The sequence below is a fragment of the Diorhabda carinulata genome, chromosome 4 (assembly GCF_026250575.1).
Source record: "Diorhabda carinulata isolate Delta chromosome 4, icDioCari1.1, whole genome shotgun sequence".
Lineage (NCBI taxonomy): Eukaryota > Metazoa > Arthropoda > Insecta > Coleoptera > Chrysomelidae > Diorhabda > Diorhabda carinulata.
Genome location: NC_079463.1, coordinates 4,171,300 through 4,243,388, shown reverse-complemented (window position 1 = coordinate 4,243,388; position 72,089 = coordinate 4,171,300). Strand labels below are relative to the sequence as shown.

Sequence of the window (72,089 nt, the reverse complement as noted above, 5' to 3'; positions counted from 1 at the left end):
CAGTATTTATGAATAACTAATGAATATTTGAAATATTCAATTCTGCATATCACTATTTTTATCAATTTTGATTAGTTCTAACCTTACTTGTAAAATCTGTAAAAAGGTTTATTTTGCCTTAGAGAAAGTCTAAGGAAAATTTAGTGAAAATTAGCCTTTATTTATGTAACGTTTTGTCAAAAAATTCAGTTCTTAAAGGAGACGGTGAGTTCGGGGAATTGGCCGAATTTTTTTGTGTTGAAAGAGGACCTCTAGTACAATTATTTAAAGCGTTTCCCATCCCTGCATTATTTTAAAATTAGCTCTAGAACGTAAAATTTTCCATTCACCGAAAAATTTTCGTGCTCGTGGTTCTGTTCAGTTTTATAATCTTGTTTTGACCTAGGATTATAACGGACATCTGCGTATAGGACTCTGCGCGAGTCTGTGAGAATCAAACAGCAGTTCATTTTTCGATTTCGTCGTGAACAGACGAATATTTCGTATTTCGAAGTTTTCTTTGAATTCGAAGTTCAAAATGTCAAGTGAAATTTACGATTGAAGAACTGAAGTTCGAAGTGTCCAAACTTGATTCTTCTTTATAATCAGACGAACTTGATTCTTCTCCAGACGAGTATGCCGTCTGTTTGCTTTCATATGCTGTGCAAGATGTCGCCAAAATTATTGCTTTTATTCTTTTAACAATAATCACCACTGCGGTTCTTGTATGTAATTATTATATGAATAAAAATAGAATTTTTTTATTTATTTGACAATTGACACTTGACAATGACTTCCTGCACATAAGACCGACCCTAAACCGCCTAGGTTAGATGATGTTCAACAAGCATTCGACATTTTAAGTTCATGCGTCGCTCACGAAAATTTTAGACGATGTTTCTCGACATTTTCCCAGTAGTGCGTCCTTATATTTTAACCACGTGTAGTACTAGGGGTCCTCGGCCAAATCCCCAACCCCTCAAATAATGAAGGATGTTGATAATAACAGTGTGGGAATAAAATATCCTTACATACTGTTTGTTTTAATTTAATTATTTGCAATTTATTCTATTAAACAATTGTTCCTACAATATGATTTCACACATTTGATATGAATCAGCATCTAGTGGGTTCGCTTAAATTTTAAATGTTGCATTAAATTAAGACAAACTGAGTCTGGCGTTTGTCGTAGTTTGCTCAAAATTATATTTAATTTTTCATGTATAGTTGCTTTCCAGCCTTCAGATTAAACGTTTCGTTTCCGATTTTCCCATAATCGTTCAATTCAACTCAGTTGAGGCACATTAGAATCTGTCGTAGACTTTCCTAATATTCAAGAACCATATCTGGCCAAAACACAAAATTTCCTTCGGGATACTTTATGAACTGCATTAATCTAGATCTAACACACCTTTTTTTATATATTTTGGTGGTTTGACAGAATTTCCAGAAGCACAATGAGAAGCTATCGCCAACCATACCTTTCGAAGTAGAATTTTTTGTGTCTTTTGAAAAACACTTCTGAGTTCACTTGCATTTCTGACACTTATAAGTAAAAACTTGTTGCAGAATATATGGATGCCAATTTTCTTAATTTTGGAACTACATTCTGATCCTTTTCAATGTTGCTTAGATATTTCTTATCGATTTTTAACTTTCGCAAACTGACTCCCATTTTTCCGCGAGACGCTTTAACCAAAGATTCACTCTCCGTAATGTTTTAATTGGCACATTTGACAACTGGCAAATTATGAAGAAGCTTTAATAATATTCACATTCAACGTCCTCTTTACTTGCTGAGGAGTCTAGAAAACTATGGATTCTTGTGTCCGCACACTAAGCTTAATGTCTACAAGATAAACAGTTAAAAACAATAACACTTTAGCTCAATATAGAAATAATTAAAAATTAACAATACCAAATAGACATTTAATTCTTGTAAACTATTGTCTCGGTAATAATATGTATATATTTTACTACATTTAACGAACCGCCTCATCTAGGTCATGAAAGCTCGTTCCAATAACATTTAAGAGGGAGAGCGAGAAACAGCAATAACTTTGCTTGCATTTAAATTGATCCCCACAATAACAAACCGATATATATTCGACAGTACAACATTAACAAATTACACTTCACACTTAACTAGATTTTGGTCTGGCATATGGGATAAATATATGCATTAAATTGACCCGAGAACGGTGGGCGGAAATGCAGGATTTGATAGAAGAATAGAAGAGAAGGCTGTGATTTATTTGAAGGGGTATCTCGTTCACTAGAGCTGTTTCCATTATATGTTTGGAGAAGAATAACAAATTGAACGTTTCCGGATGTAACGACCATTCGGTTGAATGAAAAATACGTTTTTGACGTTTCGAGGCAATTTTGGAAACCATCAAAATATTTTGTAAACCGATTGTTTGATCAATTAAAAGTTGATCACATGATCACATGATTTTCGTGGTTTTCCCTAGGTCATAATATTAAATGTGCACATACAAATTTCAGTCTAATGAACTTACGATGATCTAAATTCTTGGTAATGTTAAAAATTCATATTAAACCGGATAACATTCTTATTACAACTTGATACCAATGAAATGACTCTCACTAAATGTTTGCCAAGGACTTTCTCATTACAACATTTGTCCTATCTCCCAACAAGCCCCTTTATATCTACCAAGACTTCCAGAGACGACTTAGGATGCAAGTTTGTATATTAAATACGAAATCTATTATCTTTATGAATATTTTTAATCATCTAATAAACAATAAATATTTACATAAAAGATATGGCTTTTATTTTGGTGAGCACCAGCTCGCGATTTTAGTACCCGATGTACCAACTCGTTATCGTGGTTGTCATGAAGATTAGACAACTCGTGACAGAAGATTATGTAGCTCAGGAGTTTGATTATGAAATGAAAAATATATATATATCTACAATATATTTCAATAAAAAATATTTTACACTCTAAACACTAACAAAACACATAAAAAACAATAAAAAAATATTGCAAATTTCAAAAATTCACTTCTCTATCGTATATTGGGTAATAGGTACTTAACTAAAGTGAAAATTCTAGATTTTAATTTTTGGATTTTCCATTTTTATAAAAATTAGCTACTAAATTCTCGTAATGAATCCGTTACGAGTTATATTATGTACTCGGACTACCTTTTCGTTTACCTGAAATCGTAGCCCACCCGGTTAAATATATACAGACCATGTTATTGAATTATTAAAATTAGAAACAATATCAGAGATGGGAAAAGTAATTATATTTAGATATATTAGACGTATTCCATACACCAACGGAGTTTTATTCCATATATATACTGGCGCATGTATTTATATAATTAAATGAACCAAATAGCAGCACTGGTAAGAGTTTTCAATTCGGATTAGAGCTTCCGTACAAAAGAGAAACTGCTCTGAAGAGATACAATAATATAGAAACCAGTCAGTGCATGACATACAATATTTATTAGTGGTAGAAAAAATGTTACGAGGCATTAAATTGCATGATAATGAAAGTGTAAAAATGACTGAGGAAAATGAAAAGATATTGGATAAAAATTAAATAAATAATATTATGTATTATAACCTCAGAGGTTGAAGATAAGAAATCAAAGGAAAAAGCAGATTGGAAGTGAAAATAAAATAGAGGTGTATGTAAAGAACAAATTAGAGTGAATGGACAATTAAATTAGAAAGTACATTTAGCAAAATTGATGTAAGGATAATGTATGTGTATAAAGAAAAATGTGATTATGAAAATTAATTAGAAATTTCTTTTTTGAATTAACTATTAAAACAATTGAACATATGAGCATGAAAACTCGCAATGAATTTCATTTGATTTAGTTTCTTGCTGCATTCCTATCAAAATAATCAACCACAAATGTAATTTTTGTATTTTTACATGGTTAAAACAGATTGTTTCTGTATATTCATCTCATAGGTAATCTACTGATTTATATAATTATCGGAGTTATTAATTTCATGTTATATTGATTAATATCGTATATAGATCAAAATCAATCAAGATTAAATAATTAATTCTCGGAAAGAAATGTTCTAATTCTTAGTGAATAGGGGGAAATCTTAATCCAATCTTATGATACAAAGTGAAATAAACAAGCTGATAATTTCAACAACATATTGGACAATTTTTTCTTCGCAATTCTGCATTTTTAAATTTAACTAATCAGCTTGGTATATGTTTCAACTTTAAGACCAATTTAACTTTTGTTGACTGACTTTAAATCTTTAATTAATTTATTTAAATTGCTGATTATTCTATTGTACCATGAAAAAGCATGCTTCAATCACAGATATTCCTGAATAATATACTAACAAGCTAGATGTTGAATTTTGTATGTGTGCAGAACCAGAATCTCTGTAATTGATTACTATAGATTATTGTAACGTTTTATCACACGAATCCAATCCATCCCTGTGGATACCCTTAAAAGCTTCATTCTAATATCCAATGAATCATAAATAGCGTCATAATGACAATCTGGGATAAACAACATCTGATTGAATTCTCTTTGTCACCCTCATACAAGAGCAGTAGACGGTCGAGTCGGTATGTACAAACCCTTCTAGTTGTGAATACCTACTCCCCCAAAGGACTACACTTAATGCATTTTTAGTAGTGAGAAAATAGCTTTGTGTCCAAAAATCTGGTGAAAATTGAATGTACGTTTCTTGAATTGAAAATATGTGTGTATTTCGACAAATAATATGCAGGTTTCTGGAAAATTGTGCTTGAAGCATCCGATAATCCCTAAAACAACACAATTTTTGCTATAAAGAAAATCCTTTTCAACTTTTTACGCGGTCATATAGGGTGATTTATCAATAAGTATCATTTTTTGATAATCCATTGAACTTGAAAATCATTCTCGGTCTACTACGATTTCATAAATTTAGTGAATTCTAAATATTCTGCTTGGGGATACCTAGAAAAGGGTTTAGACTTTGAATTTATATTCAGTGTTCTTGGAAAGAGAAATTTCTAAAAAAGTTACTGAAGCATGATTATTTTATTCTATTGAAATTTGGAAAAAAGATATAGAAATAGAAATTATAATACAAATAATTGAATGTTAGCAACTAGTTTGAAGCTATTACAAGTTATAGCTGCAGCCCAAGATTTAAACACAACATTCTACAACGTGCAATATTTTTGAAAAAATTGCTTCTCACATTTTTACGAAACAAAAAAAATTGAACCAGATTTAGTTGTATTAGTAAAATTGCGAGTTAATGAAACTTTCTAGACAATAGTTTCACGTTGTTTCATGAAGTAAAACTCCTAAAATGTTTTTGTTTCAATTTCCTCATTTAAATCGGGGCTGCTATTGGCATCCTCCTCGGAAATTTCCGTGGCTCTTAATTTAAACCTTATGGATTCGGAAATTTTTATAGAAACGGATCAGTTTGAAGCTTTTTCCGTGTCTCTAGATCTTACCATATGATCCAGAATCCCCACCCTCCACGGAAAGCAACCGTGGTCTAATTTCAATCTTAGAAACAATGAAATTTTAAAAATAAACTAACCTAACCTAACCTAACCTAATCTAATCTAACCTAATCATCCGTATCCAAATGCCACGGAAATTAGACACTCGTGTAACGTTGTGCACTATCAACAAGCTCAGAATAAGAGTCAGAGAATAAATTACGTGATTTACATAGTACTATCATCAAGTCATTATTACTAAGGTTATTCTTAATATCAAATTATTTATTAATACATTTTTGCTACAATTCTTTTTAAATGAATGAAAAAAATATATTGGGATTAGAAATGGCATATATGTCAGATTTCATCTGACATATTGTAACATTCACGGCTGAAATTGATAAAACAGATTGATAAAACTTATCGTTAGTTAATGTTAAGCAACTATTACCTAAAATCATCAGGTCTACCTGGCTCGGTTTCAATTTTTTTCCCTCATTCTACCAGTCCCTCACTCCCACTCCTCACAAATCTTCCCTAGCCTCCTTTAATCATTTTTTTGGCTTGTTCCTTTTTCTCACTTTCTCTACCATTTGGTACTTGTTTTACCCATAAATCTCCTGTGATTCTACTTATATGTCCCAACAATCTTGATCTCTGTGCTTTAATCATATGGGTTATACTTGGATGCCTGTACAATTCTGACAGTTCTTTGTTTATTTTTCTTTTGTACACTGCATCTTCTTCCTTTCCTTATCCCCTTTATTTGTTATAGTAGCTTCCATTTATTCGATTTGTTTCACCTCTTCTATTCTGTTATTTCCATCAAAGTTCCAAAGTTTGAAGAACCTTCAGTCTAAAAGCTTATGTCTTCCGTAGATCCGCCAGCATTCCCAAAGTCACGAGGTTCATCCATCATATTGAATTATTGGTAGGTCAGTTAGTGTCAATCCAATGTATCAGTTAATGACAATTCTACATCTTCAAGAAGTGTCAAAAATTAGGTTAACAGTTTGTAGCGTGATATATTCAGATTGAACGGGAAAATTCAGTAATTTTATATTTACTCGACAATCCACAAAACTTTCAAATTATCAACTATTTTGTATCAATTGAAAGATTTCTTAAATAATTCAGCTAAAGATATATCAGTTTGTTTTGATAAAGAGATCATAAGTTGTCTTTATAAGTGTACCAATAAAAAATGCGTTATGTTTCTAATGCATATAGATAGCACACTGTTTTAATACTTACTAATCACTTGATAAATAATAATTCTTATAATTCTTTTCATTAATTTATCGATTTTACTCTAATTCTTCGGCAAGAAAATATATAACTTACACCTACCGGAGACCGGACTAATAAGGGTTAGTGCTAGAACGTTAATGCGGAGAATAACAAAAACCAGACATCCATGGACATGCTAATTACAACCTCTCTACATACAGAATACAACATCACCATTAATTCAACTTGCTAACATCGTCACTTTAGCAGTGGTGTTGTTGGAAGGGAACAGACTGGTAGAATTAAAATTGTCATTTACATACACACAATATTCCTAATTATACTTAACACGTGATATTTTTACTTGTAGCGAATGAAGAAATATCATCAGACTAGTCTAATCATCAGTTTTGCTTGTGTGGATATTTACTAATAATAGTTAATCAAATGAAAACCGATATATTTTGATGTTTTGCTATTAAATAACGACACTAAGAAAATAAAATAATTTAATTATTCTCCTTTTCTATTTCTACAAACAGTACTGAGAGCTGGGAGTACTAGGAGTACGTGTCGCTTTCCCATAACATTACAAATTCAGTGTAGGTACATTATTTAATTCACTTGTATCCAAAGTATCAATACAAACATTTTTATGAGTTTATTGTACTTTATAGATGATCAATTTTTATATAAATTGCGAATGAAGAATACGACTATACTGATTTATTTACAGGTTGCATTCGTAACAAAAGATTTAACATTAAAAACGTTAGAAAAATGTATTTTTTCAAATCTTTTTCGATCGATTAATATATTTAAACACATCAAGATCATTTAATGGATAGTAACGTATATGGATTGACCGAGATTTGAATTTGAACTGTTTTGGTTAACCTGGTTATAGAAAACTGAATGTAACAGTTACAGATTAATTCAAAATTCTCCCCTTTTAAGACGAATAGTAATTGGAGCAATAAAGCTAAATACTCCTACCCCAAAATGGCGCTCATGGTCCTGACTTGGAAGTGTATTAGAGCTAATGTACCCCTGTCTTTAGGCTTAGTCGACAAACAACTTGGTTTTGTTGTAATTGTGTCCGCCGAACACAGTGTTCTGCCTAATAATGTAAGACATAAATTAATATAACTGTTTAGCATTAGGAGAGAAAGGGATTTAGTTTACATCGTGTATGAACAAGACCCGCGCTTTATGTATATTAGAAGACAAACAGCCAAATACGGGTATTTTCTCTAGAGGCAATAACTTCTCGACATTTTGGGATCTAGTTTGGAACAATTTATTCATGGATTTGGAGTTGATACTCTATTCACTTATTCCGTTTCAATGTATTTCAACTGAATCTACATTCGGACGAGATATAAATTTGGTAAAATGTCCAATACCAGGTTTTATCTATGTGTAAGATGTCGTATGGATATTAAATGAGAGATATTTTTAGAGTGGGTGCAAAACTATCAAAAGTTTACATTTCAATTAACAAAAAACGATAATTGAATAATTCAATTTAATTATTTCTTTCAATGAAATGCTCTAAGTATTATCCATCGAGGCGAAATTGATCAACCATAATTCCTTATTCAAGCAATTTTGTATTAAAACTTTGCTTTTCAAGTACCCTCACAAAAAGAAGTCCAAAGAATCTGTTGCTTTTCAGTAGTCTTTGAGTCTTTCTACAAATTCATCTAGAAATACTTGTCCCTCTAAAGTTTGTTGATATTATATATCTCTATATAGATGACTAGGAATTAAATTACTATTTGTGGTATGAATTCTTCTCTTATAACTAGATTTCCTACAATCCCCGCTTAAAAATTTACTTTTTCTTAATTAGATATTGATAATTTTGCCCGCAGTCTTACACCACATCAATTATCTTTCTCTTTCATCTTTTATTATTTTATGTAAAGCTTCCATGATCTCTGTGATATTCTTCACCCTAGTTTCCCTGCTGATTTTCACCAGAAATAATTTCTAGCTTCTAACATCTTGGCAACATCTCTGAACTCTAAGATATGGTAGGTAATCTTCACAATGGTTTCATAAATCTTTTTTATTATACCTTCAAATGCTCTTATCCTATATCATTAAGGAACGATATTGCCTTTCTCTCTGACTCATCTGAGGATCCATTGCTTGGTAGTTTTATTCCCAGATTTGTAGCTAGCACAGATCTTTTGTCCACTATAAACCAAAAACGGTTTTGCTTTAATCTAATTCACGTGTACAAGGTTGCATCTAGATTGACTATCATTGCTTTATTTACTACAGTTGGTTCCCCAAACCATTGACAAAGATTTTATAACCACGATGGAGTGCGCCGACCTCTTCTTCTACCCGTTATTTTCCCTTCCATTACCAAGTGAAGAAGATTGTATTTTACAGTGTTGCGCATCACTTGATCAAAATATTATGATTTAAGTCGATTGAAACTATTGACTTTTCATTTTTTCCATGTCCCCAAAAACCTCGGTATTGGTAACTCTATCGACCCTACTTTGAAATACGTCGATAATCCCACATCCCAAACGCTTCTAAACGTTTCAGAAGACTTTTTGTGAACATCCATGTCTCTATGTCCTGAGAGTATAGAAAAATCCTCATAAACAGTTGAAGATTAAGATTATGGTAGCAAAGAATTCTTTTGTGGTTTTGTTAAATTTGGCAGTAGATAATTTAGGAATATTGCATTTATCTTCATAATCTATAAGTGACTTTTTCAGAAATTCTAGTATCTTATCATGTCATACTCTACACGCTTTTTTAAAATCGGTACTTTTATAGATGTCGTGGTTCAAATTGTTCTGTTCTATATTATTTTAAAAAATGTATTCAATACGCGGTTCATAAGGATGAAGTTCTTACATTTTGTTACCTAATGTTTTTTCGGAATTAACGATCTGACTGAAAACATCATTGAGTGGACTCAATTTTGACATATTACTTCCAGAGTTCGAAGGATCTGAAAATGATGACCATGAAATATTGTTTGTGAAGTAAAATCTCAAATTTCTTCTTTATATTACCAACTTTTGAACATTTTAAAACCGATATAGTTCATTTCTTTAATTTAATCCGTAATATTCTGGAAATAATCATAATTTTTAGTAAAAAAGATTTATAATTTCAAAGATTAAGAACGATTTGTTTCCGCGGCGTTTAAATGTCGCTCTCAGAAACCGTCTTTTGTATCCGACAGAGTAAAAAGTGCTCAGCCCCTCGGTTGTACAACTTGGTTTACTCAGGTTCATTTTTCTTCATCTAGTATTCTTTTCAACGCTTTATCACCATCGCTATCATTAATATCACTTTTATATCCTCAAGATGGTCTACTTGTATATTTCTTACATCGCGCTAATGGTGATAAACATTGTACAAAATGTTGAGTAAGCGCGCTAAAGGGGATCGCAGTAAAATGTTGGTTTGCGGAACCACAAAAAAAATAGCTTAGATCAATTTTACGAAAATTTTTCAGTATAGTGCAGTCGAAATGGGTATCCACAACATTTTTGCGATATAATGCACATTTTCAAAATGTTTAATATGAATTTGGACGATAAAATTTAGGGAACTGACTCAAATTTCAGCTATTTGGGATGTTGAGCTTCTGTAAGACAATATTTTTCTGATAAGATAAAATTAGGAGTTACAGTGGTCGCCAAGGTTAAAAACACGTATTTTGAGTAGAAAGACAGCAACCAAGATTTGAAAGGTTAATAGGCTAGAGCAGCCTTGGACTTAAAATAAGATTATGTTGAGAATATGTTGCTGTGACTGGTAATTAATCAAAAATCTAAGTATTACTTGGATCTTTTCGGAAAAATTCTCAAAATATATTGGTGATGACAAAATAAGGAAGTGAATTTGAAAAAGTAACAGAATACAAAGAGAATTAGAGAGTGGTAAATCGATAGAAATGAAAATATCAAAGAAAGAAACTTTATATTCGAAATTGAAACTATTTGCGTTTCTTAGTGTACCGTCAAATATATTTATGTTGAATTTAATTTTTGATGACTTCAAACAATTAAAATATGTCTAAAATAGTGTTCAATAAGAATAAATGTTAAGTGAAGCAGCCAAACTATAAGCTACAGCTCTATATTATTAGAAGTATAATTAAAGGTTATACTTGAAATTAACCGTACTATGAAATGTCCAAATACTGGTGAATAACCAAAGATTTTCCAACTTGAGAAACTTTATACAGCCATCTTTTTAAATTTACGACATCCTTGAAGGTTTTTAAAACACCACTAAAGTAATTTTGAAACATGGTTTTAATTTTAACGGGGGTATGAAATAGAATGAGATGAGATTCACATCTGCTCGAACCAGGAACTGGGAAGGAAATTTAATGGCTGACAAAATTGTTTGTGTGAAATATTATGATGTATTATTTCGGATACGTAAAAGTGTTATTTTAGGGACACCACCAGTTTTAATTATTTAGTAATAAATCATCCTAAATTATTAATACAACGTGCAAACAGAAAGTTATAGGATGGTGATAAACGTTCCAGGAGTTAATTCAGTGGATTGGAATTCAAAATATTTATATTTTGACGTTATATCGCATTTGAAATGGAGACAACTCTATATTCTTATTATTCTAAGGAATTTAATTTCATTCTATGTACTTATCGTTGGTTTCACATATTTTCATCTTGAAAATTGGAATCTCAGGTTTTGTTGGTAGATTAGTGACTTTATTTTTTCGAACTTTGAAGTGAAAAAAAAAAAAATAAAAACTTGTTCGAGAAATAAAAATGAGCCAAATGTTATTTTTACTTACTGTATGTGAAGTAAGTTTCGGTGAAAAATAATCTTTACACGGTAAATGCTTCTGCGCGGAATATTTTGATTTTGAAAAATTCGAAATCTGTCCACCAAATTATAAAAGATCCAATTGTCTAATTAATGTCCAGAATATATACAATGTTTGTTCAAAAAGCCGTTTGTATACTGCATTATTACAATGTAATTTAAAACTAATAAATTGTGTGCATTTGGCAGACTCAAATACAAAATTATTTTTGCTAATGTACAGTGAGCATCGAAAAATGTGTCATATATTGACTAAATCGTTGGCAAACCTCTACTTCCCAATAATATTAAATTTTCAAAAGATATTAGTTGAATAACAATCAATATTTCATTGTACTTAAAGTACTGCTCTTGTCAGCTCGTATCATTGATTATAATAAAATATTACCTCCGTAGTGTTTGCCATTAATCATTCATCCATCGTGCAAGGTTCAACGCTGGCTTATCTATAACACTGCCGCATGTGTTAATAGTTCAGCCGAGAGTTGGCCATTCCTCTAAGGGATAAGGGCGGTTTTGCTTGAGGAAGTGCTACATATCTGGCAGTCGATGTTCCTTGTCTCCTGGGAGTTGCCTTCCTTATCGACGAAGCCGCACCACGAACTTCTGCTACGATTACACGGATATACAGTTTTAGACCGATAAAATTAATCGTAACTTCAAATAAACTAGCTTTTATCTGAGATGGAACAATTGTTAAAAAGTTACTATTATTCCTTAATGGCTAGCCGCAACGACTTGATTTTGCTAAGTTTACTCAATTCATTGATATTGTTGGGGGGCTCTTTTATCTAAATGTTCCCATTTCAGAATTACCAATATTCATGGTCACAATATAATACATTTAAATACTAATAAACAAACAGGTATTAACATCACTCATAATACCTGAGCCTGGAAACTGCGAACACCCTTTGGAAAATAAGAAAATAGGTTTTGTTGTTCGACGAAGGGCAGGCAATCGGAGATTTGAGGAATCATTTCAACCATAATGGCTCAATAGTCAAATCAGCTCGCATCGTGCATATAATTTTCTCGATAGATGATCCATAAGACAATTGATGACAGTAGAAAATATAGAAATATGAGATCAAAGTTTATAGATGACACAGAACCCATTAGATTATAGAATACAAGAGGGTTTCCGCCCGGGACGAATGATTCATTTGGTGGATAATTGCATGCAAACAAATGATACAAAACTATGACAGTTGATTGATGACAGACGACATATGACAGACAAATTTTTCAGGACACTTTATGAAGTAGTTCACAGATATATTTTCTTGTTTTCATTAAAATAGAATGAATTGGAAAGCAATGTGATACGCACGATTATTTATATACTTATGTAGATTCTGGAAGAAAAAAAAGTTTAATTATTCGTATCATTTGAACTTAAATTTGAACAGAATCCAATAGTCGTCCTTTTGACGAAAGAGGAAATCCCATTCTAGATTCTTGGGCTCTTATTGTGTCTTGTAAGGTCACACTGACGTTGTCAATCACAATAGGGAGATGATCCATGTTTTCAGCCACTCTAAACAATTTCTGATGCTATGTATGCCTGTCCATTCCCGGATGTTCTCAATCAGGAGATTTTTCAAAGACTTTGTCGGTTGAATAATCTTGTAAAACACTTTATTGTATTTGACGTTTATCTGTATGTCTTCCATTGACTCGAACGACCGCCTTCTGTCGCTAGTACACGTTCTTAATTATTAAGTAGATATTTTTCATCAACACCGTTGTCTCTCAATATATGTAGAAGCTTGATCACGAAGATTTTAGAGAAAAATGTACTCCGCTTCTCTTGGGATAATCCACAAAATGATTAAACTCAACTTATTTCTAGTGCTCAATTAATTTTATTGTACTAAATGTGCCGGTTCACCGGTCGAAAACTTGTGTCTACACGAACATATATACACAGATTTAACGTTTTCGGGAAACTACAAGTTGTTCGTTAGAGCCGTTTGGTTTACACACATTTCGATGTTTACACAAATTCAGAGAACAAACTATTGGGTTGTTGGGAGAGTTACAATATTATGTGGAAAGTTTTACCTAATGATTAATTGAAAAGTGGAAACTATGGGGTTTGTTGTTCAGTCATTTGTCGCGTTGGTTAATCGTACGTACAATACATGGCAAGTTTGATAGAAACTTGCCGTTGAACGTAATTTTGCGGTCCATTTAGAACCAATTCATAAATAATCCACATATATATGAAATTTGATCAATATTTATATAATATTCTTCAATAACTTGTTAAACTTCGTTGTTATTAAAATGTTATTAAATTTTAAGAACTAATATTCATGAATAAGAACAGAGACAAGCTTGGACGACCTTCTGTCTTAAGTATATTGGAGGAAAAAATTATTTTAAATGCTTCATTTGCTGCAAGCTCATATTTAGCTTTTTTGGAACGTAATCCTAAATTGTCAAAATATCCGAAAACATTAAACGTTCAAGGTACTACAGAAACAATTGTGTAGTATTTTGAAAATTTGAAAACAACTCTACGTCTGTCATGTTCTGGTCTACAGAAGATGATCAATTATTAGCACCATTTGTGGTGTTCTAAGCTAAAGATTTGTAATCCTGAGTGAATACAAAATAGGCCAACTGAATTTGACTTGGAACGGTGTTCTTTGATGTAAATTTATTCGAAGATTGATTCATTAAATTTCCTTTGCCATATTTTAAAAAAACAGGAAGGAAAGAAGATTTTAATAGGAGACAACTACAACGTGGGAACAAACAAATCGTGGGGTGCTACCGATCAATTTGCAGGCATGTTAAAAAATTATATTTTGCATTTCAACCTACAATAACAGAAAATATTTTGTCAGGCTTTGAAGGAGCAGACATTATTCCCTGTAGGCTTGAACAAGCCATATCCAACTTTTTGATAAAAGAAATCAAAGTTATATCATTTGTAAGCAACACATCTCGACTGGAAATATGCCGAATAGGAAGCCTCAAAGAAAAAGAAAATTTGTATTACACCAGGTAAATCTGTGTCCACATATGAATAGCTCATCTACAGAAATCGAAACAAGACTATCTAAAAGTTTCATATCCAAAAAAACATAGACAATGATATAGAAACTAACGCATCAGAAGAAATTATTTAAATTTCTGTTGAAAGTGAAGATCTGAAGAAGACAAAACAATTTCCTAATAAGAATCATCAACTGTTTAGCAATAACTAAAGGTTATAATTTAGAAAATGAGATGTTATTCTTTTTTATATTAAATTTGTCGATAAGATTGTAGATTGTGAGAAGGGCAATCCATTAATTGTATTTTCGAGATACTGAAGATGTTGTTTCAATAAATGTGTATTACCAAACCCCATAGAAAGAAAGAGTTAGTTTATTTTTGACAGAAAAGTGTTGTAATTTTTTTGTTCTTACGCTCCATTTTAAATTTTTGTTTATATATATATTTATATATAAGTTTACATTTTTTGTTGTGTTTGAATAGGTATTAAATTCTATTTTGTATGGTCAAATATTTTTTAAATAAAACTATTATAGTTTCCATAGTGGATTAATTTTATTTAAACTGTTTCAAAACCATTCTTTACTACATGTTGTAGACCTCTCTTTTGGAGATTGGTTGTCAGGCACAAGAAGGTGAAATTTGAAAAAAAAATGTCCAAAAACAGTCCATAAAGACTAGTTAATATGCCTAAACCGGCCAAAAGTACGGGTTATACGTAACGACAGAAAAATGTTTAGAAAATGTAAAAGATTGTATTTACATTTTGTAATTTGTCTCAAAAAAGTACAAAAAGCGTTCTATATATCCCCACTCGACGGTACTTGAAGCAATTATCTTTCACCTAAACATCGGACGATAAGAACTATAGTTAAATTGAATTAATTGAACTTAAAATTGGTTTCACAACCAACGTATTCTTTAGATGTGGCTTCCAGTGAATAATAACTCTTTTACAAGGTAACAAACGTTAATCAAATCATTGCAAATGCTTATTTTGAGACCAATACTACCTCAGTGTATAAATGTCCGTTGAAAAGGAGCAAATTAAGATGGCGCTATAGTATCAAATGAAAAGATTTTAAAAACGGTGCCAGAAATTACTAGAGTAGGATCGTAAATTAAAAAAGAAAAGGCAACTACACAAGTCAAGTAAATTATTGAGTTTTTTAACCTTACACACTTTGTTTATAACTGCTAAATTCAATTTCGGCTTTCTTTCCATTCAAAACGGTTCTTCTTACCTCTATCTTATTGTAGTATAATCATCATTATGAAAAAAAGTATTGAAAATATATCTAAATGTTTGTCTATAACTTATTTATATATTTCTGTTAACTTAATCTCAAATTTTAAATTCTAAATTGTGTTTTGAATTTAACAGTGATTAAAAATACTCAGTGGTATTTCTTAAGTGAAATTCTATGACGAACTATTTTTTTTTGATTGCCTATAGAATAAAGAAAACACAGAAATAACATTTGTATGGTTTATAATTTCCGTCTGTTAGTTAATAAATAAATTTTCAATAAATAATCTCGTAAAGGTACGTCGATTCAATAATAGAGTTAATAAGATTATGTCTCGACTGACGTCCGAACAAAGCAACAAAAAAATGGAAATCAACACATCAACGCTTTTATAATGAAACCGTAATCACCTGAACGTGGCCTAGTCACAACAAACGAAGAAAATATTAATCACAGTCAATAAACGTCAGTATGGGCTTCACAAAATCAATTTACTAACCATTATAACTAAATCCTTAACAAAAGAAACTCATCGTATACCATCGTATGAATAAAATAGCGATAACGTACACGGAACAAGTTGAAAACCACCATTCATTGTCTCCTTAGGCCGGTCAACGTCTACTAGGACCATTAATATCAATTCCTGGCTGACCAAGCTGACCGGTCCTGTCCACACTCGGCCCGCCGCTGCATTAATACCAATTCTCGGTGAGTGATGAGGCCTGTTCATCATCAACACCTCGGGGAGGACTCGACGGCCCGCCGGATATCCTCCAGCCTCCCAAGGGATAACGTTTTGGTTGTTGCTTTTTTAACCAATGTACGGTTCTCGTTTGAGTATACAATAGACGTAAACAACAACGAAATTATTTCATATACCTGTTCATCTGATTGCATGAAAGCTACTCATATTTATCATTTTGTGAGGAAAATATAGAAAATCGTTGCAACATTTTCCAAGTACCGTTTAAAAGTAACGTATTTGGAAATTAACGCATTTTACGAAAAAAAGGTTCATTCAAACAGACTTCAGGTATTAACAGAAAGCTAGAATTGACAAGTTTTTGGAGGAAAATGAGGAGTGTTCAAGAATTGGAATAAAATATATCACTACCACTTCTATTTTATGTATAAACCTATTTTCAAATAAAACGAAATCTAGGAATATGAACAATCTAGTTCTTCCGGAAAATAAAGTTTATAAATTATCATATAGAATCAGTGCAATGCTCGCTCAGAACTATCCATTTTCCACGAGGAAACATTGGTTATCCTTAAATGCGCATTTCGCACAACGTAACTACCGAAATGCAAATATAATCATTCTCTAAAATAGCAGAGCAGCCCTACACGCACTGGACTCTCATAAAATTGATTCGAAACTAATATGAGATTGCACTTCGACACTCAAAAAAGTATGCAGCCACCATATTGCCTTTAGTTGTTACGGATACCGGTCGTCCAGACCGCTCCGCGTCGGCAACAGAGCCCGTTTTTAAAAATTGTTGTTGCGGTCGTACGCAAAAAAAATCTTTGTTGAGGTGTGAACTTGTATCGATTATTCATAAAACGCATCTACTCGACGAGCACGTGTTATCATGAGATAGACACAATTATCTCTAGCATGAACATGCGTTTTAATCTTTTTCGACACTGTTGCCGGACTTACTATATTTACCTAAATACCAAACAAAACAAAATACACATTTTCGAATTTGGATATTTTGAGATTGTATCTATTTTGACAAATGATTAATAATATCGTTGTATCTTTGAACGACATTAAATTGAATCGAAGATACCAGAAACTGTATTATGGAGTTTTATAATTATTGTGATATTAGAAGAATTTATTACTTAACTTGTTATATTTTTTTATATAAAACCGTTATTGTCATCAATCTCGTCAGTCACCTGTCAAATTAAAAATGCATTTGAAAGCAAAATAGTTTCTCGGATCCTTTTTATGAACTCCCAGTTCTATAGTTTATATACAGAGAAGGCAATAATCGTTTCTATTCAATATCTTCGAACACGAAACAACACACACTATCGATAAATAACGACGCAACAGACCTAATCCGAGTAGAAAATATAATATTCAATTCAATATTACCGTATAATATAACATTATTGCTGTGTTCCCGAAGACACAATAGTCTATGGAACAAGATCACAAATCAAATAAATGACTGTGCTGTACTGAGAGGAATCTCAAGCACGATCAATAAGATATTATTTATAGTATTGGTATGTACGGCGAGAAAAATAAACAAATGACTTGTGGATAACCCCAGGAGGCGGTGCTAAACAAACATCATGTAGAGAGATCTGGTAAAGGAGCCTTATTAGTCCTGGAGATTATATTAAACGATTTAAAATCATTCTCGCCAGATATTTCCCGTTGAAACTTTTTTATTTTATTGAAAATGCTGTTTTAATATTCATTCAAATTACATCAGGACACGCAAGCGACCCTTGCACTTAACATAAGGTCAGTGTTCAGTTCAGTAGTTCAACTGGTTAGATTAGGTTAGACAGATTTTCGTTTATGGAGGGCCACACTGTCTTTAGGTCTTCCAATCGGTTAAAACTTCCACAGAAGTCATTTGAGCTGAAGCCTAACCAAGAAGAGTGAGCTTCCAATAAACATTGTGTTACACTCAGTTTGTATAGGCATCATTCAGGATAAAAGTCGAGGCAACCTTATATACGAGTGAGGATATAGCTTAAGCCGAATCTGTTGAAGAGAAACTCTATTTAGAATGTGTCATAAAAGAGAAGCGGTCTCCAGGAAACCACGAGGATTTTAGTAGTTGAGTGATTTTAAGTTTTTCCTCGCCCAATTTTATATATATTATAAAATAAGAAAACTAATAATCTAAATTTTTTATTTGTATAAGGAGCTTCCCTTTGAGAGGAATCTTCTTTTGTTTTTAAGGTTTATTATCCCTCCTATTTTTCGATTTCCAGTGATAAGTAAACGTAAAGTTTGGCTTTAGACAAAAATCAGATGGCACCCCTAAGGGTAGTCCATCATGGCAAAGGTGCGGTTCCTATTGTTGGAAGACCAAGTATTCCTATGAGTGGCAAGGTATTTCCTTTTTCCGAACTCCTATACATTTCAACGTATATTGGTATGAGTACGCCAAAAAAATTCTCCAGTATGAGAATGTTAAATGTTGTACCTAGTCGTTACCTCCAATTTTTTATGACTAGAAACCAAGAAAGGATCTTCCTGTAAATCTTAAGCATCTGGTTACGAAACCTGAGGTGTTAAACAAGAATAAATCTCGACGTAGTCATTAGTTGTGCTTAGAATATGCTACAAAAATTCGAAAGTCTAGATGAAATCTCTATTCGAAAATCTGCAGCAAAGACATTTTCTGTAGAGAAGTTTAGCTCAGTGGATCGGGGGCTTTATTTATTTAGCCGTGATAGAATTAAAGCCTTATAATCGTTTTTCGAAATTTAATCAAGGTTTTATTAACTATTTTTCGGATATATCAAACCAGCTGGAGTACTTTGACTAATGTTTGAAGCAACCTACGTTTTAGACTACCCGGTAATCAGTCAGTCACGTTAATTCGAATCCTGTTCAACTTATTTAAAATTCTATTTTCATCGAAGGCTATTCACCATACTGGTGTCGCAGTATAACAATTTGTAGCCGCTGTAGCTTTTGATGAGGTAAAAAATTGGCCATTGCCGGAGCGGAAGAAATTACCAACTGAGGTTTAATGATATATAAAACACCAAAAAAATAACAATTTGACTACTTTGATGTCTACTACTAATTTTATTGAAATTCGGTTAGGTTTGATGATTTATATTAACCTTATTGTTACAGTTCAAAGCCAAAGTGCCTAACCATTTATAAATTTGATAGCGAAATTCATGAAATGCCGATTGAAAAAGTGATTTTAATCTCCATCTCATCGCAGTCTCGAAGACCAATTGGATGTTTCATCTCCGGGGATTTGCCAGTGAAAGCTCCCCAAACCAATATCGTATTACACAGCTTTGGACTTTTTTACATACATATATAAGTTAAATTTACTGAAGTTTTTGCATACGCACTCAATATAAAAGGAATAAAACGAGTGAGTGAAAATAAAAGTTATAGGTTTACCTAAATGAACTTTCCAGTCAGCGGCGTCCTTAAGCGATGAAACATTTTTTCAGTTTTTTCTTAGAATGTTGTTTATTTTTTTATGTATTCATTTTGTTAGAACGATATTCAACGATTACCTCAGAATTATATATGGGGTGAATCCTGCCCCAATCAATAATGTACCCCAAACGCAAAACTAATCTAGTGCATTTTGTATTTGGTGCAAATTTTATCCTAACAGCGTATTGACAAGTGCCAGCAACAAAGAAACGGTTTCAATTAGTTTCAAGTGACAGAAAGTTATTGATTACAACGTAAAATAATTATGTTTATGTAAACACATTATATTGGACATGGGCTAATCTGCATTGCTTTGGTATGGGTATTACGTCCCATTTGTGATTCCTCTAAAGTATTATTGCTTGCAAAATGTATTTTCAATAATATATCAAACTGGTTTTGAGATATAAAGTTTTTAGAATTGTAATAAACAAATGTGGTGAATTTAACTGCCACTATATAAATTTTAACAACTCGTCTACATCTTAAAACGATCATTAATTCTATTTTAAACTTCAAAGACTGATTTCATTATGGCAAATTAATACACGACGAACATTCAAGCACTCACTAGTCTAATGGTACTTTTTACCTAGTTAATATTCTTGTGAATTAATATTGTTTAAAATTACATTCTGTGTGGACAGGTAATTTTATACTTTTCGCATTCCCTCGTTTTTTGGCTTTAGAAAATCGAAAAAATCATCCGATTTCAACGAATTTTTTTTAAATCTTCATTTTTACGTCGTATTTATGGAACAAAATATGGGAAAAATTTCACCTGGAGATTTCATGTAGATTTATGACTTTAAATGTGATTATAAACACATTTCTTCGCATAAAATCGTTTTTTATAAAGCATGAAACCCAGTTCATATATTTTTTTGTAAATGTACACAAAAAGTACGAACATTTAAAAAAAAATGGAAAATGTTTGCTCATCATCGAGAAATCATCCGATTTCGATGAATTTTTTTTAAAATCTTCGTTTTTTATGTTAATATACAAAAAAAACGAATATTTTGGAAAAGAAATCATATAATAATGTTTATTTATTAATTTTTCACAAAATAAACTTTTATCGTTAATAATGGTACATAGAATTTATGTACATAGTTAAATTATACTTATTTCTTTGATCAACACAGAAAAAATGATTATTTACTAAAAAAATTATGTACACCTGATGATTCTTGAATGTTAAGTAACTTAAAATAATATTTATGACTTCAAAATTTGATATTTTCATGTTTAATGGCAAAAAATATTTGTTTTTTTGTATATAATATGAAAAAAAATATAACAACTTCATTTGATTATTTGGAAGAAAGTTATCAACAATTTTACGTGAATGAATTCATTTTCATGAACATTTAAAGCCCTGAAACCAATATAAGGTTTAATTTTTTTCTATTCTGATAATTTTTCTTGTAAATCCGCTGTAAAAACGAAGATTTAAAAAAAATTCATCGAAATCTGATGATTTTTCGATTTTCTAGAGCCAAAAAACGAGAGGACCGCGAAAGTATAAAATTACCCTTGGAAAAATGTCGATTCCTATTTCTTTGCATAAAATCAGTCTTTGTATTCCATATCGACAAGTTGCCAGGATATTTTTAGTAAAAACATGTAATACTGATTTTTCTACACCTAATATAAAGTAGAAACTAATCAATAAGTACCTAATTATTCGCAATTTATATAGATGATCATTATTTTTATTGGTTTCACTGATGTAGGGCAGAGCGGGGCCAATTGATCAGCATTTTTTCAAATCAGAGTGAGCTGCTTTCGAAGGAACAATAAAAAAATTGATTTCAAATCAGTCGTTTATTTATTGAGACCAATAAACTTCAACAAATCCTCTGTTCACTATAATAAATTCACTTTATAAGGAAAACAGTGATATGTGTCAAGTTCCACAGGCGGGGTCTTTCGAGATCACTAGAGCTAATGGGCTATTATACAAACTTAGAAACAAAAACATTATAACGAATTTTATAGATACCTCTTAGAAAATGAATTTCTTATCGAAAAAAATGAATTTTATATAAAATGCATTGATACTATACGTAGAAGAAGTATAAATATCACAGAAACTGAGTTTTCAGTTGCTAATTGGGCCAGCAATTACTGCCACATAAGTGCCACGTTTTCATGACGTAACAGAATGCTTTCCTTCATCTGCTATTCTTTTACCTGGTTTAAATACTGTTGGAACATCAGTTTCGTCGATGTTTTATATTCTGGAAGCTGGGAATTGATACTAATCCATAACTCTACCCAGCTGGCCATAAAATAAACCGTCGCTAGTTTTTAATAAATGATGACGACATTCCTAAGCTTGGCGGTTCTGGTTTTCCAATAGATAGCAAACTTTTCCTTTTGTCCACGTAAATCTGACGGACTTAAACTGTAAAGAGTAGAAGAAACTTTCATAAGATAGTATTTAATATTTTTTCTTGTTCAATTGGAACAACATAGTGTTTGTGTATGTACTCTTTGAACACATCAGATTCAATTAGCTTTCAAATAACATACCTCGAAAGCGTATATTTCTACAGCTTGTTTTATCAATTCGTTAGTAATATTAGCACGTTCCGTTTTTACTGGAAATTCGCATCCTAAAATTAAAACCACATATTAGGGGTCATTTAAACACGGCTTATTTGACCCCAAATGTATTCTCTAATGGCCCCATCCCCAAATTCCATTCAATTTGTCGAATAATTAAAGATTTATTGAAAATAATTTATTTATGAATCTTAAACATTAACAGTAATCATGTTAAAGTCTTCACACACTTACTTGATGACGTTATGATGATATTCGTAGTTCTTAAACCAAATTCCAAAGGCGCTTTCACCACTAAACTTTCCACATCACGTGCTATTCCTCAAAATTAACCCCCTGCTTCATCTTATACCACCCGCTCATAGGTATCTTACACCGTGTGTACAGTTCAACAGATCCTGCGCTGCACTATTTACTATATTTATACATTGTCTCTTCTTAGATGAATGACTGTAAAAAGTATCAAAGAATTCCGACCGAAAAATTGACATACCAGTTTTTAAGAAGCGCGTGACAAAATTGCCAGATTTTAATAGTTAGTAAACCTGGTAAGAAGAAATCAAATTGATCAAAACGCCGAAGTCGTTAAATGAAATATTTCCTTTGGTTTCAACTGTTCTCAGTGGCGTTCCTCAATGTTGTATTTAATGCATACTTACCGCGTTGTTTACACCACCACTACACCAACACTCACAATATTACACTGTCTGAGGCGCGTTTCGATAACCAAGTTTGTATATATATATTATAAACATTTTTGGCGACAGTTCAATTATTTATTTTGTTACCTCGTTCATCTTTCTACGCAATTTTTTTTATTAATATATTTTACGTTGTCATAAAGAACGTTGAGTGTCAATAAACGTATTGAAAAACAGATATTAACAACAAGCTAGAATGACGTGAAATATATTGCTTGGTTGCTGTTTTTTTATTTGAATCTAGAGAAATACATTGACGCGTAAAATATGTTTCATCTGGCGAAGTTCTTTTCTATACCTCGACAATATTGTCGACTTTTTGATCCGATTTGTCAGATTGTCCTGTGGGTGGGTCAGAACACACTGATCCTTTTTCTATATCGTTTCCAATAAACCAGTTCTACTTTCTCCTTTACACCAACTCTTATAAATCTGTTATTTATTTGGATTGGCATCTTTTTGTTGACATAATCCTCTTTCCGTCCGAACGTAATGACGAAAATAACACATGTGTCCTGCCTATAAGGGGAGTCTTACTGTCATCACGACAATTGCCCGAAAAAAGACGCATTTTTGCACCCTAATCGTATTATTTAGGCTTAGGATTCTATATAGTTGCAACTTCTTAATTATTGAATAGATTTTTTTGGGTTTGACAAACATTGTGTTAGAAGTATAAGCCGGTTTTTACAAACTCGAACTGTAAGTTTGATTGTGTAGTGTGGCTTTGATTTTATACCGGAGGTGAAACATTTGTAAGCAATATTCTTAAGAACAGTTGAGTATAAACAACTCTGAAGACAATACCGAGAAAAAACCGAGGGTAGTGGAGAGGTAACACAATAGTTCAATAATTTAAACTCATTCTAATATATCAACAAAATATATACAACGTCGAGCGAGCTAAGTCTCCGGAAACGGCACAGTTTTGCTGGGATGATGAATTTCTCCTCGATTCGAAACGCATCGTCTGGGTTCGTGTACGTATTGAACAAAGATCGGGTAGAAGGTTTTTGGTTTTTCCCAAAGTCAGGTATATTGGGGATGATTAATTTAACTGTACGCTATTTGAACATTAAGAAGGTTACTTGTAATTTACTGGGTCAGTCAGGTGGGAATGGATTATCGTTTTATTGAGTGAATTTATGCGGATAAATATTTATCTGTATCAAGTATTTTTAAATGCAAGGTATCATTGCATGGTCGCAACAAATTTGCATTAAATCCATAGCATCATACTATCGGAATCAATATAAAAAGTGAAAGCAATAAAGAGTTTGAAGCTATACGCTACAAATATGAAGCAGCTATTTATTGATGGTAATTAAAGAATAAATAATTGAATCATATTTTGATTGAGTAATACTTTGATGGAAATAATACTTTTACTTTATTATTTACATTAATTGCAAGCTCAATGTTATGGAATTATTAGAGAAAACTTTGGTAAGGCTAAAATGGCCGTGTTTCTAAGTTAGTCCATATTCAACATGTTCAGGAGTTCAAATATCACGCCAATATTGAGTTATTGTGATAGACAAAACTTCAACTTCCCTTCAATGCTAGAGAACATCTATTTTTGTAATGGTTGACAGTTCATCAGTTACGTGGATCACAAATTTTTTACTATTTCCAAAAAAGAAAAACAATTTCGTGGATTTTTGATAATATGAAGGTACTAATGATATTCCAAAGAAGGTAAGTTTTGTTCGTAATCTTAGGTGATTTCCATTCATCATTTCTTGTTATTAGTTGAAGTCTTGCTATTTTATGTTAATACTTCATTGTTGTGTTTAAGAGGTCATTTAAGTATTTCTAAAATTATAGTTTCTTATAAAAAACACGATTTATATGTTGAATTATTCATAGATAGATAATGTTATTTTTCACAAATTATTTCTAAATTTTTATTGCGAAAAATAAGTTATACCATGCGCAATTATTTTAATGATTTAAATGATTGATACATATCGTTTGTGGTCGTTATTTGGTGATTAGGACCATCATCCATTATCCGGAAGAGTCCGTAGAAATTTTGAAAACTACATCATGTTACTCACAGAGTTGTGAGCACCCCCGGTGGTTGATTTTGCTTCTCTAGAAGGTAAAATTGATGTTGAATAAGATAAACTCGTCTCAATCTCTGAAGATTGCTTAAGAAAGGTTATTTTACAGAAAAAACGTAGAAAATCATAAAATTAATTTCAGGACAAAGAACAAAAATGTTTTAGTACAGTCGCCTAATAGATCGATATTTAATTAAATACATGGTTCCATATTTTTAAGTTGCATGACTCTATTTTTGGACACCTTTAATCGATTTCACAGTTTGTGTATGATCTCTGAAAATGCGTGGAATATTTTCTCTCTAAAAACGAGAATCTGCTGAAAACTTCACTTATGCAACATGAATCTGCGTCATTATTCAATCGGCAAGTCAAATTTTCGGATATAAAAACCAAGATCTTGTTTTTTAGAGCCAAAGAAAAATGGAAAATCATTTGACAATTTTTTTGATATTTGAGGAAATAAAAACAGCAATTATTTTATAAAGAACATTCTAGATTTAAAATTTCAAAAATTGTCATTGAAAAGCAGCTTTGGAATTATGTCAGTTTGTTTAAAAATTTGATTAAAACTGGATATAACTAGTTTATGGTGACGATAGTTTTGTTAGGGAAACGTGGGCCATACAGTGCAAATGAAAAGATATTTTTTTCAATGAATAAGTATATATATTTTAAAATAATATTCGAAACTTCGGAAACAATTGTACCTACATCGTACCATAAACATTTCCGAAATACCTAATCGAAATTCATTCTCACACCTACAAAATACAATACAGGATGTTATGACATTCATAATAAATGTCTACCACTTTCGATTTCCTGTAATCTCGAATGAGGTGTATCGTAGTGGCATCAAAATCTCACTGAAATTTCATTGTGAAACTAATTCGTTGTCGAGTATTTCACACAGAAAAAGTTGTTTGCTTAGGGCTTATATTATAGCATAGCTCTAATCTGTTCTTTCACCGAAAAAATAGTGTCAATCAAATCTTGTGACACACAAACTGTGATACATTCTTGTTGCATGAACCAGAAAAATATTCTTTTGAATATAATTTTGAATTTTGTCATGTGGAAACGTATAAATACGTGATGGAATGGAAAAAGACGGAATATTATTGTATATTTTACAAATTATCACCAGAAAAATGACTTCTGTTATTCAAATTAGAATACAGGATGTCTAAAAATCAGTAATAGCAATGAAGAAACCTTTATTTTAGAAATCGGATGCTTTCTTAGATTTCGCTAAGGCATTCGACATAGTCTGGCACGACGGGCTACTATACAAATTAGGGAAAATCAAACAAACTTTTTCTATTCTTAAAATTTCACCTGTAAGATAGAAACATCAGACAAAATCATAGCACAACTGTGTATCTATTATTGTCAGGCGTTTCAAAGGAGATTGTACGAGACCCAATTCTTCGTATACTTAACTGATATTTTCAGACTCAAAAACGTCGCTACCGCAAAATATGTAGATGAAATAGCTGCACTATCATTTCCTCAGAATCGTTCTGTTGCTTCCTATATAAGACAAACTTTGATGCTATTTCCTCGTAGCTAAATACTTGAAGAAACAAAAGGAATCCATCCATGTTATCTAACAGACAGGAAAATGTCCAGCTGCGGTATTAAACGGAAATCTTTTGTGGCAAACAGATACTGCAAAATACATTGAAATTCACTTGAATCGACCATTTATAGTTAAAAGAAATTTGATATTAGAATTAGTAAAATGTCGAAAATCTCAACGAAATTAACAACAAGCTGGTCTCAGTTAAACCTATCTGGAATTAACGTGAACAACTATCCCACCCAAACATGACAATTCTAGAAAGATTTTAGTCTGAAGCATCCAAAAGTTTTGTAAAGCTCCATGTTGTGTGCTAAGTAATATTATTGCTTGTGATCTTCAAATTAAATCACTTAAAGAAGAAACATCCTACTCTGCACGCATCGAAAATCATCCCATTGCTTCAGCTCTTCAACAAGTCTTCAACTCAATTTGGAAAATTTTTTATGAACTTTGCTTTAAATGCAATTTTCGAAATGTTCATAAATATGTGGTTCTATATGATTAAGGATCTTACACGCAGATATATAATTCTTATTTATTTATAGAAACGAGTTTATTAATTATTATATTAAATCGATTATTTAATACAAGGTGAGGCAGTTTTGTTAAAATCAAGTCGTTTAAATACATACCATCTGATATAGGCCCCGTTAAAAACTATCGTCAACATTGTGTACTCTTGTTGGGACGCTCTTTATAAATTTAATAACTATATAAGTATCGTAAATAGATTTCCAATGAATACATCAAGCGAATTCTGAATTTTCTTTATAATAATTTCAAAACTAATTTCTAATTAATATTATTTAAACATAACCCAACAGTTTGTTTACTCTTTTCTACTGTTAATCATTTAATCAGTAGATAAATTATCAAAATTAAAGTAGGACCTAGGGTTACAAATGTTCTAATCTAGAGGAATTATTGCATCAAAGACACAAGGATATCGACTGCTGTCGTTAACGCAGCTGACTAATGGCGGAAACATTAGCCACTATCAGCTATTAAATAAAGGCGATCACACCGTATAATAGCCACTTTTCCGCTCTTCTTCTTTTCTAGTTCTGTTATAGGCCAGTTAAAAGAATACGAAAGTTTCTACTGAATTTAATTAGACTATTTAAGTGGGTCCGTCATTGTTATTCCTTATAATTCCTCCTAAGTACTAAGTTTGTCCAGCAGCAAATAGCAAAAAAACTATATGAACGACAGCATTGTTAACTGTACAGGGTGGGAAACTAAGAGCGGCCATCGATAATATTTCAAGGACAGAAAAACACGTGAAATTTTTCAAAATTTACATTATTAAAAGGCATTTTATATACGATATTTGAATTCTTCAACAAATTCTACACATTTTTCATTTCACAAGTCTATCTTAATCTACATGGTTCAATTAATGATTTTTTCTTATTGTTAGTAATATTAGCTTGGAAAAATAATTAGTCGGTATTCCTCTTCAGAGAAAAAAAAAAGATTCAAATGTCCCTAGTGATTTCTGAGTATAATGCTAATATGAGAGGCATCGATTTGTTTGACCAATTCATATCCACATATAGCATTGGAGTAAAGTCAAAAAAATGGTGGCTGCTTTATTTTTCCTAAGCCAAAATGATTGAATATGTAGAATGTACATTCTGCAGCATTATGGAACAAAATCATCTGGTGCTGGATCGTGCCCAGCTCGTACAGGAAAAGATAAGCTTAGTTTGGATCGGTTAGATCATTTTATCGTGAAAGGGAAATCTGAAAGTATGCCGAACAACGTTTTACTCCACCCGAAATGTTTTTTTTTTGATACCATGAATCATAAAATTTGATTGGTTGACGTTTAGACAAAAATTAGGTGAACTATATTAGTAAAAAACTTAGTTTGTAATTTGAACTGTAGCTTTGTAACGTAATTTTCGATTAATGAAAAGAATTATGCCATTTTCCTGATTACACTAAAGTTGCTTGATAGAAGTGACGGCTCAAGTGGCCAGAGGCAACTTTAGTTGCTTTGGCGAAACTCAATAACATTTCCAAAGAAAAAAAAAATTAATGGGTTAATACAGAGAAATATATATCTGCATTGCGATATCTTTTTACGTTGACCATTCTATTAAAGGCTCAAGCAACATTATGCAACAATTCAGATAATTTATTGCAAATGTATGTCACAAAAAAATAAAAATGGGAAGAGGATAATATATATACAGGAAAAGAAGACACGTAGAGCAATTCTTGTGTCAAATTGAAATCCAATAATTCCTCATTTTTATTTTATGAAGTTTATATCATCACCGACCGGCCTATCTTTTTATTGTATCTCCTTCGGCTAGCCTGTTCAACATTAATTAAATTAGATGGACATTGGTACTCACCATCTGCAAAATGGAAAACAGTAGTTAATGGGACTTTTATCGACTTTTTCAACTAAATAGATAACTTTTAAATGTATTAATGTTGATATTTGTTTCTGTTGGTTGATGATGGGTTCGTACTTTAATGAAATTGACATGTTTTATTTATAACGAAGAGATATAAATATAATTACTCATTATTCTGTAATGAAATTTGAATCAGATAAACTGGAAAGATATAATTACATACTTCGTATTATTCCAGAACTACAAGAGATTTGAAGATGTTGAGAAAACTTATAAATTGTTTTAAAATCGCTATAATGACTGGAAATGGTTCGAGGATGGTCCCAGATATACCTGGCCTGACCTAGAGATGGCGGTAGCTGCTTGAAAAAAAGCCACTATCTATACAGCATATGTTTCAAGTTGAAAGACGCCACACGTTGTTTAGTATTTGTTTGGCAGCCTTCAATAGATACAATAATTTGATTTGAAAGACCTCAATCCAATTAATATAAAAGCTGAACTAGATTCTTCGTTATCAACAGTGAAATATTGGGTAGCAGAGTTTAAACTAGGTCGTACGATCTGCGGAGACCAGCATCGACGACTCTAGAAAATCCACAAAACGGTACTGTATGATTGTGCACGAGCTAGCAGACATTGTAGGCATTTCAAAAAGTCCAGTACATCGCATATTAACTGAAAATTTGGACATGAAAAAGCTGCGCTGAAGATGGGCGCCGCTTTTGCTCACAATGAAACATAAACAGTTTTTTTTTATTAAATTGGTATTTTCATTCACGTCTGCAATGATATTCAATCTACCAACCATAGGATTATAAGCAGCATTCACAAACCATGATGCTATCGAAGCTATTTTACTTTTCAAGTCCCATTTTGAAACAAGCTCATATGGATTTTATATTTTCATATAAATTCGTTATGAAATCTGAAATAAAGTCAATTTAACTGAAAATATAAAATTACACAATGACATAAATGTAAAATGGAATATTCTATTTCAAACAAAAAATAAATTACGTGATATTATTAGATGTTTCATCAATTTTTTATTGGATCATGTATTTTTATCAAGAGTTAAAAAGTGGATTGATAATTTTGTTAAAATTTGATCCGATAATTCCATTCAAGAACGAGCTGAAGAGTGAAAAAGAAAGCGAACAGATGGAAGAGCTATGTATTCTTAAGTCCAAGTGGAGCATGCCATAAAAATCTCGAAAACCAGAAAAGCAACCGGACCTGACAACATTCCAATATAATGCTTGAAGGCTTTGGACGATAGGAACTTGACCCATCTTACAAAATTGTACAACAAAATATACAAAACAAGGAAAATTCCAAAAGACTGGCTTGCATCAGTATTCATTCCATTGCCTAGAAAAGACAACCCTGTGACGAATATCGGATGATCAGTTTGATGAGCCACACACTAAAAGAACTCTAGAACTATAGAAGTATTAATTGTTGCAGATGGGTGCAGAAATATAAGTATCTTGGTTCAGTGGTAAACGCTCAAATGGATCCAGACGAAGAAATCAAGATCAGATTTGAAATGGCTCGAAAGCTATCTGCCAAGTAATCCTCAATGTTTGCAAACAAAAACCTAAGCCTCCACGTTAAAATAGGATTCATGGAATGTTATGTGTGGTCAGTACTGCTGGAAACTTGGACCTAGAAAGCTCAATTGATCAAAAAACTTGAGGCATTTAAGATGTGGCTCTATCCTGAAGATAACCTGGACTGACAGAATCACCAACGACGAAGTACTAAGACGGCATCGGTAGGAAGAAGAAATCCTGGGTCTATATTCATATTCACGTGAAACAGAAGGAATAAATATAAATGTGAATATCTAAAGTGAGCAATTTCCAAAAATAATTTTCTGATAATCTAATTTTCATCTTCACTTCCTTCCTTATATTCATAAATGACTAGTATTTTCTTAGCAATTATAAGCTCAGAGGAATTATGTAAATCAGTTTAGACCGACTCGTTTCTTATATTAAGATTATGTCCAGTGATCCCAACATGGTATTCAAATGAATTTATCATGTCAAACAAATTTACAAAACATAAAAAATTAAAACATATTCTTCGTACTGTCATAATAAATTTGTTAAGCTATTCAAATCTCCATATGAATTTTTTTATAATGTTGGAAGCGACGGCTGTAGGTACTAACATTAAGGTATTTACAGTGTTATTTATTGATTTATAACCTACATTTGCATATTGTAAATATACGTAAGATCTCAATATATTATTTAATGTCATTATTTCACCGGACACAACTGCTGCTTGAAATTATTAATTTTTTTTTTAATACAACAGGACAGTAAGATACGTTCCGAACGATTACATTTCTTGTAAGTTGCTACAAGAATGAATAGAAACTATTTTATTATACTAGCAGAAACGCAGAATCTGCAGAACAAATTAATAAACAAAAAAACTGTATTTTGAGGGAGGTTATCTCATATTTTAATGCTTTTTTTCCCAGTTTCCCTGTTTCAATCACATTCTCCTTGACTCCTGTGATCTTCCTATCTATTTATCGGTCTTTCCGGTAGTCTTTCGTTCGTTTCATAGAGTTCATATCTTGTTAGTTGTTATTTGTTAGTTTCCGTCCCGTATGTAATTACTGGTCTTTTCGCAATCTTGTAAACTCTTAATTTAATTGCTCGAATTATTATCTTACTCTACTTTAATAACTTTTTCACGTGTCTTCAAAGATTCTTCAGTACGTTCCTTGCTATGAGAATTAGATAATAATAATAATAATCCTGTAATTTTAAATCATACCGCTGATTGTCAATCACTTTGCCTCACTGCAGCGTTTATTTCAAATTCCTTCTATGGTCATTACACATATAGATGCACTTTTGTATATGTAGGGGATATATGCCATTTCAATTATTGCATTGGTTATTTCTTGGTATCGCACTCTTCAGTTTTTATGATATTATCGGGCCACGGAAACAAATAATGGACAGTCCCTCTCATAACAGACTAAAATATTTGAATCCAATTTTCGAAGAATGTCTTAATCTCAATGTTGAGATTGTTGAGGACACTATTCACTGAGTAATTATTTTAAACCCTGTGATTTCTATTTTTTACCAGTGCATATTATAATTTTTAAAAATGAGGAGGGTAGAGGGATAGATAGTGAAGATAGAACACATATTTATTTGGCATTGCCATATTTGGCATCTTTTTTATTTTTAAAATGCTTGACCTAACAACTTTTATAGATAATTGATAGAAAATGATCCTAACCCACCCTAACCTAACCTAACCTATTTCACTAAAAATTTTCGTCACTTCCATTATTAAAATATATCTTAGTTCTAAACCAATCGAAACAATTTCCAAGGTATTGCCATGCATCCAATGTTTTCTTGTTTTTATTGGCCGCAAGGGTAAGTAGGGCCAATTATATTATCAATTTCGAAAGACCCACTGATTTTTGAATCAATTATTTTCATATTTATTAACAACTAGATCTAAAGATGAAAGTAAAAATACCAGTAGAACAACTGTATTTTCTGAACCATTCGAAATCACACGCAGTCTTTTCTTTAATTCTTTAGGATCTTCTTGGGTCCGTAATTATCCTAAAACGACGTAACTTGATCACCTGAGTTATATGTAGCTAAATTCATGAAGTGAAATTCTATAGACAGATTCATATGTTTCCCAATTTAATGAAATACGGTAAGTACGTGCCTGTTTCTTAACCACAAAAGCCTCTCACGTTCAGTAGCGGTCTTCTAATCCTAAGCCCACCAGCATAAAACATACAATTGTCTCTTATTAGTCTCCATATCTAAACGACATGTGTATAATAATAAGATTCATCTCTCGAGAAGTATCTTTTGTAGTCTATTATTATGTAGAGCAGGAAAATGACATTTCGGTGGAACACGTATAAACAGGTGTAGCCCCAACATTTACATCACAAAGAAGAAATTATGCATAAAGGAGAAACTCATCTGGACATAAGATGTCGTTAAGATATGACTATTGGTCAGTTGTAGGTTAAGTGACTTTTTACTAGATGTAAGATGTGCGTTCTTTGTTTTCGTTTGTCAGACAAGCGTCGAATTTTTATTGTTTCCAAATGTTATCAGATAAACTACGCAACACACCGGCTGCAGCGAGCATAATGTACTTATAACTTTATCTTTGTTTTAATCTCGAAACCATTTAAACGTTTTTACAATTAGTTTTGAGTTCATGAAACTATACAGGAGTTCTAATATGATTTAATAAATATTGTTTTTAGACGACTCCATCTGAAAGTTCTCTTCTGGATTCATTTACATATCGAAAGTTGCGTTTTGAGTGTTCCATGTAGTTAAAGTGACAGTTCCGTACTGCAAAACACTTTCGAGACGCTCTGGAGTAGACAACTTAAACTTCAAATTTGACTCTAGCCACTTCAATGTTGACAGTTGACAGTTTCACTTCGATGATTTTGCATAACCTTAAATTTTTAATTTTATGAAATTATTTGTTTTATCCGAAGTTTTGTCTAAATTAATGAATAACAATGAATATTGATGGAAAAGGCAACATAAGTGATGAAGAGTTACTCGAATCCACGCCACCTGATCTCACCGAAGAAAGCAATGCGGCCGTTCTTAATTCGTTGCCGGATAAATCTTGTACAAGGTTCGAAAAACTGTAAAAAACTCTTTATGAAGTGGTGTCGCCAGAATAAGGTGAAAAACCCAAAGGAAAACGTAGTCCTCGCTTATTTTTCAGAAAAATCTAAATTCTGGAAAAGTTCTATTTTATGGTCTACATTTTCGATGATTAAAAGTACTCTCGCAATAAAACAAGATGTTCGCATCAACAAATATCCAATTTCCATCAATTTCCTGAAGAAACAAAACAAAGGGTACACTGGAAAAAATCAAAAATTTTAACCAGAGAAAATATAATAGAATTCTTGTTACATTATTATGCGTCGTCTAAAAAATGTTGTGTACGCCGCGACTGAAAAACTACTTTGTTGGACTCGTCTGTTGCTCGCCTCGCTTCGCTCGCCTCGAAATTTTCAGGCTCGTCCAACATAGTAGCACTTTCAGTCATTGGCATACAAATAACTATTATTTTACGAAGGTTGCTACTTAAATTTAGCAACTGAAGGGAATATGTCAAATTTGACATTTCCATAATAAAATTTAGAAGGTGTTGTCAGAACGTGTTGTCATATGAAAACTATTTTTGTGGTTTACGGATACTTGAAACATCTATCTTGGTCAAAAATTAGATCGCTAACATTTTTGTACCATATTTCTATTTCGATTTAGATTAAACCAAACGATCAACTCGCTTCGAGCATCTCGAGCCATAGATTTGCGTGAACATTTGGCTTTAAAAAGATTTGTTTGCGTTGGATACCGCATAATTTGACAATGAATCAAAAAGTACCTCGTGTCGATTGGTGCTTAAAAAATTTAACAAGTTATTGACGAGGTACTTCGAAGCAAATGGTCGTCTGAACAACAGCATTTCTTAGCCAGAATTTTACGAAAAAATCTTAAAATTCAATCTCAGAAGACGAATCATTTTTCAAAATGAAAATACGAGCTCTCAAACATCATTTTGAATGGTCAAAACATCGAATTGATGGGTCAAGAGCCGTAGAGTCCAATAATTTCTTTTTATTCCTGCAGATCAGAACTAAATTGTAAGGTGAACGTTTTTCTACACCTAAAGAAGCGGTTGATGCGTTAAAATCACATGTTTTGAAGATACCTCAATCGGAAAGTAAAAAATGCTTCGACAATTAATTAAAATTCATCCACAAGTGTATGGATCTTAATGGAGCATATTTCGAAAAACAATAAAGCCATATCCAATTATAAATATTTGTTTTTATTTGATTTTGATTCCCACAGACTATATTATACTGTATATTGCAAAAAAAACGTGCCTATATTTTGAGCTTAATAATTTTGAGAGAGTTTCCCCAAACTGTTGTTGTGTCCAATGAATGAACTGATACAATTAACAAATGTTTAAGTCAATTTGGATGACTGGTTTATATCGAATAAGTGAAAGATACTACAATTAATTAACAAAAATTCAGAACACCTCCACCTTAATATCCTTTCCAACTATAGTGCTGATCAAAAGTTGATAAAAATCGTATATTTGTCTTTAATTACAAAAAGCTTTTAAAGTAGCTGTCACAAGTTATGCGAACTAACCTTTCCGCCTCTCGGAACGTTATAAACAAAAAGGCTCCTTAAAGATAGCTCGATTTGATAAAACTGATATCCTCGTAGAATTATTATGCACACTGAAAAAAAAATGTTCTATATATTCAACATAATTACATTCAGAATAATGTTTTTTTTTTCGATACTTGAGGCCATCATTTATCAGATGCTGTTAAGTTGTCAGATATTGTCTTTACTATCGTTTACTTCATGAAAAAACTGTTTGTTTAAACAACATATATGACTTCATAATTTAACTTTATTAATTCTATTAGAAATTGTTTTCAGATAAGCCCCTGTTATATTTATATAAGAATTCCTTTCTATTCTTATTTTAGGTATGAGAATTTAAAGATTGACAATATTCTAGTTAGGCCCTTAGACTTTAAGTAGATGTGCCAAAACGAAAGAAAATTTGGGCATTATTATAAAAAATTTATTTTTATTAACCGAAAGGGGATTTTAAAGACATGTAAAACTTTGACATTATTTGACTTTATTAAAATATTACTTGACATTATATTGATTAATTGATCACCTGCAACTGGTATTCCGAGATCAACAGAAGACTTGACGGAGGTCTACGATGGGTGTGATGGGTTCCATGAACATTTATTTGGTTTCGATAGTGAAGAACTAAAATGTTTATAGTTTAGTAAAGTCAGCGACTGTTACTTGTAAAAACTTGCATATTCAGTACAACGCTTGTTCAGACTTGCATGTGCTTGCAATCTTGCATGAACTTGTTTGATTCTTCACCAATATAAATACGAATGTTAAAGATAAACCTCACATATTCCATATTCAACTCAAAAAGTGAAGTTGGATGTAGTTTTTCGATGGGCCAGATTTGCTTTTTTGATATTCACTCACAGCACAATCAATGAAAGTTTAATTGAAAATCTGCTTAGTTGATTTCATTATCAAATAATTAAGCTTATCAAACAATCAATTCCAACCTTTTTTTCGAAAACTTCCTTCTATAAATTACTGATTGCATGAAATGTCGAAGGGTTCATTATGAACACGAATGAACATTGAATATTTTCTCAGTGTAGACTTATTTATCTAGAAGCAGATGACATTTCATTTTGATTGTCTATTTAAAAACAAACCATGAAATTTTGGAACCTCCTAGCCCGAAGCCAAAGCCAGGTAGTAGTTAATGTTAGTTCATCCCAATTAGACGGTTTCGAGCCAGCTGTTACACACCTATCATAAATCATGGTCTAATCGCTGCTTAGCAGTTATCAAATAGTTTTTATTTGTTGTGCTACCGAAGTCATAATATGATGTTTCCTAAAGGGGATTCGGATTTGTCATAGACTGTTATATTAAAAAGAACGATGAGTTGAATATTAGAAATGCCCGGTAATTTGGATTAAAAAGTGTACAAGAAAGAAAGATTTAGCTTTAACGAGATTATATTTTTAATTTATAGAATTTTACTGTTACAACCAAACGATTAAGTAGAGAAAATTGACAAAAGGTTATGGTTGAAAATAATCTGTATTTGAATTCAATACAAGATATAAAAGTTGATGCGAATAAGCGACATTACCTGTTTATGTCCCAATGTACTCGCAAAGCAAAGGTATAAAGTACTAAGAACAGTAGAGCGGAGGCGGTTTAACCCAGTCGCTGATGCGATATCACAAGAATGATAATCCTTGAATGGGTGAGACATAACGAGCGCTACCGGTCCATCGTACCATGCCCATCCATCACCGGACCACCAGGTAGTCGACCATAAAATTATACTAAATCGTGCGTCCGTCTGGACTCCATTCATGAGAATATATGAGAAACTGTGTAGATATGAAACCATTGTTAAAGGATTATTACTCAGTGCTACCAGTCTTGTACAATCTCTCGTGTGTTAAACATCCGAGTTGTTTTTTGTTGATGTTTTTGAGACCATTTTTCATCCCTACAAGTAGGTAAATGACCATGAAATTCGAGAATTTACACATATAGGGGATTATAAGGATATAAATTAAAGATTTAGATATGAAATAGGGAGATTATCGATAACAGGTCGTCGTTTTTACATTATTTTCTTCAAAAATATTTACATTATCTTTTCAAACCATGAATGTGGTAGCCAAACGGAAGCTATCAATGTCAGAGATAATTGATCTTATCGTGACAACATGACTAGAACGTTTATTTATCAATAAAGACATCGATTTACGAAATTTTCAAATAAGAAAGTGAAATGATAATTGCTTATGATGATTCTTCGGTCACAAACAATTTGAATTCGAGTAATTTTAGATATAAATTACCCAGATGTTTCTCCCATCTCAATTTAATAATTCATTTCAGCTTCAAACGTCTTCTCATTGACACAATTGGTTTTTCAGATTTAAAAAAATGTCTCAAGTTTCTAATTACTATATCTTCATGAAGAACATATCGGTAAACATGAAATGTAAGTCAAGTAACGTTAGTTGAGCACTGATATAAAGATAACTTGATTTACCAACGAATATAAACAACAAAATCAATCCATTCACTCACAGAATATATTTAATTATATGGGGCAGAAATTTGATTAATGATAACAACAATACGAAAGAGAGTGAAATACTTTTTTGTTAAAAAATTGTTACAAAATCTTGCTAAAACTAAAAAACAAACATAAAAATAACTAAATCAAGATTAAACTAAAATAAAATTTCAATATACAGAATAAAATCACAATGAATAACAAAATTATAGGTAATAATTAGTATATAAGTCCATAGCAAAAATAAACTAGATTGCAGCATGCACAGTAGAAGGCACTTTCCAGTAAGTATGCCCTCGAATTATTGTGGAATGCCGGAAAAGATGATATCGATTTGATTTCAATGGCAAGTGATTGTGCATTTTTTTGCATTGTAAAATATTGAGCCCTTACCTAATTTTGAACGTGGAGTAGGTAGGTAATTGTCGTGCTCCACGTTCCTAAGTGGATAGCAGAGGACTGCAACGGTAATGCCAGAGCACAGGTGGCTGAAATCAATACCGAAATAAGAGAAGACGTTGAGAATAAGCAATTCTAAGATAGGACACATACATTTGAACTACGATTATAGAAGAAGACCTGTGAATGAGGGACTGTAATAAAGGGAGCTGAGGAAGAAAATAACAGCTAACTTGTAAGAAAAAAATGTAGACAAGAAGAATAAGATACCAGTCTCGTTTCAGAAAACTAAAATCTTGAACAGATCTCGTCTCCAACAAACATGAAAACCGGAGTGTTAGTGACTATTTGAAGAATCTACAAAATTTACGGTTCTTTTTATATGTCTCTAATAATTTAACACCTACCACTTTTTCACAGCTTAAAAGTAGTAATAAAAGCTAAATCAATTGTTGCAAACTTTTCAGAAATCAATTTACCCGAAGAATATTTGATAAAAGTATATTTATATTTTTGATGTTTTCCATATAACTATTTAACAAGTAATAATTTTGAAGATTCAATGAAATAAATGCTGATTTTGTTCAAATAAAAAATGCAATAGTATTCAATAGTATTAAGAGAAATATTTTATCAATTTATTTAAAAAAAAATAACTTACAACAACAAATTTGACAATTACCGTTAAATACTTTTGAATTTCTTTTATTCTTCTTTCGGAAAGCTCAGTGGAAGTTTTGAAAAAGCACTAGCAAAGATAACTAACGAAGCAGAATCCAGAGCACTAAGCATTTACAAAGTAGAAACAAACAATAATTATGTGAAATGAGATATGAAAAATCAGACAGAAATATAAATAGGACAATATAGTTTTGAAATAATATATAGGTACATTCAAATACCTGGTAGATAGGAATAATGAAAGAGGTATAGAGATAAATGAAACAATCAAAGCAGATAATAAAGTATAGTGCAAATAACAGTCCTTATTGAAAGAAAAAAATACCAGAAAAGAATTTAGAATACAATAGAAAGGACAACAATAACTTATGCAGCTAAGGTAATGAACCTAACACAGAAAGTCAGAAAAAACTGATAATTATAAAAAGAGAAGGGTCTTTGTGCCAATATAATAACAAGAACGATATAGGGAACCAGAAGGAAGTAGAAGATCTAGTAAACTACGTAAAATTGCGGAAACTAAGATGGTTGGAACAAGACAACTCGCGCTGGTAAATGAAAATTATGTATTAGAGACCAATAGACAATAGACCAAGAGGAAGATCAGATAGTAATATCAAAGAGACGAAAAACTAAAAGTACTGGGGGCTATGAATTGGAAAGAAATAGCAAGAGATTGGAAAGATGCTACACAAAGTGAAAAACTCTATAGTAGAAATAAGTAGAAAACAGATAAAAACAGTTTTCCAATAGCAGCTGTTACTCTTCATAAGGAGCTATGAACTAAACAAGCTCATTAAACTGAGAAAAGAAAGTTTAATTCATTGCATGAGAGAACAAAGAATGTTCTTGCGCCATAAAAATCTAATTCCGAGGAAATGTAATCAATTATAAAAAACTAATAAAAAGATAATTTTTTAAACGCACAAAAAAGTGTGGTTATGCTATTAAGTTGAATATTTGTAAACCTGGAATAAAAATTCGGTCGAATCGGCTCATAAAAGAAGTGAAACACTACTGCTCAAGTGCTGACGGCGCTAAAAGGAGTGAGTTGGAGTATAAATATTTTTTATCAGCTACTTTGTATTCATAGGTTCTGACGATGTCAGAATTCGGTCTAAAGAATCGATCACCAAACTACATATCAGAAAAACGAAATCCAGTAACGTTCTTTTTAATTAAAACTTGTCGGGACCATTGTGTAAATATTTTCTTCTTAGAGCAAGAGCGAAAGCAAGAGTTTATTTAATTTGCGTGGGATCGTTACATTAAGAAGTATTTATTCGAGGATTCTGTTTTTTCGATTAGGAGGAAATCAGTAGATAAATTGTACAAAAGAATATTTTTATTGTGGAAACTAATTCACAATATATACGGAAATAAATATACAGGGTTACAATTACGATACGAGGGTTGCTTTATTTCAACCAATAGTCTATAAAGAAAAAACTGGTGGATATACAAGAAATATTTTATTACCAAAAGTAAAGTATATCTTATTTCTGTATATAATCATGTTGAGGATTAAGGCATTTGTCATTTATGTGAACAATATTCTCTTCATAAAATGTGGACGCCAATGATTGTAAATCAGTTGTGACGGTTTCTTCTAGCTCCACATCAGTTTGGAAGTACCACCCTCCGAGTCATTTCAGGGAATTGATAAAAATCATCAAATGTTGGGCGAGGACTGTATGTATCATTGAAGTTGCTGATACAATTTCAGTCAGCATGTCTCTTCGTTTGTTTTGAATAGCTCTATGCTGAAACTGAACCATGTTTATGAGGCTGTAAAGTCAACGGGAAATGGTCCGGGAAAATGCGCAGTTGATAAAAAGCAAACCTTGTATATAATGCATCGTGTTGAGGTAAAGGAGTTCATTAAACAATTATGTTCATGATGGTACAGTCATAAGTTATCGAAATATATACTGGTTAAAAAAAAACAGTAGTAGAATAGGTAGGGTGACAAAAAACATCAATTATTGTCCAAGATGAAAAAGTAATTGAAGATTCTTTACTTTCAACATTTTTAATAAAAATTGCTTTGAAATATCCGTATAACGTCTGTCAACAACTACTTGGGATACACATGTAAAGATCTAAGAAATTTCTTTTGTTTTCGAAGTTTAGAAAATGTTAGTCAGTTGTAGATCTTTTAAGTTTTTACAAAATTAGTTGTTTGAAGATTTCTGCTATTACTTTCATTTACAGAGATAGGCTTATCAAGTGAAGAGCCATAATTAGCATTTGAGCTCCCATTTCCTTGAGATGTTAATATGAAGATTGTCTATTGAAACGCATAGAGAAATTTTCCCTCTTTCTGTATAGCTCATATAGTATAGTAGATCAAAAAGGCTCGATTGGGTATGGTAATTTTTATTTATCATATTGATATTATCCATCTGACGTGATTGAACAAAATGGATATTCACGAATACATCGGCAATGTTATTTCAACACGTACCTAAATCAACTCATACTCCAACAAATCCAATATACCCAAAGGGGCGGCTACACAGTTCCATCAGTAAACAAGGATAAGTCCGTAAACATTTCTCTCATATATACAGGGAAACATCCACCAGGATATGGAGAAGCAATGTTGGCACAAAGGCCCATCGGCGTCTTACTCATGTAAGATTCATGTCGCCGTGTACAAACACTAAGGATGATACATCAAAGACACTTATTCGGAGTCCACATCCCCGACAGACGTGATGTAATTAAATAGCTTTCGAGACGCTGAAATGCGAAGTACATATATATATGTGAAATGAAAAATATGGTCGCATATGTAACAATATACTACTATATGATAGATTAATAAAACATTTTATATCGTAAATAACTCAATTTACCAAAAATAAACATTTCTAGTGCTATTAGTGTGTGAAAAAAGGTCTAAAGGCTGAAATCAGAGCCGGACTAAGCAAGCAAATTCTTTGTTAAATATAAATTAGTAAAATACAATATCATAATTATATAATAATAGTTTGAATTTCCCGATAATAGAATAATTTTGATAAGAAAATAACATTTGAAATCTCATGATGAAAACAAATTATTGTTTTCATTTATTGTTTATATTCAATTAAAAGTATATCATATTACGTTAAATTTGATGAATTTTAATATTGGGTGCGCTACAACTGACGATTTTTAATCTATTGAGATATATAAGGATGCGCTAACTCGACTTGACTTGAGGATATGTCAGGTAAACTCATGTGACTCAGGTGACTCATTCATTAAGATTATTACCTGGAAATTAGTACCGAATCCAGGTAAGTTAAATAAAATAGCAGAATATGAATTTGTGAAACAGGCCTCTTGTAGATACAAAATGTTTTTTATGTGTTTAGAATTAGAAAAAGTTTTTACTGAAATTCACTGTAAATATATAATATATATTTTATTTCTGTTTTTTATTTAATAATTTAAATCCCGAGCTGCATAATCTTCCATCACAAGTTATCTAATCTTCATGACAACCAAGATCACGATTTGGCACATTGTAACATAAGTTAAAATTTTATGGCGGGTATTAAAATCACGAGTTGGCGCCCGTCTTTAAGTTTTTATTAATTCTGGACTTTTACAAAATAATATTTCTAAATTCCATGTGGTTAAATCTAGAAATAATATCATTGGTATCAATTTCTTTGTCCAAATCGTATTTTATATATATGTAAGCGAAATCATTCATACCTTTTTGACCCAAATTGTTATTTATTTCATTTTTTTGCGCTTTAATATCGAAAATTGACGTTCGCTCATACATTTAATGATCATGAGAGATAAATAAATGCGCATAACAATTTGAAAATTGGTAAAATATGATTCTAATGATTTGTTGGAGCTACATAGCATTCTGTCACTTGACTTGTAGCACTGTAAAGCAAATAGTTCGAAGACATCGTCCAACCATCTATTTTTTAACCTATTATTTGGCGTTCGGGAGTCTTCCATTCGTTGAATATGGATTCTTCGAACTTTAATGAAACTAACATAATGTTTTCTTATATATATTTATTTATATATTATTATATCCATTGGAAATTATTAATATTGAATTTGGAGAGCTTCGTTTTTCCTACTAAGAATCGTACCAACCCAATATATTTTGATCACTACGTCAATCTGCATTAATCCGTTGTCTAGACTATTTTCACAATCATTTTCATAAGAACTGACTCCAATATTTATCAGAATCTCTTCTTCTGTAATATATTTTCATGATAAAAAGCTATGTGGCTATTACTCTATGTGATGTTGCATTTAAAAATACTCAATACAGGTAGACATTCCTCCCATCAAACTCTCCTTAATAAATCGATAATCAGTCCACCTCTGACTGACTGATACCTGAGTCAGGAAATTCCATGTAACCTAACCCAATCTTCTCAATGTCCAAATGGCATCCAATTAAATTAATCCTCTCAAATATACCTGACTTTATCAAAGTCCAAAACTTTCTTACTACCTGCTCTCTGTTCCATATTTACACTTTCATTACAATTCACTCTTACTCGAGACCACGAAGCGATTAGATCTGGAACGCTAGCACCATTTCCACAATGCTGTGGTAATCTGGCTATGTTGTTATTTGTGCTCTATTTGTGTTGTTTTAGGCTTCTAGAATAATATCACTAGTTCTCTGTTTGTATGTCTTCTCCAGATTTTGACACTGCCATATATGTTCCCAAAGACTTTTCTTTTTCTAATATCACCAGTGTATTCTCATCTTTTTTTGTCAGCGTCCATGTTTCTGATGCATATGGTACTGCTGGTTTTACAATTGTGTCATAAGCTCTGACTTTGAATTCTCTTGAAAGGTTTTGCTCTCAGTATTTCGGATAGGGATTTTACCTCCAAAATTCACTTATGTGCTTGCGCAGATGTAGCTCAGCTGATGGTTTCTTGCATGATGTCGTACTTGTAACATCATCGGTTCTAGGGAGAAATCTAATTACTTTTAGCTTAACAACAACCATCAGTTATTGACAATAATCCACCGACCACATTTTCACTTCGTTATTTACTTAGTTAGTTTCGTTATCATCATTTTTAAGCCGGTCAGAAAATATTGAAGCAAATTTTAGGTAAGGTATTTGTTTGATTCACTAATTGAATTTTTATTAGTGGTAGCCATGATGCAATTGCAAGTGACTTGCATAGTGTCAAGCGACGACAATAATCAGGGGTGGTTAATTCATTCTAAACATCAACACGCATATAAATACTTAATCCTTTGCTACATACCAATGATTAATTATCTATTCTTATCTTGATATCGCTTCAGCTTATGAAATGTAATCTGCGTTATTTTTTATTGCAACGAATTTAAACATTTTTTTACCTACACGGTATCATTAAGTGAGTGACTATTTACTGAGAATCTATAGCATAATATTAATCAATTCCTGGCAATGTAAACATAAAATTAAATATCACATATTGAAATTATATATCGATATGACTCAATACGTATTTATTCCCATACAAAAATTTCATATTTGTAGATTATTTTGATTGAATATGTCATATTAATTAAATTAATCCTTCCAACAGTGAACCTATAATTGTACATTTAGTATCATATATTGTTGATGGAGAATATCAACATATGTTTGATTAAAATGTTAATTTAATATAGTATATAAAAAGGATATTTATTATCCGTAGAATTAAATGAATTAAAGTAAATCCGATGCTGTGCATATGAAATGAATATTATTTGTATATGTTTGCCGATAACGTAAATGGTGATGACGATTTATCTTTTCAACATTGAAGTCTTAATTACTTGGGAAAAACATCCGATTTTATAATTTGGGATACTTGAAAAAAGTAAAAATCATCGTTTATGTGGGAATGTTTCAATAACTCTCATCATTGGAGTTGCGAGTACTAATAGGGGATTTGTTTTCGTGAATAAAGTGAAAATACTCATTTTGTCAAAAACTCATGGGTCATAACATATTATCAAATATTCTTAACAAAGTACGTTTTTGTTGATAAATCTATTAAAAAATTCATTTTCGATGTAAAAGATTGTTAACCATTGGGCATGAGCCGCCCCCGGCCTTCAGATAATGGCGTAGAATCATTTATTCCATCAAATACACTATATAGACATAGATAATCATCCATTAAAAATTCATAATCCTCGAATGTATAATTTAGAAAATATACTTAAAATAAAATTTCTGATTTGCAACTTTAAATGCCTATAACTCAGAAACGAGGGGTCGTATGAAAAAAATTTTTTATGATACATTATCTTCACGTCACCTACTCACTCACCGAATTTTTCGAATGAAATCCTGGATGGTGAAATGAAAGGAAATGAATGAAGAACTTATTGTGATAGATTAGAACATTAATTTAAAAAAAAAATACTTATTAGAACTTATTATAATATGTAATTGATTGATTAACTGATAAAACGTTTTAAATGAGTCAATACAATGAGATATCTGATATCTAGAACCAAATATTGAATGGGGAATATTATATAATTTTGATGTAAAATCAAATTTCAGTCTAGTCATAATAAGATGTCGGTTTTAGATGACATCGAAATTTCAAGAAAAGGTGAGTTGTTTTTTTTGTAGAAAGTGAGTTTCATTACATTTATTTTTTTTAGTGATTTATTCCTTGATTATGCATACTCGATGATCAAGAGCTATGTTATCGATAATCTTTTGATCATTTGAATTATTGGAAAACGACACATAATTTAATAAATTTCTTCGAATTATTTTCATTTTGAGATGTTGTTGTTTGGGAATAAGATGATGAGAAAAATGCTTTCTTTTCCATTCAATTTTCTTAGTAGTATTTAATTTTAATTGGTTGTGCCGTATTATTAGGGACATGCCATGGGGTTGTTCAAATATGCGTTCGTTGACGTACATCAAATGCAAGGTTGATAAAGAATAGGTTGCCCGATAACGTGGATGCAACGACGATATGAGGAAGCCGTTACGTCACTTGTTGCGAAGAAGAAACAGTGTTTACGTTCGATTTGTGGTAAACTCTTGCTCTGTATCCATTGTTTTGATCGATTTTTTTTATACTAAAGTAGTGTTTAGTTAATATAATTAAATTTTGAGTTTAATACCTTGTATACCATTGGATATTTTAAAATATCTTTTTATTCTGCTTATAAACATCCAGTTTTATATTTATCTTAAAAAGCGATCGAACGAATCAACCAAAACCGTGCCATATCTATGTTCTAATATATCGGCTTTTAACAGATAACGTCACGCGTAAAAGCGTACAAGTTATTGGGCAACCTATCCTTTATCAACCTTGTATAAAATGCTAAGTATAAATAGATGATTCAGGGTTGCTTCTATTAAGGCGTTTTTTCGCGAATTCTATGTATGTGATTGTTTTTTTACGACAATCTTCAAAAGACTTCCAAATCAACGTTGAATATTTACCGTACATTTCTTCAGTTTGATTTATTTGGCATTTTTTCTTGCAGTGCCGAACAAAACACATACTTTTCGTTGTATTTTTAAAGCTTTTTTTATACCACAGGAAATAATATGATTAAATCTTAATATATAGTGAGTTTGCCTCAATTTTTGTCTTTCCTAACCTCTATACCTCAGACCCAGAACGCCAGCCTGGATCCGGAACATGTTAAAGCTGTATGTGTGCTCTTTCAACTTATGAAAACAAATAATGTAACATACGAGTATTGTTTTATTTCAAGAGGCTTATCTGTGAATAAATTAAATTTAATCTTGCTCTTGAGAAAGGTTGTACAAAATTGCAAAGTAATGCAATTGTGTATTGATAACGAAATCATGCTCGTGGCTACAACTACCACATATCTTTCAGGATGCTACATTTATTTAAACCAACATTCATTCGCTTTATTTGTCCAAATTTGATAATGTAATGGAATTTTACAAGTCCAGTTATATTAATAGAAGATTGTGTTCACAATTCTGCATGATAAACTTGGATATTTTCAATTTTAGCTTCTATTTTGTCTATTTTCTCCGATAAATATGAAGCACATAAAAAATCTATCATCTCTGAAAAGGGAAAAGAGCCGAAAGATATCTTATTTATTGTCCATATTTTATGCTTCTTTGTGGGATTTATGAACATCATGCCTATGGTTTTTTTCAGCACTGCACAAACTGTGAGTAAATATTTAGGATTTATATATTAATTATGTTTTCTACATTAAGTCTCAATTACATATAATCTTAAATATAAGAAAGTACACATTTTATAAATAAAAACTTTGTTGGGGGTTATGGTACATACTTTTTTCCTCAAGCCTTCCTATCTTCCGTTCTTCCTCTGCTTTCAAATTTCTAATCCATGTTTTTTGGTCAAAATAATATATGTTCATCCCTCCAATAAAGAATGAAGTACTTTCCTTTTCATATAAAAATCCTTTCTTCCTTTTTATTGTACTTTGTAGTATTGGATGTACAAATTTCGGAATGCAACTCTAGATGAAGAAACGACAAGCGGTAAAGACAGAACGGCGTTACAATCTTACTTTCAATCAGTACAGATGGTGGCTAGTAGTGTACCGAACGTTATATTCACATTGTTAGCTTTATTTTATGGTCATAAATTATCAGCAATTATTCGATCAATTGGTGCATTGGCAGTGCAGTGTACCAATTTTGCAATATTTGCTGCGTTCACATACATCAACACAGATTCATGTAAGTACTTAAGTACATAAAAGTTGAATTCCTGCATGTTTGATATGGAAATCCAAAAACCAAAACCAAAAACTTGTTTTTCTATGCTGCGATACAAAAAAATTTGTCTGTCTGTTTGCATGTAAAATCTGTAATAGCTTTTTAGTTCTCTTCTCTCATGCGGTTTTCTCTTTGTGGTCCACTGATTTGGACCGTTTCGCTCGGTATTTTCACGTGCTGACCACACTGATCATTGTTTTAGTTTACTATTTTTCTTTAAAAAATAGACTTTAATATCAATTTTAATAGGAAATAAACAAAACGCGTAGTCCTATGCAAAAATTAGCCTATAGCTGCTACATGACCGACACAGAAGTATCATTAACAATGTTCATACGATAAAAGTAGAAACATTCTTCACCGAAGAAAACGAAGAAGTTGCTGCTAAAGACTATGGGCTAGCAAGCAGTTTTACAGTCTCATGGTTAACCAAAATATTTAATAACTAGCCTAATGCTCAAGAAGACAATCAAACTTTTCTGGAATCTTCTTTTAAACACTCACAAAAGAGTAAAATCGAGTTCAATGTCTTAGAGATGAGAAGCACAGAAGAAGAACTAACACTCTCATTTAGTAGCAGCTCCAGAAAAGAAATTACCAAAGCCTTTTTTTCTTTTAAAGGAGGAATGATTCATAAAATTTTACAGTTGATAGTATGGTGACCTAACCACTGAAGCTCCCAGTTTCTCTCCAGCAATGATAGCGAAGGAATTACAGTGAATTAAATGTATAAATCGTCCAGAAAATTGAAGTTCAAACTACATTCTAGAAATGATAGAAACCTATATGATAAAGGGCGAGTTCTAAGTCTGAAAAAATATGGTTTTGAAATTTAAATCTATAATACATCATCAAAGTTAATTGCCTCAGCTGAAGCAGCTCATTAAAGTAGCATCTAGCAGAACTACTAATGACACATCACTGGTTATGAAGAACTGAGTCATATAAAAGAGTCCATAGGAATAGTGAACTAAGATCATTTGCACTACAAGGAAACCTGTAACATCAACGGATAGAGCTTCCCTGTAGTAAATTTTGGGTATTCGATTTGTTCCGTTTGCAAAATTCCTTTCGAAGAGATCGTCGTTTCCTTTGAAAAATTGTCCTTAAAATACAGATACGATATGAAGGAATTCGAATAAGAAAGTGATACCAAGAGAAGTAGATTTAAATGTAATTAAGAGGTGTTGCTAGAAATGGAATTAAAAAAGATGTAGATGTGGTCAAATAATATCTATGTAAATTGTAACGGTCAACGTTTGATAAAATAATGACGAAAGACAATAAACGGTATCACTATAAAATACTAAATACTTTATGAAGTATATGGAGGTTCGTAAAATAATTATTTCATACAAATCACATCAATGATGAGCTAAGAAACAAACTTACGTCTTTAGTGATCAATTTGGGTTAAATGATACGAAGATCTTCATATGAAATGTGAAAAATCGAAGCTTACAATATATGTTCTCTCTCTTTGTAGGGCAAAACTCATTTTTTGTGTTAACTATGGGATTATTCACTATAAATAGTGGTAAGTATACAATTTTCTTCACAGTTTGTATAAAATTTTTATTAACTTTTGGATTTGGGTCATATTTTCATGTACTCTGTTGGTATTTCCAATACCGTTGGTGATAATCATACTGAACTGTAACTGGATTTAAACCCATGTTCCGGAGCCATATGTTGATATGGATATAAAATTAATCATTAAGGTTTATTCGTTCTTTACAAATATGACCATGTCATCATCGTATCATAATTCTGTTCCTCCATTTTCCAGTGGCATACTTTATAGATTTCAATCTGGATTTTATTTCTTAATAAGCATTGTGTTATTGTATCGAAGATTTATTCGAGATCTCCGAAACACAGGTATAAATGTCCCTTTGTTGGGTCGAAATCCAAACTGAGTTTCTTCCAGAGTTGTTTGTAATTTTTACATTCTGGGATGTCTCCTTTTAGATAATATTGATACCGTTCCAGTAGCACTTTTATCGTTTTATTTGACACATTATCATGTCCTGGTATTTTGCCCTTTTTGGCTTTAGTTATTCGCTTCATATTCTTTTTTTCTCTCCTTCCTTTCGTCTTTAAAATTTAAGAGTTCCTTGAAATATTTTCGTCACCTTTTCTTAACTTGGTTTTCCCAGTAATTACTCTGCCTTTTTCGTATTTTATATTATTCAGAGTTATATTTCTCTTTTCGATTGTTTCCTCATCATGTCATAGAAAGATTGTTTGTATGATGTTGTCAGTTTCAGTCTGAAATCTTTCCATGTCTTTTCCATTTCTTCCTTAATAATTTTTATGATCTTTTTTCTGTCTTTGACTGCTTTTTTAATTTTTCTGTCTACCTTTGTGTTCTTTTTATGTTTCGGTTTACAATGTTGATTTGTTCTACAGCTCTGAAGGCTTCTTCATTCACATTTCCATCTTTGTTCCTCTTTTTATTATTATCCAAAAATCTTTTACTGAGTAAGAAATTTCCCGCCTTACTAGAAAATAGACTATAAATGATAGTTCGTTTCTGGTTGGAGCTTTTCTTGTTATTTTATGAATTTATTTATGATTGAAATGCTTGATTGTTTAAGATTTCGAAAATGTGTTTTCCTTGTTCACCAAAATATATTTTTTGGTAATTCATACCTCGAACTGTCTTATAAAATAAGGCGTTTTTAGTGTTATTATCCTCTAAAACAGAGTACACGAAAGGTTGAACCATTTAGCGAAATGTAATTTTTTGAAGCTATTTATAAATTAAAAATTTTCAGCTTGCACATCCACATTTCATATGTCTTCAGTCGTTTTAATGGCAAAGTTACCCAGCATATATATGTTCTTCTTTTTGATTGGACAAAATGGAACAGTTATAACAACAACTTTACAAATAATCGCGTTGTCGGTAACAGATAGAAGCTTAATAACAGGTGCAATTTATTTTACCGCTGGGACAATATTAATTGGTCTAACGTTAATTTTGTTATTGGTTGGTAGAATAACACCAGTTTTTAAATATTATGACGTAACCAATGTCAAAGAAAACAAAACCGAAGAACTGAAATGGTCTGAATGTAAAATATTGATTAAAAAGATATGGCCCTGTTTAGTTATTATCTGTGGGCTATTGACGTCATCTAGTTTCGTGATGCCTGGTATAATTACGTTGATTGTTTCTGAAAATGACACGGAGAAAACAGCCTGGACCGGTGAGACTAATTTTTTTTTTCACTTTTATTATATGAGTGTGATTCAACCACTAACCGTCTAATGGTCAGTCCCACATCGCAATAGTTAAATTTGGCAGAGTCTTCTTTGGATATTCTTTACCTAGTCTTGATGTCAGCATCTCTGTTAACTCGTTGCAGTCGATTCCAACCTACAAAGTAACGTAAACAAGACAGCTTGTGTATATCTGTTGGAATAATATTAAGCGGCTGAGTGAATCAGAACTGATTGTGTAGTAGACTAGAACATGAGGTACAGCATTTATTTCATCTGTGTTTACATTACAATTTTCTGGTAGCCGGAACTTTCTTATGACAGTTTCCCCAATCACTGACGAGCCAACTAAATGATTATCCTCATTCTTTGATGCTTTTTATGTTTCCCGTATCCTACTAATTTTTCAGTAGAGCGGGTTGTGGTTAATTTTTTTATCACTGCACTGTTTCAAGACACTTTCTTATTCTTCCATGTTAATTTGAACATTCAATGTGTGTTCTCGACCGATATTATATGGTTCAATTTTGTTTTTTTCACTAATACTACAGTTTATTAGTGAATTGTTCATATTTTTTTACTTCAGACAATGAAATCAGCCTCTATATTTCAGCAAAGTATTTCACTCCCGTAACAGCTTTTCTTATACCGGAGTTAGTATCTATTTTGGGAAGGGTTACGGCTAAAAATTTCAGGATAACGGTAAGTTTGATGAATAAATGATATTTATATTTACATAATAATGTTTATTGATAATATTTTCACTTACGAATACTATGAATCATTTGAAAAGAAAATAATGACATATTACTGGATATTGGACAAGGAGGAACGCGCCTTAAGACTTGAAAGAGCAATCGTAATAGTAGACTAATCTATATTGAAACACCTGACCGATCTCATTTATGTTTCTATTTCTACATACGCTCTATCATCTTCTTTGATTGAAACCTTCAATCCAACATGTTTGATGGTTAGGTTAGAGCAATTGATGATATTTATTCTTCCAACTATCTATACCAACTACAAACTAGTAAATTTTGAAAGAAAAATGCGTGAAATCAAAATATGTTAAAAATATATTTTTTTGGATAACTTCGTGGGCATTCCTAGGTCCGTATGTATGATGTAATTTTATACCTACCATGAAGCATCTACTGTTTGTCGGAGTACTTTCGATTGGAATCTTTGAATAATATTTGTATTAGATTTGGAAGCGCAACCCATAGCTCAATCTCATATGTCCAAACTTGTAGATCGGGACTTTGTTTTCAAATGAGACTTCAGATTTTCTCCTCATCCTGCTTTTTAAGTCATGTGATGTTTCCAGTTTTATCTAGGTGGATTCCTAAATATTTAAAACTGTCTGCTTGTACTATATTCAACTTAACTGTAGGATATTTAATCTTACGTAGCGTGAATTTTTGTAACGACTTTTGAAATTGGTCTATTCAGAGCCTGAATTTTTTTTTAGTGTATGTGATTCTTGATTGGTAGAGAGAATGTCAGTAAAAGTTCCTGTTATTGTATACTGATCTCTGGTATTTAGTAATATATGTAAAGTACGCTACTATAGTAAAAAGTTCGTACTCTTCTTCATTAACTTCTTTTTTGAAAGGTTCTGTTTGTTTGGTGAGATTTCAGAAGTAGATAATAGTTTGGGGAAAGAGTTTTTCAATTTTGTATAGCAGTCCTTGATGCCACACTCTGTCAAAAGCCTGCCCGATATCGAGGAAGACAGCAGAGCAAATTAGAAAGAAAAAAAGTACGTTGGTTGTTACTAATTAGAAAAATTTTTTTATTACGAGAATATAACTGCACTAATAATGGGGATGACAAAAACGAAAACAATGATTATGAAATATTTTATTACTAAAGAACAGAAAAAGAACCAATAGGAGAATAATTTTTTGGTAACTATATTAGATACATAACAAAAACTAAATAATTATTAAAATAACCTCAAAAAACCATATTGTCTACTTCTTCAGACTTCTTAAATTTGGCCTTTTGCCTTTCGGCACACAGCCAGATTCAAACTGTATTCTCGTATTCTCTTTATCGTTCGAGACCATATATAAACTTAAGAAAAAGAATCATTTCAGTACATGCATGTTTTGTTATTTTTTATGTGAAATAAGCTACTTTCGTAGGTAAAAATGAGTGTGCAATCTACCATTTTCATAAGTGGTCGTAGGAAATAGTTATTTATACAACAAGTGAGTAAAGTAATAGTTTTTTTACGAGTAAGACAGTTTGATGGCAATTCCTACGAGTTTCATACAAATTTTTTTCTACGGCCGTAGACTTGAAAAAATTCGACAAAACTTTTATCAATTTTTCATTTTGTAATAGTATTATTAAAAGTACAACTGTGAGCATTATTTATTTGAAGTGAAGAAGAAGTTACATTAGTATTGGTACTTGAATTGGCAACATTTAACAAGTTTAAAGTAATAACATCCTCTGTATTGTATTGTATTAGTACTTATTGGAATGTTAATAGGATCGTGAGCATTTACAATGTTGCTTGAAGTCGTCCCCGTTAAAATTTTCACTGCGGAATCCATTTTGTTTTTTATTGAGTCGTCTACGTAGCCCTCCGCAACTGTGTTGGATTTCCACCCACCGTGCTTCTTTAGTTGAATTAAATCACTACCGGAAGCCACTAATAGAGACGCCGAAGAGTGTCGAAATGTATGCCCAGTGTAGTTTTTTGGATTAGGTAAATTCAAATATGTTGCTAGGGAATTTTTGAAAAGGTATTGATACCTACAACTTGGATTTTGTATTTTCCATTTCTATACTGCAAAAAGAAATGATCTGTTTTGACATTTGTGGGTCGTTGGTTTTTATATTTTATATAAATTTTTACCAAGTTTAATGTATTTTTCACCAATAACAGTAAATCGATGTTAAACATGAGTTTTTGTATCAGGTACTGTGATAATTAAAACGTTTCCGGTATTATTAATATCGTCACATTTCATTTTATGTAATTCCTCCCTCCGCAGAGCTCCTGCGATTCCAAATATTAAAATACATTATTTTTCAAATAAATACGTTTTTAGTACCTTTTTCCATCAAAAATTACCAAATTATTGATACAACTTTTCGAACAGTTTTCCCTAACAAGGTTTCATTGAAATTATACCCAAAATGTATACGCCAACGTATGATTTTTTTATTAATTTCAGAATACCAATAAATGGTGGTACATAGCAGTGGTGATTATCAGAGGTGTTACGCTTGTACCATTTTATATGTTCTGTAGAGCTGAACCAAGACATTTACCAGTAGTTTTTGGTAGCGATTGGCAGTTTATCTCAATTCATGCATTTTTTGCATACACTATGGGATTTTTATTGAATGTTACTTTTATGAGTATTCGAACGTGAGTATCTATTTGTTGTTTTACACGTATTTTTGTTAATATGCTCATATAAGGAATATATCGGGTGTATCTACACTTATATTTTCACATAATTAACCTGCTCATAACTACTAACAGAATTTTTCCATAAAGTATGTTAAGAATATTTTGGCATTCTAGTTATATAACCAAATTTTGACTCCTGAATAATAATTTCAATTTAAAAACCCACCAGTATGAGTAGTGCTACTTTTTGAAAATTCCTATCAGAATCGGAATTTGGAATTTGTCCAACTTCCACATTTTCTCTTCTCAATTTTCCCAGTTTTCAGGATCTATATTATTGACAGCCAGCAAAAACAACCGTTCATTTTAAATAAATTATTTTTCCTTGGTACTCTTCATTTTATCTCTGCCTATACCAGTTGAATTTAGCCAATCTTTTCTAACCATTTGGTTATAGACAAGTTTTCTAAAAGTCCCGATTGATAATTTGAATTATCCATTACCATTACACGATCTATCATTTGTTCGAACCATTATTTAAAGTCATCAGACCTTCATGGTAGTCTCCGGTGCGAGTAGATTCAAAAGGCAATAAAAAATACTTTTAACAAAACCGTTTAAACTGCCAATGTGTGTCTGCATTCCTTTCCTGATGGTGGATTTAAACCTGTAAATAGATTATTGAAACAAATCTATCCTCGACTTGAAAAAGTTTAATCATATTTCATCGATGGTTTCTCATTCTTATTATTATCCTTGGTAATTTCTTCTCCATACTACAATATAGCGGACCCTATGTCTTGCAAAAGTTCCCATAGTGTGAAGAACTTTGTTCCAAATCCTTCGATTACTATTCCTTCATTATTCTAGTCTAAGTTAGAAATCTGGCACCATATTTACAATATTCTTATCTAGTTTGACATTTATTTTAACGGCCAGATGGATCGGATGTAGACCAAGCCTGCTAACATAAGCTGCGCTGTATCTTATGATCTCAGCACTGACTGAAGACTTTTAGGTTTTTTTTTAACAATATGTCTTAAAAGTTTGCATCGAAATCTTTCCAGTGTATCTATATTGGAGTTACTTGCAGATGGTTACTTTGTAAAGTAAGAATTTATTTCTTAGGCTTAGTTGAAAGTACCTTCCGATTAACCAAAACATGTCACGAAGTTTTAAAGATGCAGGAGATTGCAGAACAAGTTTCTTCCAAATGATTTCATATTTGAAATAACACGCCACATTTCTCTTCTTTAATAACTTGTAGAAATAATGTGGAAATATATTTCACACTTTTAAATGAATGTTTGTCTGTAAATGACTTCATTGAACGTTGAAGAGCCGATTTCTGAGCGTTTACGTGGGCTCTTATAAATTTTCCATAATCACACTAGAATTCACGATAAAATGAACACTTTTCAACTGTACTAAACGGTTAAGAATATACAACTTTGACTTCTTAGTAAATGGAAAAGCCTACAATGGTATTATTGCTAAAATTGGATATTGGTAAGAAATTGGAATAAAATAAAATTTTTAACCTACACCGAAAAATAGGTACTTATTTAAAAAATCTTATGGCAGGGATATGTAATATTAATATATTGGGCTCTTGGCATGTTCAAACTTTTTTTCTTTGCTCTGTACATCTTTTGGATATAAAATAATAATGAAAGAACAAAACCCTTGATTCTGAATAAGCTCAGGCGCCTTTATAAAAATTTTATTAAATAATCAAATAATTCTGTAATAATATTTAGAAAAAAACTTTTATATTAGAGATTTGTGAGGGTTGAGGTTGAGTAGCTAGCAAATAGTTAAGGGTAGAAATAATGTTTAATCAATTTCTAAAAATATTAAAATGGTCACTGAATACTTTAAATGGACTCCCTATATAGTCAACGACCTTAATTTGAAGATGAAAACTTGCATAATATATAATAGCCCAACAGATATTGTATTGATTGATATGAATAATTAAAAATTTCTTGACGTGATTCACGATCAGGGAAAGTAAAAACTCATGTTTATCAATAGATAATTCAGAAAACAATCGAGACGTTATTTAAAGGTACTTCAATTCTACGGATAATGGAATCATTTTAGTTGCTTCAAATCCACTTTGTCGAATTTATGTAAAACGAAATAGATCAAAAGTGATAAGATACAAGGTGAAATTTCTACTTAGAATAGAATAGAATTGAAAATTTACGAAGTGGGCCGAGAAAATAACGTAAAATTGAAATTTTTCTCTGATTCTCTATATTTTTTTCAAAGTTGTAGCGTTGTTCGTAGTTATATGAAAATCTTAACTCTTTCAAATTTCAAAGAATTGAATAAGAATAAATTATAGAGGATGAACAAAAAAATGTAGAAAAGAGAAAATAAAAGTTGGAAATTGTAGATATACAGAAATTATTACTAAAAATAGGAAAATATTCTACGAATAAGACTAACAGAGCAGCAAATGAGAAGGATTAAGATGAAAATAGGGGATGTTTCTCAAGAAAAAAAAAGGATTATGTATTCTCACATTTAACATCACTTATAATTAAATTTAGACCCGTAATCAATAATACGAAAAATAGGGAATTTTTGTATATTAAGATGAAATAATAATTTAAATATTAATCATAATTAAACAAGAGGCTTTATAAAATAATCAAATTCTTAACCAATGTAATCATTATAAATAGATTTGTAATCGATAAACGCCGCTTTACATAATGCAATACAACGTGCAAGAAATTGCATGCAAGTTTCTGTAAACAGTAGAAGTAAACAAATTCCTAACCTCAAATTTTATCTAATATTTTGTACCTAGTTTAACAATGAAAATAACGAAGTTTTACGAAAGTCAACTGATCTGTTAACTCAAAAGTAATTATATTGCAAAAAAATATAAAGTCAAGATCTTACATGAAACAATCAGATGAACTTCATCTGCATATGCTTTTGAACAAGAAATATTGCGTCTTGCATTGCATTGCACGTTGTATTGCATCATGTCAAGCGGACTTAAGTTTCAAAACAGAATCTACAAAAATCATACCCATACATTTGTGGATATAGATAGATTTTGGTACTTATTGAATAATTGTCAGAAAATAAAAGTTATAAGCGATATTTTGAAAAAATAGATTCGAGTGCCAATAACCTATAAGCGAGAAAATTATTTGATATTGAGTGAAATGAACGCACTTGTGGATAAATTGACGATTAAAAAAAGAGGGTTGTTGATTGAAAAAAAAGAAAAACGAGTTCGGAAGTCGAAAGAAGAGTTTATGAATCTGAAATAAAAACGAAACTAAAGTTATGAAAATAAGAAATAATAACCAGTAGAGGTGTTTAAACATTTTTTAATTAGAAATAAGTACCTACCAAATATCTATTTTGTTTCTTCAAGAATTAATGAGACAATTTATATTACCCAGTTTGATGAACTAGAATGAATTTGAGCATTCCATTATTATTAAAATTAATATTATTAAAAAATTATTTGAGGTTATGTACCTGACGGTTTTATCGTTAAGTATTAATGTATAAAATCACTTCATGGATTTGTTTATTCACGTATGAAATAGTAATTATTAAATAAATAACTGACCAGATCGGTTAGGAAAATATAATATGTCAAGAGTTTCAAATTCAAAATTATTAAGATTAGCCGAGATCATCATTTAAACGCAAATGAACATTTGGTTTTAACCTTGAAAAAGTTAGAGTTGGGACAGATTATCAGTAACGGAGACATAACAGTTATATCATCATATATATTTATACAGGGTCATTTATAATTATTAATTTAATCATATTGTAAGATTGATGACTATAAAAAATGTTCTTTATTGAAATTATTTTACTGGATTGAATGTTTTCTTAGGTGAATTAATTGTTATACTGACAATTACTTATTACTCCAACGTTTGTTGCCGATTCCACGTACGCTTAATTTTGTAAATTACAATCAAGGTTGAAAATTGAAGAAAAACACATTCAATGAGAGATTTACATGCAGTATCACAAAAAAATTCAACCACGTGTTTTCAAAAAATTTTGTATACGTAATAATTCAACTACCAATCATTTATTTATTGATATATGGATATGTATTATCATCACTAAATTCTTTGAATCAACTTATTTACTAAACAACTGAATATTTTCGACAAAGATAAGTTTTAATTTTAATTTCGATTAATTAATCAAATTTTGTCAAATTGTACAACGATAAACAAATTCGCTATCATAAGATCAAAGCTTTTTAATTGTTTTAATCGCATGCGTTTTTCATAGATATATAGATAGAACGATTAATCTGACATAGACTACTGAAAAAAATTATGTTATCATCATAGACGGAATCTTTAAGATATTCATTCGTAACCGTAATTTCGTGATAATTTTTTTTTGTATTGTTTGAATTGGATCAAGTAAAATATGAAAATTTTATCTATTCATCATATACGATCCCATTTTTTTCAAAGACCGATTGGCCGACGAGGAATCGAACAGATAACTGACCTCCAGTAGTCGACAAGGTATGAAAATATCTCTGGAAATCTGTAGATATATTTCTTAGAAAAAGAATATGAAAGATTAAACAGGTGAAATGAATGAACATACGCAGTTTTTTGGACTGAATGTCTCTTCTCTAATGATTCCTACAAGATTGTACTAATGCTGAAGACTCGAGATGTTTGGAACAAAAACAATATAAAAATCCCGATATTATACTCTATTTAAACCAATTTCCGGGGGTTTACATTGAAGTGTCCCCCAGGGCACCCACGTATCCGAGTCAATGCGGTGAGGCTTGGATTGTTGGGATTTTTTCTTATGACTCAGGACTTCAATGGTTTTGTTAATTTGGGTAAGATATGAGGAAGAGACAAATAACTAATTCAAAATCCACGTCTTGATATCTTTTAACGACTGGATTCGTTATCTCTTATCGAGATAACTAGAGCAGCGTCGACACTGCGAAAAATTTTAAATCCCCAAAAATAGGCTAGGAATAATGGTCATCCAAGAATCGTCAGAACGCTATAAACTATAAATTCACAATATATAATGCTTAGTGTAGCTAAATTGATACGAAAATAACATTCATCCGTCAATAGCTAACCAGAAACTGCGGATATGAGACCTCACACTTGCATACTAACCACTGAAAATCAAATAAAGTATTTTCAGGTGTTGAAACCAATTTTGAGTGTTAAAATTACTGGAAAGTTGCTCCAAATGTTCCTTGTTAAGACTTACCACAGTGAGTTAAAGACTTTAGTATCATCAAATTGGTTCATTTCACAAAACTCAGCTCTTTGACATTGCATAAATCTTCCAGTGCTACCACCACGATGGAAGGAGCTTTAGGACAGAATTGTCGCAGATTAATGCATATCTTCTTAATAAGAGACATTTTGTTGTCAAAAATTGTGCAGCTGTTAGAAATATTCTTTTACAGATTTTAGTATAGAAAATAGTCCTAATTGGGCGCTATCAGATTACTATATGTTTTCGTTCATAAAACACTAACCAGAAAAATCAGAATCTTAACACAGACAGCTGTATACCAAAATAAAATACAGGCTGTAAATATAGCAGATTGCTTTCTGTGATGAATCTATTGGTACAACCACGAATACATGAATCGATTTTGGAAAAAAAATCTCGTCTTTATTTTGACTTAATTAACCGATAATTTCCATTTTTTTTTCAGTTTAACAGACAAGCCAGAACTTGGACTGAAACTTTTAGGCCTGGTAGCATCGCTAACTTCAGCTGCGAATACAGCAAATGGTGTACTGATGGTTAGATTACTTTGAGCAGACGTTCTTCATTCAACTCATGGATTATATTTTAAATTATGAAATAAAAGAGTTTTGTACTAAATTTGATCGAACCTTGAAACCTTTATTAGATACCAGATGTCATTAAATACTGTAAAACATGGCCGAACAGTTTCTATTCTTGTTAAACTGTATTGAATCGGTATATCTGTTTACAGATTCCTCATTTTTCCAATGTATATTCCTCTTTCTGTATGAAGGAAAATGAAAAACAAACTTTATCTGACATTTGTTGGGCTCGACTGTAAGTACCTTTAATAGAAAAAGATTCGAAATTGATTCTAATTAATAAGGGGGGATCATTTTTTTAATTGGTTGATTTAAATTGGAAAATTGATGTTATTTAAAATGTCAGTGATATTAATGAATAGAAGATGATGAAAACAGAGAACGAAAACAGAAAATTCTTATTGGTAGACTTGGACGTTCTGTATAATTGTTCAAAATCAATGGATTATGTATCTGCAGTAATAGCCCACAAACAAGAGGGACAAAACAGTCCATGATCATGCATTATATCCGACAATAATTGTGTTTTGTTCTACATATGTAGGACAAGCGTCCCGACGATAGTAATCGTAATGCACTGCGTCGCGACAGCGTCAACATCAATTCTTCAAAATAGGGGAAATTGGGGTACAAATATCTAAATTCAAGCGACAAAATTCGGGTTATCGCTCGTATGAAATTGAGATGGATCTTTCTTAAAACAAAATTTTATCAGCCTACCCCTTTCCACCTTAAAAGGAGGTAACTAAAATTGAGTTTTGATTTTTTGTTGTGAAATTTCAGATATGCTAGAAACTTTTGTCATTTTCGTGCACTTGCAAGGGATTAACTACGGGTATTTTTTTCAATATTCTTGTTACAGTATACGGGGATGAACTCAACAACCCTAACTTTTAAGCATTTGTTATGAAATCTTATCACATCTTCATTGCACACAATTTATTAACAAATACATATGAAGTAAGGGTTGCTATATTCATCCCCGTATAATGTAACAGGATTTTAAAAAAAATAACCGTGATTTGTTCTTTGCGAGTGCACGAAACTTAACTTAAATCAAAATTCAATTTAAGTCACCACTTTTTAAAGGTGATATCTAGGAAAAGGGTAAGCTGAGAAAATTTTGTTATAGGAAAGACCCATTTCAATTTCATATAAGTAATCACCTCCTGAATTTTGTTGCGTGAATTTCGAAACACCCTGTTTATTATCCAAATCACAAAATTAGTAGTCATTAAACAAGACATTTTTAGTGATATGATTATCATCTATAAACATTATTCTGAGTTGATTTCAATAGAAAAAATTTTACAAATATCACATTTTGATTCATTTTAGAATTTCATTAATAATTGTACGTATAAACAAAAAAATTCTTTCAAAATCGAATATTTATATTGTTTAAGAAATTATTATACTAGAGACATTTCTAGTAACATAATTATGAGATACAAACATTATTTTGACTTGAAATAAATAAAAAAATTTCACAATTTTCGTGTTTTCATTTATTTTAGAGTTAATTTGCAATTGTGAGTAAAAACAAAGGAAAAATGTTTTTCAGATACTCCTCATTTCTAAGATTTGATATATTTTCATATATATGTTACATTAAACACTATTCGTCCAACTTTCGATGCAATTTTACCAAAGTAAAAGCAATAAAAACAAGACCATAAATATCTTTTTTGATACTATAGTCTTGAGTCATATTTTGATGACCTAAATATGTCGAAATGTCAATTTTTACCCGTTTTTTCAAATTCAATTTCAATGAAAAGACCTAAAAAAGTAGTTTTCTACAATTTACTCACACGAATTTGCAGTAAGGTTTGATCTTAATGAGCTAATTTTATGCTAAGATGCAAGAAAGTATAAAAGTTGCAAACCTCTGTAACTTCTCAATAACGCTGCTCGTGAGAATTAACAGTAGACAGCAATTTGAGGATAATAGTCTAAAAACCATAGACAAATGAAACAACCCGATCATAGAAAATTCCCAATGTATTTATTCTCTGCCTTGTTCATCTTACATTTTTACGTGTGAATAATAATTTTTCTTCATTATTGGTAGCGTCATATCATGATAATTTATGCAACAAGTACATAAACTGGCATTTTTTTTTCATAAATAGAAAGAGTTGCATGAGTGAACATAAAACACTTCATGCACATGTTGCATACATTATTTTTTCTAAAGCCTTCGGTAAATTACAATTTATGACGAACGCACGAACGAACTTGTTTTGTACATTTTCCACTTCTATGTAATAAGAAGAGGTGGTTGAGTCTTTCGATTTCAGATTAGCATATTTTCGATATAAAAGTATTAAAATCATGTTTGAATTGATTACTCCAATAATAAGTTTGTTTCCACTAAGAATAAATCGGATGGCGCTAGTGCGTGAAGTTTCAAACACTCGAAAGTGTGTCTGTAGTTCGTACTTTACGCACGATAATAGAAAAAATATTTATTTTATAAACAATCCTATTGCTATTCCTTCTAACCAATTAATTTTCTCTGTTCGTTAAACGACTAGGTAATAAGTAATTATTATAGCACGTATATTTAAAAAAAATTAACAGAATATTGATACTACCTAGAAAGGGTGAATTGAATTTGGTATCATCGCTGTTCTGATGAGATTATATATGAATCAGGACGATCAATCATTCAGGATTCGAACAACCGTCTACTGGATCTAAACATCGAATCCCAAACGTTGTAACAAAAGCGAAAGCGCTAATATTCGTTCTGAAAAGTGTGTTGGTGATGCCCTAATACAATGTTTACAGTTCTCACTATTTCATACTTTTGTTTACTTACATTTATTATCCTCGTTGCCAGTATGTTTACTTGTGCGATTTTAGAAGCGTCATCTATTGTTATTTGTTCAAATTTATTATGCGGTGGGATTTTAATCGATGGTTTGTTAGAACTGGGATTTTGCTCTCGTAAAACACGAATTGTCTATGGCTATCATAAAGTCTACATATTCTTTCGCTCAAATTGAAGATGTTAACAATGAGACTTATCATCGTATTTGTAGATGATAGCTTATACATCTAATTATAACAATCAAACACAAATAAAATTGAAAAATGTAGTATATAATATGTTAATATTATGTAATTACTTACTTACTTATTTTCTCTCGAAAATAAACAAAAATTTTGGCATAAAATTTCTGTAAAAGAATTCCACAATTGTTTTTATTTGAAAAAAAAAAATCCTTATTCTTCTTTTCCGGTCGCAATATCCTATGTTTATAAAAATAAGTTTCATATATAAACAAAGAATTCGCCGACAAACAGACAAACCAAATATTGATACTCACATAAGATTATCATTGACTCTAGGTCGGATTGTTCGATATGAAATCATAACGAGAGCATAGCAAATACTGTGTTCTAATTGAAATCTGGACCATATTGACCCTGTAAACACTTGTCGACCATCCATCGGTTGGGATGAAATGCCTTTCTGGTTTATTTAACCAGACCCTTTGATGAGTTTGTTTTCGATGTTAGAGTTATGATGAAGTTTTTTATTGACGATATATTGGGTTCGACGTCGCTTATTGATCGATCACCGACGACGATAGGGATTTCATTTTTAATTTTATCTCGTACTTACATATGTCTTAAGCACAGTGACGGATTTATCCAGACTGAAATGTGAAGATTTAACGACATGAATTCATACAAACTGTTCCGTGGTGATTTTAAATAATAATAGCTAAAAATTTGTTGTTAAATTAACGTTCAATTCTACGAAAAAAATGTTCTTGTTTAGTTTTTAGTTCAAGAAATTTATATTTTATTATTTGGATTACATAATATCGTATGTGCTCTTAAAAGCTTGATGACTAAGGACAAAAAACACAGGTATGGGAATAATTTTACATCAGAAGCTTTAACACCTGATTGAAGATTTGCAATACCTACAGCAAAACATATTATATGTAAGGATGGCTTCAGAACTTCCTAACCTAGAGATGGCGGTAGTGGCAGCATCGAAGTGGTAGACCAAATGAGGTGACCAGACCAGAAATACTGAAGAAAATCCACTGGATAATCGTCGGTTGAAAGAGTGCGAGTTAGCAAACATAGTAGGCATTTCAAAAAGTGCGGTACATCGCATATTACTTGAAAATTTGGATTGGCTATGCGCAAGATGGGTGCCGCGTTTTCTAACAATGGAAAAACTATCAATAAAGATTATTATTGCAACGTTTGAGTGAATAAATCAAGCAAAAATGGCAGCACTTGGCTAATAAGAAAGTGTTGTTTCATTAGTAGCTTGTAATGGTCAAGATTAGTGATTTGAAGTTCAAATTTTTAATCCATGCACCCTTTTCACCAGATTAAGACCCTTGCATTATGTTCTGCTTCCATACTTGAATAATAAGTATATATTTAACGGACATAACAAAAACTCTTCGATAACCTTCAGTCTTTATATTGAGGGATTTCAAATCACGTATAGGAAATGATACAGTCCCTGGGAAAATGAAAATACTAAGACATTGATATAGTACGATTGAGAAAATCTTTTTTACGAACATAAAAAATATACAAACCAGGAAGAAACTGTCCAAACAAGTGAAGATTATGACCGGAATACAACAAGGTGATAGTGCGAGTTACCTCAAGGTTAGAGAATGGCAGATTGATCATTGACCCTCAACTTCTGACCCATTTTTTTGACGTTAAAACGAACGTCAGATTCCTTATATAATATATTACGAAAATAGTTTTGTCTAACAACAATTAAGGTTTAGGAAAATATGGAAAATGCAAATTTGCATTGTCAAAATGTTTTTTAGATATAACTAGGACTCTAAATTTTTCCCTTTCTTTTCCATATCTAGCGAATACCCTTTTTATATCTTCAGTATTCTATTTGACAGTTTTAGTGAAAAGTAGTAACCCTCAAAGATCTTGCAATTTCGTAAAATTGATATTTGTGAATTTTGGTCTGTTTTACCGTTCATAATTGTTCCGTACTACTTTTACTTTTTTATTCGTCCATTTTATAATCACTCATACATCTCCAATGTAAGTTAGATATACTACCGGAAGACGTAAAATGTTAGCCGGTGGATTGCTACAATTTTAAGTAGGGTCCTTTTTGATCCACATAATATTATTCTTTCCTGTATAATTTGCTCCAACCACATTTTGGTTTTCTACATATTTTTCACGGTTTGCATCGTCTTCAGAGCTTAAAATAAAATCCAGTGATTTCTTTTCTGAATCATTTGAATCATCAAAGCAAATATTTCTGCGGGAACTAATTATAAAGATTTCCAGCTTTGGTAAAGTTTACACTGACATGGAGTCTGGAAGACGAGAAGGCAAGATGTATACTAATCTCGTAAAATTACTCATTTCTTAACTCAAAAAGCACAAACTACGAATCTACTGATAGAAATAGAATCATAAAATGTCTAGCTCGGAATTTGTCAGTCTCCGTGTCGATAGTTAAGGGTTAAAAGTGTTATTTTATGAAAACGATGGGACAACAGTGACAGAATGAAAATTATGGATTTTATTTACTTTTATTACGGTCATTGTCTATACTAATATACTGGATGTCCGTCTGAAGGATATATGTGGGTTTTTTCTCAAACTCATACAACATAACTAATTTAATTTCATCCCTTAGTCCAATGATTGCTGCTTTTTCATTTGTCATTCATGACAAAACTCGCGGAAACGATGACATATTTGGATATTAAAGAATTTTTTCGAAGCCTTTTAAAAATTGACGGTTGTACCTATTTTTTGATATGGGTTTAACATAGGAATGGCATTTTCACGTAGAAGAATGTCAATTTATAATTAGAGTTTGAAGTATTTCGGTATTTTTCATACCGGTAAACGGAATAATGAATTTATTCCTTTTGGCATTAACACTCTGTATGTTTAATAGTGAACAACTCGCTTGGTTTATTTGTGTTAGTGTATTGTAAATTTTTGATAATTAGTGAGAGTTTTACAGGGTTTTATACTTTTATCTACATAATGAACTCTGGTTGTGTTGAATAATTATTCGTTTGGAGTATTATAATGGAAATTTTGACTAGTTCTGTCTCGACAATTCTGTTTATTTCTGTAGTTGTCATTTACATATTTAATATATTAGAAAACTAAAGCTTGTAATTCGAAAATTATACTCTAACTTTTTATTTCCGTCCACAGTAAGATTAAACTTTCATTGTGTTCATTTATAATTAGAAGGAAATGAATTAACATTTCAGAGAAGTGTTTGATGTATAATAATATATTAATAGAACAGAAAGAGAAATACACACTCTAGTCTGTTCTTGATCGTGACTCAAGGTCTCATAAGTAATTTAGATAAGCATTCATTTAAATATATATAAAAATCATCATATACGCATACAATAAATTGTTTCGAATTTTTTTTAATTGAGAACAAAAAGTTTGATAATTCCAAAAGTAATTCACTGCAAATTTTATCATTTCTTATACATTAAACTAACTCAAAAGTATATATCTTCTGTTCAAAACCACAAAATCCAAGAGTTGAAGCTGAGGTACCAAAAAACACTGATTATTTTCACTGGAACTTTGTAATCTAAATATTTTGTTTAAAAACTATCATTAGTATTACAACCAACTTGTGTCCAAATTTAACTGGTTGTTTTCCTGTCAACTATTCTCTTTTTAAGTTATGAATTTATTGTTACGAACAAGCTCGCGAAATGGGTCCTTACGCCGGCCCTGTTCAGTTAAAATGTAACTTAAAAATTTGGTGAATACGCATAAGGCGAGATTCGTTTGATATTCGAATATAAACAATTTTTTATAGCAAGCGGTTTATTCACAGTATTTCTTCTTAATAATTTCTATGAAAGTATATTTTTTCAATTTTTTTCGTTTCTTTTTGTTCTAGAACTTTGTAAAATTTGACTTAGGTATATAAATGATTTGTGGAAACGCATAAAAATTCGTTTTAAATAAATAGTCGTTTGATATTGGAGTGTAAGCAATTTTTTATAGCAAGCGGTTTATTCACAGCATTTCTTCTTAATAATTCCTAAGAAAGTATATATTTCTTAATTTCTTTTGTTTCTTTTTGTTCTAGAACTTTGTAGAATTTTATTTAGGTATATAAATGATTTGTGGAAACGCATAAAAATTCGTTTTAAATAAATAGTCGTTTGATATTGGAGTGTAAGCAATTTTTTATAGCAAGCGGTTTATTCACAGCATTTCTTCTTAATAATTCCTAAGAAAGTATATATTTCTTAATTTCTTTTGTTTCTTTTTGTTCTAGAACTTTGTAGAATTTTATTTAGGTATATAAATGATTTGTGGAAACGCAGATAGTTTAGTTTTAAATAAATAATTGTGGTGAACAGACCGAAATAAGAAGTAATTTAAATAAATTAGTTAAGTGTTGGTGATAAGTAAATTATAATAAGTCAAGTGTATTGTATAGTGTGTAAATAAATTAAGAACGAAGATACAATGTTTACTAATACCTCTCCTGTATTCCTACAATGCTTTTAGTTCTTGAAACAGTCTTGAAAGTCTTTTTCTGTTAGCTCTTTCATGACCTATATCATTTTCTGTATCTTCTCAGATTCAACGCAATCAAATTTCATTAGACAGATACAAATCGCACAGCGCTTGATATGGTGAATAAAGTGGATGTAGTAACGTTGTGCTACTGAAATATTTAAATAAAGAAAATTGTTTTGTCGGAGAACCCTTACACAATTCGTGACGTCTTAATTTGATTCATTGAAGACAATCATGAAAATTGTAGTGATTATGAAGTTTAACGTGAAGAATGAAGATACAAACGGAGTAGAAACTGTTTCCATTTTAAAATAATCGAATCCATTAGGGTTCGTTAGGGTACTTTCCCTCTTTTGGCAACAAGATCATTGTGACCACCTTCCATTTTGTTAGAAACTCTTGTGTTCTCAGTAATTGGTTTACCATTTCAAAATTTTTTTCTGGTACGATTCTGGATATTTTTATTAGCTCCTGTTTTAGACTATTTGGTCCTTAAGCTTTACAATTTTTTTAATTTATTTTTGCCTTTTAAGTCTCGTCGTGGCTGCAAAATAGCGGCGATTTTATTGTGTGTATTCTATTTACTATTTTGTGCTGTGTTTCCGGGAAGTTATGTGTTTTTGGTTATTTTCTTAAGGTTTTTTAACTTTTTTTATATCTACTCTAGTGATAATTATTGTATTATCAACATGTATTTCATTATATTAAAGAATTATCGTTTTAATGTTGGCGACGATTTCCAATTTCATTTAAATTGATCCGTCCAGTTATAATACGTACGTTCAACACGAGCACCGCGATATGCTAAGATGCTATTCAAATAAGCGTTGCATATTTCACATCAGTCAGATAGTCATGACAAGATGAACCTTATAATTGACAGCTGTAGACGCCGGTTGGAGACCAACGCCTACCGTTTCGTCCCCTCGACGGAATGTCGGCACAATACCGACTATTGACTAAATTCAATACCTTCTGAGATATTGAATTTTTTGCGTGATATCTCGCGAACATGCCGAGCATTCTCGTTTCTTACTCGATGAGAAATTGCTGTCAAAAGGTCCCACCTTTGTTTTGTTCCTTCTTGATATCAGTTATGGCGAGTTTCTCAAATATTTAGACATTTTCGTAAGGTTAGTGGACAGAGGATAGAATATTAGCGGAATGTGCAATTAAAAGATGCCATAAATTACAGGATAAATATAAAGTAGGACGTTGATTTGAAGTTGATGAAAAATTATATATTTGTTTTATATAATAGTAACAAAATAAGTGTAACTCTTATTTATTCGATCCGAATTAACATTATTTAAGATAGGGTGCTTTATAATAAATCATCATCGGACATTATATCGCTCAATCCAACTGCAACAATCTGCTATTGAAAATTTGAAATATAATCACGTTGACCAACATAGATAAATTAATTGTGGTAACATAGAACTCAATATAAATAATATTAACTTAAACACATAATTAACTATATCAAATCATAATTAAAACAATAATTCATATTCGAAATAATTTCAATGAAGAATTTCTCTAAAATAATATTTGAAATTTAGTGAGATCCTTGCGCTTGATGCTTGCTGCACAGATATTTTATGTTAGATTCCAATTTGAATATCTTCAGTCTCAAGTCTCCCTGGCTTGTTATATTCAAACGATTTCTTGTTTTTACAGGTACATATTGGATGAATTGGACAAATCCACCAATATTAGTTGCAACATCCCTGCGAGCCTCTTTTTTTGGTAGTCATTATCGAATCACAGAGTCGTCTCAGCTTACCTTCTTCATTAATAAACCTTCTTTGAGTCAGACGAACAATTGTGTTCGGAGCCTGCCGTCTGCCGCAAGAAATTTAACTGAACCACGCCAAAAACCCACTTGATATTTTGGTCTCTTCGAATGAATTTGTAATATCAATTGACTATAATTACTCGAGAATTGCCTACTTTGTACTCCAAATGTTTACCGGTCAGGTAGCTTCGACTTTGCGAAGAGATTATGTGATTTACCTCTTATGACTTTAAGGAGATTAAATGTAACTACCGTAGCCTTTGTCAAGGGACACCTTCGCACAGATGAGGTGTGGACATAGTTAGAATAGGCTTCTGGGAATCAATATCCACATAAAAAATATAACTATCATACAATAGTTAAGAGATTGAACGGGTAACAAAGTTTAACTATCCGGGAATTTGGTTATGTGAAGACTGGTCATCAGACGTAGAAATCGAGTGCCGGATAGAATAGACAAAGAGCTCATTCATGAAATTCGAAAAAGTGTTTGCTAACTCTGAGTTTGATATCAACCTCAAAATGAGATTCACAAAATACTACGTATGGTCCGTGTTATTGTACGGTATGGATGGCTGGGCACCCTGAACAGATTGGAGCCATTTGATTTGCGAATCTCTAAGGAGAATACGAAGAGAATGCGAATTATTGGACAGGATAAAACGTACCTAGGACATCAACTCTTGATAAAAGGAGAGATAGAAAGAAGTGGATTGGTTAGGAAGAGGACGTCGTGGTTATACAAGAGTTATACAAGGTTATACAGAAGCGACCTCAAACATCCATTAGTGGATAGTAGAAGAAGAATAAGAAAATGAGGACATCCATAAACTTAATATCTCATACATAAAGTGATATAAAAAAAATATATTGAATACAAATGTAGCCGATGCTTACTACAGGACTAAATCCTATGGAGACCGTTCATTCAAAATTTGCCGTTATACCTGAAAACGTCCACGATTGAGAGATATCTTTGGGATTTTTAGGACTAGTATCAACAAGATAATCATTTGGAAGAACAATTCCAATTGGATCAAACTTGCTCAGAAAAAATCACGTCGATTCTTCAAACCGCTGCTCAACAATTAGATATTTAACTGTCAAAAAGGTCGAATATGAAGGTCATCTCTTGTATGGATATGATTTGTTACCAATGACTTATTTTTGAGTCCTTATATCAGAAACAAATGGTGTGATTAAAAAGTTCTTCGAAAATTTGTTAGCGCGCAAATAAAAGTTATTAATTCGTTTGAATGGAAAATATTTTGGTAAAAAATGGAACTAGAGTCAATTTTAAATACATGTCTTTTCATTGTTAATTCAGAAAAATAAATCGTTCAAGTTCCACAAGATAAATCTGAAAAATAATTTATTTATACATTTCTAATCTATCGATTTATCTATGTGACCGAGTGGTATTATTATTTATTGTTTACTTGGAATACCTATAGATGTCTACATTATTAAAATAGAGTCGATACACATTGGTAATTAATCATACTGAATTTCATCTCATCGAAACAACAAACAAACTTTGATCTAATAGCAAACACTAATAAATATACTTAACTTTGATTGGTTACGTGCAGATATCAAATGAATTTTTTATTAACAGGATTTAGCCATTATTGTACGTTTATGATTTAATTACGGCTTTCACAGATTTTATGGGTCTTGGATTATGTATTGGTATTTATCGTCACTCCATAAAAATTAAATATAAATAAGTTTTCCTAATCCACAAAGCGTTAGTGATTAAACAAAATGATCAGAAGCATATATATTCACTTCAAAATAACAATTGTTTTCCAAGAAAATAAATATAAATTCAAATTTCGATGATAAAAATATTATCCATCTTTGTAATGCAATAGATCTTAACAAAAATGTTGGGATACAAAGATATTTGACTAACTTAACAGCGACGGAAATCACTGGCAGCATTTGGAAGGCAACTAAATGATAAATCACTCAAAACTTTATAATCCCCTATTTCGGACAGAAGAAGATGAATGGGACAAGACTAGTACTGAGAAAACTGTTGCTTCAAAAGCATTTGGAGACAGTTTTTCGGCTGTTTTAAATGGAATCCGTCGAAAACAATAAGACTGTAATTATTGAATTCTTCCAGCTAAAAGTTCCGCTTGATAAATTACCTAACCAATTGGTACTGCAGCTCGTTGTGAGCCTTGGCATCCTCAACAATTTACCTCAATACTAGTACGTTTCTCACCCTCTAACATCCATTGTTTGTAAGTCTTTGTGAACTTGAACATTTTGGCATTTAGCTTCGCTAGTCTTTGAAAGTGGTCAAACGATCTGAGACTCTGGGCTTCAATTAATCAGATGATGTTTTTATTGTCAAGTATTTCATCGATTTCTCTATTATTCCGGATTTTCCAGTC

General features: G+C 31.4%; 1 protein-coding gene across 1 annotated transcript; it reads left to right on the top strand.

The window, feature by feature from the left end:
• Positions 1 to 45,610: 45,610 nt before the first annotated feature.
• LOC130892614 (equilibrative nucleoside transporter 3-like) lies at positions 45,611 to 60,357 on the top strand. The gene is made up of 8 exons (XM_057798097.1): positions 45,611 to 45,702; positions 47,109 to 47,275; positions 47,564 to 47,816; positions 49,342 to 49,392; positions 50,636 to 51,070; positions 51,697 to 51,785; positions 54,281 to 54,477; positions 60,185 to 60,357. The coding sequence occupies exons 1-8, from the start codon at positions 45,666 to 45,668 to the stop codon at positions 60,288 to 60,290; spliced, it is 1,335 nt and encodes a 444-aa protein (XP_057654080.1). The 5' UTR covers positions 45,611 to 45,665; the 3' UTR covers positions 60,291 to 60,357.
• Positions 60,358 to 72,089: the final 11,732 nt, after the last annotated feature.

What these genes read in the sequence shown, in the direction of transcription:
- LOC130892614 (XM_057798097.1), top strand. Translation starts at nt 45,666, where the DNA reads ATGTCGGTTTTAGATGACATCGAAATTTCAAGAAAAG. An exon ending in ATACATCAACACAGATTCAT is followed by an intron (nt 47,817 to 49,341) that starts GTAAGTACTTAA and finishes CTCTCTTTGTAG; the next exon opens with GGCAAAACTCATTTTTTGTG. An exon ending in GGAGAAAACAGCCTGGACCG is followed by an intron (nt 51,071 to 51,696) that starts GTGAGACTAATT and finishes TCTATATTTCAG; the next exon opens with CAAAGTATTTCACTCCCGTA.